Source organism: Telopea speciosissima, chromosome 2, assembly GCF_018873765.1.
Source record: "Telopea speciosissima isolate NSW1024214 ecotype Mountain lineage chromosome 2, Tspe_v1, whole genome shotgun sequence".
NCBI lineage: Eukaryota > Viridiplantae > Streptophyta > Magnoliopsida > Proteales > Proteaceae > Telopea > Telopea speciosissima.
In genome coordinates this window covers 21,073,382-21,137,734 of record NC_057917.1, presented here as the reverse complement: position 1 = coordinate 21,137,734, position 64,353 = coordinate 21,073,382, and the positions used below count along the sequence as shown (strand labels likewise).

Sequence of the window (64,353 nt, the reverse complement as noted above, 5' to 3'; positions counted from 1 at the left end):
AATCTTCAAGATGACAACGACTGAAGTACAATACCACTATCTTCAAGGCACATTTACAAAGATTATTGATGTTGAACGATATGGTTACCTAGATATGATATCTGACATATATAACTAACTTTTGAGTACTGTTCCCAAAGGGAGATCTATGGACTTCAATGTCAAATATTTGACAGTTGACAAGATGAAAGATATGGTAGTGAAGACAAATAAATATGTGATGGAAATGGTAGACATGCTTGGCACTCAGGTGGATTGTATCCACATGTATGTCTACAATGTCCAAGTTGATAACAACACTGATAATGTTACCATCAATGGGCACCATGTCAAGTTTGTGGGTGATACTGCAAGAAATAGATCAGAGATTGGAGCACCATATCTAGCTGTTCTCCTTACTGATATGTCTACAAGTACTAGGCCAAAAGCTAATATAAGAAGGGGTGGCCTCAGTAATCCTCAAAGGCATGGTGGCAGAAATATTCAAAGGGACGGTGACATGAATGTTCAGAAGGGTGGTGCTATTCTGATGCATAATAGCAGTCAGACTGCTGCTCTTGGGTCAACTAGTGCATCTCATAACCGAGTCACATTTGACAATAGGAGTTCTGCAGTTATGCATGATAGTGGGGTTGCTTTTACTGAAGTTGGTATGTTTAGTAGGTGTAGGAGTGCTAGTATTGTGAGATCTACTACAACTATTACTACCACTATAGATTTGGGAAATAATGATGCAATCATTCCATCACCTGATCCAACCAATCCATCAGCTAACAGGATACTTGAGGGTGAGGAACAGGAAGTGAACAATGACACATCAGATTCTGATTATGTAACTAGAGAATCTGATGATTTAAATGACAGTTCAAAGAGTTTTGATGAAGACTATGAAGAATTTGGAAGTGATGTAGAAGAGGAAGAGAACAGTAAAGAGGGATCAAATGGTGAGAAAGAGGATTATGACACTCAGTCTGATATAGTGAGGGATCCAAGCAATATGATCCATTTGACAGTTGGACAATTGTTCAAGAATGGACAGCACTTCAGAGAAGTTCTAAAGGATTATGAAGTGCAAGAATGTTTTAACACATTGAAGATAAAAAATGAGGGCAAAAAGGTAAGTGTAATTTGAGCAGGAAAAGGGTGTCTATGGAAGATATATGCTTCATGTTTAAAAGATAGGATTACATTTGCTATTAAGACATTTACTCCCACTCACACATGTATGAAATTGGTTAGAAATAAGAAAGTAAGTACACATTGGATAGCAGGAAAGATTGGGTCCAAAATTAGATCAGACCCAGATATGGGTCTGAAAACCATGGAACAACTGTTGAGTGATCAGTATTCATTAGACACATGCAATATGCAATTGTATAGGGCTAAATGGATTTCCCTAGGGGAAGATAGTTCAAGTCATAAAAAAGCATTTAGGAGACTGGAAAATTATGCAGACATGATAATGAGAGCAAATGTTGGGAATCAAGTAGCGATAGAATATCAGAATGGATTCCAACATGGACTGGTAGAGAGTGAATTATTCAGAGATGAATACAGAGTAGATCATCAGTTCAGGCATTTGTTTGTATGTTTTAATGCTTGTGTTCAAGGTTTTTTGAAGGGATGCAGGCCATTCTTAGGCCTTGATGGATGTCATTTGAAGGGAATATATGGTGGAGTTCTTGTATTTGTTGTTTCAATGGATGGAAATAATGACATGTATCCAGTTGCTTACGGTGTGCTTGAGAATAAATCCACTGATAGTTGGTTATTCTTTCTCAGTTGCTTACGTGATGTCATAGGTCCAGTCACACCTACAGGGCTTCCATATATATTTATGACAGATAAACAGAAGGTATGACTAATATCATTGACATTATATTTGTGATTTTATGGCATGATGTTTAGGTTTTTGACTAGTGAATATTCTTTTCATATATAGGGCCTTATTGAAGCTATTGCAAAATTATTCCCTGAGGCACACCATAGGCATTGCTACAGACACCTATACAATAACTTCAAGTCACCATGGGGTAGTGGCATTCAACTGAGGAGTTAGTTCTGGGCTGCATGCAAATCATATAATGCCTATGGATTCCAAAAGGCTATGAATGAAATGAAGGGGCCTATGATTGGTTGATGAAGACACCAGTACCGATGTGGGCAAGACATGCTTTTGATCATAGAGCCAAAAGTGACCACATCATGAACAACTGTACTGAGTCATTCAATCACTGGGTAGGACCCTTGAGGAGTAAGCCTATCCTTACTTTGGTGGATGGTCTTCGAGTGAAGATGATGAAAAGGTTACATAAAAGGTATGAGAGTGGCTTAACCAGTGTCACAAGGTTGACTCCAACAATTTGTGAGAAACTGGAGGCAGTACGGAAGGGTATGAGGCACTGTGTACCCATTTCAGCAGGTAGAGAGTTGTTTGAGATACAAGATGGATCTGGCCTAAGATATGTTGTTAACATGACTGAGTCAACTTGTGAGTGTGGGTAGCAACGGGGTTACCTTGAAAACATGCTAGAGTTTGCATTCCAAATTATAGGGGAACTTTAGAGGACTATTGTGATCCAGCTTACACCACAGAAAGATATTTAATGGCTTATCAAGAAATCATTTACCCAATGAATGATCTTAGTACACTACAAGAGACTAACTTGCTTCCTCCAATATTAAAGAGGGGGGTTGGTAGACCTCGTATGAATAGGAGAAGAGATCCAGATGAGGTAGCCCCATGCAATTCAAGGAAAAAGACAAGGAGTATCAAATGTCAACTCTGTGGAGGTACTGATCATAACAAAAGGACTTGCAAGTATAAAGACAAGAGACCATCCATTTCTCACAGTGCTCCTAAGGTATGGCATGATAACATACTCAATGTCATATTTAGTTTTGCATGATAAAACTATGTAGAATGTAATGTTTTTGTTCTTGCCTTTTTTTAGAGAAAGAGAAACAGCAGGGATGATGATGCTACCTCTTCACAGAGGGTAACCAGGTCCTCACTGAGGTCCTCACAGCAATCTACTACAACTTCAGACATCGTGTGTGCACAAGAGAAGGTGAAGGAAAAAATGGCTGCCAAGTCTGCAAAGGTTATAGCATTCAGAAGAGCAAACCCACAACAATAATGGTATGAGTCCTACTAATTATCAATGGGGTGTAAAACTTGATTAACTTGATTTATTTAAAACAAACATTTAACATTTACTTAAGTATAGTTGGTCACTTGGAATTTATTTCATCACTTGTAGGTATGGTGAGATGATCTTGAGCTGAGGAGCCAACTTCAATGAGATGCTGCAACCATGTCTTTCAGATTTACAATTATGTCTTGGGGTTGGGCTGGTATTAAGGTGCAGGGTCATAAGTTGTTTGTAACATTTTTAAGTACAATGGGTCTTTGTAATTTCATTGTGACTTTTTTAGAGAGACTATTTACATGTACTCCTACTGGGGTTCTTGACTTATTTGGGGCTTGACTGCTATCCTGCCCTTTAGACTTGATTTTCAATAACTTTATTTGTGAATCTCTGTGCTGTTTTTTATTTGCTGTTCAAGGACAATCATGAATTGAGCTGTTGATTTTCATGTTTTTTAAGAGAGACTATGTACTTGTTTTTTTAACCCTCCTGGAGAACACTTTTCTGCCTTTACACCTTTTTTCTGTTAGATCTATTGTTTTACTTCTGATACTGGAAATTAGATCATTTTTGTTCTTTTGAAGTTTGAACTGGTGGGCAGACTTAGACAGTAAGAGAAGCTGTTGAATCTGAGTCTGTTCAGGATGCTTTATAACCATTTATCAAAACTGAAACAGGGGAAGCTGCACATGTGACCAATACAGACTACAGTTCCTTCTGATAAGGAACCTTCAAAGCAAAAGGTCTTGCTTGTATATGGGTACTGCCCATCTATATATGGACAGATTTGGATTAATTGCAAGAAGAAAAATCTGCCAGAAAATTTTCAGAAACAGGGCATTGCAGGTTGTTAGGTGATTGTGAATTACTTCACATCAGCAGCTTGTATCAACTTCGTACCATGGTCGAAGGACCTACCCAGAGAGGGATTCAATGCCCTAAAATATTGAGTTGATCTGATGAGCAGATCAAAAGTAATTTTCTATCTATTCTTGCTGTAATCTGTACATGTAATTACTTGTCTTCTTCTTAAGTATAAGATTTTAGCCTAATGTGTTTTGTTGGGTTCTCTCTAACATGTAAAGCATATACTTGTGGGGTGTTTGAGGGAATTGCAGACATGAGATTTCACATCTTTGTGAAAAATATTGGATTGCAAAGTGCAGATTTTCACTTCAAAAGCAGCCACTCTTTAAATCATTAGTTTAATTAGATAGGTTTCTATTGGAATCTGTTTCTATTTTAATTAGTGGAATTTTGGGTTAGTTAGATACATCTCTTTTTTTTAATCTGTGCATGCCTTGAATGAATTTACTGGTTTTTTGTGTTAGAATGATTGGTGTTTAATCAAAGAGCGAGTGTATTCTGTGGGAGCTGGTGGTTTTAGGAGTAAGGGATTGTTCTTGGTGAAAAGAAGCCAACTTTCTGCTAATTATTGCTTTTGGAATGTGGAGAGCTACCCACCTATTACTGTGGTTAAGTGGCCAACATTAGGACCTCACATTAGTTCTTTATGTATAGGCCGTTTGATTCGTTTCAATATTGCTTGAATTATTTGAATTCTGGTTATAACTTTTCTGATCTATCCATCCTTCTAATAATCAGTGTATCAGACAGAGGCTATGATCTGAGTTCTTGGGTTCTAACTAATGTAGGAACTAGTTCAACTAAGAACCAATCCTACAGTAGGACCGATGTACTGTCTAGCAGTGGAGATCTCAGCAAAACACCATAGAAAACCGAACCGCATACGCTATTTTGAGGGTTCTTTAATCAACAATTAATTGGAACTAAATACGGCTTCTTGTAGTGACTGGTTACAGAATTCCAACACTGTAATTAAGCCTTAGATTGCAGTGGACTTCAGAATACAGATCTCCCACAGAGCCGATTGAAAAATAAAAAGAAAATTCGAAGAAGATAAAATAAGGTAGGATAGATTTGGATTGAGTCTCTCACTCTCTCCCGGGCTTCTTACCCTTTCAAGGCATCTCACAAAATCAAATAAAATCCTAATCTATCTAGGAAATTAAATCCTAACCTGCCCTCTAATTTCAGATTGCATAATAAAACCAAAACAGAAACAATCCCAATAGAAACCTATCTAATGAAACTAATTATAACAGCTGTTGGAGTCCTCTGCTGGTATTCAATTCAAAAGCAGCCCCTCTTTAAATCATTAGCACAATGAGGGGCTGATCTTTTGATTCTCATGACATTAAAGTGGGCAAAATGGCTGCAAGAAGAAGTTCACAAGATGCTACTTTACTACATATTCTAATAACAGAGAACAGTTCACAAGATGCTACTTTACTACAATATTCAACCATAATTAACATCCATCATTACAATCCAAAACTAAAAAACATCCATGATTACAACCCAAGACTAACCAAAATAGACTTCAACAAAATGACTTTGAAATTCCCAGACTTAAATCACTACGTTCCAAATACAGTACAATACAATCAGAACTATTACTACTTGATTTGTGATCTTCATTATTGCTACAGTCTTCTCAACAGTATTCAATCTAATATTCAGATTACCGATCTCTTCACTTCTCTGCTGCTCTATTTCACCCTCATTGTTTGGTGCATCACTAGCATGCACAGATTGGCTTGTTTCACCAATGGGTACTGTCCATCTGAAGAATCTGCAACCACCATTGTCTCTGTTGAAACAAATATAATACAGCCTATCTGGGTTGTCCATTCACTCTGATATCCTCACAGCAGATCTCCTCCGGCAATAACATTCCATGTTTTGGAACCTCACCCACCTTGCACAGCCGCTATTCACACTCCCAGATGACGTCTTACCTGCAAACATTCCAGGAGAACAAGCCATATATTAATTATTTCCTTTTTAAACAAAGAAGTATTTCATGTATTTTCAATCTGTGTGCCTTGTTAAGAAGTCTAAGGGAGAGGTGTCGACTGCTCATAAATGGGCAGTTAAGGCTATAATAGATAAGCTCACCTTCTATTACTTGGTATTTCAAATAATGGAAGCAAAATTAATGTACATTCAACATAATCAGATATCAAAGGAATGGGTTCCATCTCACCAAAATAAAAATGTAACTGGTGGAGGACAAGAAAATAAACAATATCTAAGGCAAGAGACTAAAGAAGAAAAAGTAAAGCACAAGAAAAACACATTACATCCAAGAAGCATGCAGGTCTCCGGTTCAGGTTACTTCTTTAACTAAGTAATTACAGTGGATTTTTCCATCTAGTTTTGGAGATCATTAGGAATTCTTTCTTCTTACGGGGAATTTCAACCCCCACCCCCTTTCATTATACACATTTCTTCTTACTCGGCTCTTGTTTACCTGGGCATCAAGGCCATTTGATTCATTTGTTGATTGATGTGAAATGTATGTTGAATTTCCTTTAATCCTTGTGTTCATGTTTCAGCCTCCCTATGCCATGTTGTGCTTTCTCTTCTCTTTCCTTGTGATAACAGTTCTGACATGAAACTCAATTTTTTCTTAAACTTTTGCATAACTATTTCTCTCCTGATGGTTTCATGCTATCAAGACCCACTCTATTTGGTATTTTTCTTTGTAATTATGGTTTGTTATTGTTTTTCCTAAAGGCTATGCTATCATTTGCAAAGTTCTGCATTACCTGTAACAGCAAGTGTAGAGGGGCATCTCGGTGTGTAAAAAATTGAAACAATACCGAATACAGAAAACCAGTGCTAACAATGTAGAAGAAGTGAGGAAAAAAAGGAGAGAAGAGAATGCCGCAAGAAAGAGTAACACTCAATACCACAAGGACAAGGATACCGGGAGTAGAAGACTAATTAGATGGGTTGGGTAATTTCATCTACAGCAAACATCAAAAGGGTATAGCAAGACATTGTGATTTTTTGCCCTAATCGAAGAGAGAAAATAAGGAGAAGAAGACATGAATGTATTACCTTAACTTCGCCAGAAATTGCAATGTCACCTGAGATGATGGAGGTAGTTAAACCAAAGAGGACTAAAATCGTGGCCTGAGAAGAGGGCTGAGATAAGTTCGTCTTCTTCCTCCGGTTTCACTTCTCACTTCCCTTCTCAGAGAGCAATCAACTGCGTTTTTTCCTTTAACGGTGGCACCTCTCTATACGGTGGAAGAAATCGTGGCCTGAGAAGAGGGCTGAGACGAACTCCTTCTTCTTCCTCTGGTTTGCAGCAGCAGGTGAAGCGCAGAGGATGAAGCAAAGAGGATGAAGTGAAGAGAAAGTGAAGATATCCTTCGAAATAGGGTTTATTTCACTACTAAGGGCATTTTAGTCCTAACAAATCTGTGACAATGGTTTATTTCACTATTAAGGGTATTTTGGTTCTAATAAAGTCGTGACAACAGCAAACCCTCACGACTAACCCCCACCGTTACGGGTCTGTAACTGCAGGGGCCAGTTGGTTATTATTATGCTTCACGGGGGGGTAACAGTTGTTTCAAAGTTTTTGGGAGGGGTAATGATAGATAGTAAAGTTTTTGGGGTGGTAATTATAAAAAACCCTAAAAATAAAATAAATAAAAAAATACAACCATCTCTTTACATTCAAGAATCCTACTTCATCACTACTCTATCACACATACATCAAAAAACATATCCCTTACATAAATATCAATATTCCATCCCGGTCATAAAATGCAAAATAAAATCACATGGGTTGCATGGGATGGGGTTTGACATCTTTACCCAAATGGTAGAATCAAACAAGATCAATACCGTCATGGGAAGGTATAATTAATTTCTCGATCATTAGTAAAAACCCAAGGTGATTAATCTCCAATACTCATGGAAAAAATATGGGATAATTTGGGATCATTCCCTATCTCCCATTTTCTTCCCATGGATCTCACACATATGATTTCTTGTTAATGGGCAACCATAACATAATATAAATTAACCCAAAATATCCCAATAGCAAGAAACCCTCATAGGTGAGATCACTAAATTTGTTAAGTGTCACAAGAACAAATCATCTTGAATAACATAAGCACAAATAGTAATCAAGCAACAAAAGATCCATTCCAATAATCAATATATGTGACCCCAACTCAAGAAAGCAAAACCCAATAAATTTCCCTCCCTCTTCTTTTTCTTTCTTTCTCCTCTTTCTTTCTCCTCTCTTCTTCTTCTTCTTCTTCTTCTTTTTGTTTTTTTCTCTTTTTTTTTTTTTTTTTTTTTTTTTTTTTCTTTCTGCAGTAGTTGCTGGCCTAGCCACTACATGCTAAAGACCCGTGGCCTGGCTCCTGGCTGCACACAGCCGCAGGCCACGGCCCATTGTTGTTGTTGTTGCTGTTGCTGCGCACGGTTAGCGCGTATGCGCCGTGCACACACCCGTGGCCTGCTGCTGTCGTGGGCGTGCACCAAGAGCCGTGCGGCTAGGGGAAGGAAAAAGAGAGAAAAAGGAGAGAGAGGGGTAGGAGAGAGGAACAAGGGGAGGGAGCAAGAGCCATGCGCGATGGGTAGTGCTCATGGTCCTTCCAAACCCAAAAAAAGAACTTGTTCACTCCCAAAAAAATAACAGATCTCTTCCCAAACAAGCGAACCATAAACCAATAGTTCTCATGCCATTGTTAGTTAATATAAATCAAGGTCTAAATAAACTAGGGTTTGGATCATACCTGAATGTGTACGAAAAGACAGTAGAAGAAGGATCAAAAGCCAAGCTTATGGTTACGAGCATACAAACAAAGCACCACGATCACGATAAGTTTCTCCTTAGAAAACTTCACACCACAAATCCCTAGAAAAAGAAGAAATCCCACAAAAAAACACATAAAACTTGAAGAGAGGGAAAATTTGGTTTCCACGCTTATGGCTTTAGGGTTTTAATCTGTCTATATATAAAAACCGAAAACCGTAAGGCCCCTATCCGTTTTCGATCCCCACTGGGATTCTCCAAAGAAAGGAGGAATAGAGTCGGTCAATTAAGTGACCACCTCTCTCCCTCGTGAGTAGGTTTGGCCGGTCTACCCCTTGTGGGCGGTCTAGATCTGACACGTGGCCCATATCGATTAACGTATCCTTTTTGCAACATTTTGCTTATGTAGCAATGGAAGACATCATGCTGTTCTGTTTATCATGAGGACGATGTATGTTTGAACCTTCAATCTATTGGTTTTTATTGTTCAAAAAAACCAATAGTCTAAATTCTAGAATATCCCTTTTCACTATTTTAACCTTTTGAAACACCTCCATTGCGGCCTTTGGTGTAATCAGGGTAAATAATATTGAGACCGGTCCCTTAGGGGGAATAATCATCTCCAATTTCTTAAAGATCTGCAGTGCGGCAGTGCTAGGTGGAGATAACGACACTGGGTCATAAATCATCCGAGTCAAATAAGACTCAGTATTTTTACCCGAGTCATAAGCAAATTTACTTAGAATCTGAGTAGAGTAAAATAGTAAATCTATATTCTAAAATAGTAAGAAACCGTCAGCTCCTCAATTCTCTTTTCTTATTCAATGAAGTGATTCATTTTCTTTCTTTTTTTTCCCATAATTTCTGTATTTTTTTTTCTTTTTTTTTACTAATTTATACATATTTCTTGTATTAAAAAATTGAAAGACATGAATCACCTTGACTGGGTTTTACAAGGCCAAGTTAAGAGGTTTTTCTAAAAGACGAGTCGAGTCAGAAAAACTTGTTTTCCAACTATCATGGTCTTTGAAATTTCACATTTCAAAGCTGAATTACTGGTTATTGCTTATTAGTATTTTTTTAGCCCTTAGATTGGCATCTAGAGACTATTGATACCAGTCTGATTAATTAGCTCTGTACTCGGGCTTCTAGCCAATAGGGATGTAAACGGATCGGATTCGGCTCGGATACGGATCGGATGTGATCGAATCCGAATATTCCCTGACGGAATACGTTACCTCTAAACGGATTCGGATGGATGTCGGCCCAAGGTCGACACATGGTCGAGGTGCCGTTCTGATGGCAAGGATGATGCACACCACCGAGCTGGGTGCACATGCAATGGAGAGACGGATTTCCAGCTGGGTGATGCACATCCATCCCCGCCGTTGAAACAGCGTCTCAACCACATGTCGAACCTGGGGCCACATCTTCCAACGCATCCCCTACTGCAGAGGAGCCAGGTCCATCAAATAAGGAGGTTTGATCATTTCAACCTTCTCTTGTCCAATGGCAAAGGGCTGTGCTGGACCGTACAGTCAAAACCATGTCATTTAATATTTAGCAAAATGTTGAGTAGGGTCACAATAGGGCCAGGTTGCACTGGATTTTTTAAAACCTCAGTTCAACCCTAAATCCCATAGCTCAGCCGAAGTTTAACCCTACCCTGATCGGGCCTATATATATGGAAAAGAACGCTAACCGTTCTCATGGTCCTGAGCCTAGATACAGGACTGTGAGACTACCACATCTTACTTAACTGTTGTAAAACAAATTATTCCTTCGCCGCAACCCAAAGAAGATGAGGCAACCAGTTTGGCACAGAGATTTCGAAGTTCAACAGTAATCTTCAAACAAAATGATCATGAAATGTTATTATCTATTAAACAATCAACTCCCCCCTCCAAAACATGAGCACCCATCTGACAATGAATTGCATAAAAAATGAGAATACAAGGAACTGTTGGAGGAGCACAGAAAGAGAGCTTAGCAGTCTCAAATAAAAGTTAACAAGCTTGAATTAATTTCAATCTTGGTTCTACAGCTTACTTACAAAAACCAACCAGAACCCAGCTACAATCTGGAACCAATGCAGTCATCATATTTACAGTAAGCCACGAGAAAAATGGATTAACTACATGTATTATGTATCTGAATAAGTAAAAACCTTCAATCAGAAATGATCAACAATCTCAAAGGAGAACATGACATGGACACAATGTATTGCTTGTGCTATGGATCAGATGGACTCTCAACATGCTTGGTCCCCAACCTGTGGAGACCACCGTCTTTTGGGACCTGGTTATCCTCGTTCAAGGAGGAACTGATCCTCTGCCAGCTTCTACTGCATCAGCGTCGGATGTAAACTGATGCTCGTGAATGGGTTCCATCCTTTGGCCATCAACTGTTCTAGAAGAACACCCATGGCTAGTGTACAAGCAAGGATAATTAGAAATCATTCCATAAGTTGATTGGATGGCCAAACTAGCCATGGGTTGCATTACACATTTCCTCTCAGGAGATTCTCGCAGTGAAATTCGACAAACAGGACAAGTAGAATGTTGCTGCAGCCATACATCTATGCAGGTCACATGAAAGGAATGCCCACAGTAGGGAAGGATACGTAATACGTCCTTGTCCTGGTATTCTATAAGGCATACCGTGCATCTGCCAAATGCCATCCCACAACATACTTAGAAAAATGTCAAGCATACAGCAAAATGCTAAGAACTTGATAAAGAAAGAATGGCAAAGCTTTGCTGAATTCTCAATCTATAGCAATAATCCATATAATAAACACTGAATTCATGAGAAAACATACAACTGCTACCACTATATTGAAATGCTGAAAATTTGAAAATGCATCCAAATTTAGAACATGTAAAATGCTAAATCTTCATATTAAAAAACCAGACGTACTTGGTCACAATGAGGCTGTTTCCAGACTCGAACCCGTGAACTTGGTCACAATGGAGCAACCTTTCCATTGCACCAAGGCCACCCTCAAAATGCTAAATCTTCATATCCTCGAACTAAATCCATGGCTAGAGGTTCTTGATGTATGTGTAGGATTTATTCTTAACTATTAAATGTTGAAACCTTAAAGCTATAAAGTTCATAGATATCTTAAGCTTGAAGTGTAATTAGATATGAGTCTTACATCATAAAAGTTTTTCCAAAAAAGAATACACCATCTAAAACTTCGTCAACATTAAAGACAAAAACCTGGGACATCCCTTCGGATGTGTCTTTTTTTTTGTGTACCATTGGAATTGCATTTGAAAAATTCCCTTCATATTACTTATTCGTTTCCCTTCTCTTTTTCTTTTGTCATGATCAAAAAGGACATTTCTTTTCTTACAGAGAATGCAAAAAGTATCCCACAAGATGGTATCCTAAAATTGGTAATCCATTACTTGCAAGCGAGGATTGCCAACCCATATGAACATGCCCAGTCCTGCACATTCGAGCAATTATCAAACAGATCCTAGGGACAAACTTTATCATCAGACAATCTTCTTTTAACTTTTTCCTAATATTCGTGTCATAGAAAAAGTAATCAGCTTCCCCAACCTCTTCCTTTTGGATTGAACTGTAACTTAGGCTAGGCTGTGAACATCCGTCAACTGACCTTGACTGTACAGAAGAGGATTCATTCACTTCCCCTCTACAGATTTTGTAGCAAGGATACTATTCTGTTACCAAGATTCTGCGATCGTTTTCTAGGTTACATTTGTTTCGAGGTAAAAACTACATATAAGGAAACTGTAAGGCAATATCTGAGTAAAAAATATACATTTTGCTGAAATTTTCCTTGGTTTTCAACTTAGGCGACATTTGCTCTTGTTATTCACCTTAGGTTTCGATGTAAAATGACTGGAAGTAACTTTCTCTACTTTCTTTAACAGTAGTGGGCCCAAATGTAAAACTTCAGGTCCCTACTTTTTATTTCCGATAAAGTGAACTCTAGTAAAAAGTTTGACGTTTCTTTAAAGATGCAATGTCAATCGAGATGCCTGTCAAGTGTGCAACTCAACTCAGCCTTTTCTCCCAATTAAATGGGATCGACTACATGGATCCTTTTTCTCCAATCAACTCTATTCAAAGTCATACTTGTTACTAGTCTTAAGCTATGCAAGTATGATATGTGCATATCATGTGGGCCCATGTCCTCACTCCATAGTCCACGTCCTCAGATTCATCGTATTTAAAGAGCTCAATTTTTGGTCCCTTGCTTTGGAATCCACCGTTGGCAAGAGCTGGTGCACTCTGATGTGAAGAACCAACAGTTTGTTCTCATCTCTCTTGTGTTGGGGCGCTTGAAAGCCTTTCAATAGACAAAGTAATGGCTGCCAGTTGTTGCCGAACATCATCCATGAAAGCCTTAGTATGATCCTCAAGCGCTGCATTGTTGACCCCTGTTTAGCCACCATTTCAGGCACCTCCTTATGGCGAGGGAGATCTTGATCACCCATGGGTCGCAGGATAGAGTAGCTCTGATGCCACTTTGATACGTGCCAAAAATTAAGAAAGGAAAATATAGGAATAGGATAAGCGTTGGGTTCACTTCGAGTGTAACCCAGCCTCCACAAACCAGACGCTACTAGTTGTTTGAAATTGTTCTCTATCCACTTCATTATTGTAATAGTACTTAAATACATAAAGAGGAGATAACTACTTCCTACTTCTTCTCAACAACTCTCACCAATGGAGAAGACAAGGGGATAAGGTAACGTACAACAGATAGCGTCTCTTGACTTATTCAAATGCTAAAAATAAGGCTCCTATAAAGGAGGTAGCATAAACGTTAAACTGGATCGGGGAGAACTATGGAATGAGGACGTGGACTATGGAGTGAGGACATGGGTCCACATGATGTGCACGTATCAATCGCTAACAGAATCCATCTGGAAAGGTCCTATCATCTAGACCCAGATGTGCAAACAAAGCTCAAACAACTCTTACTTCATAATCCATGTCCTCGCTCATCTGATGCAAATAAAGCTTAAACAGCAACAGAAGAGGTTTGTTATAGAATGTGATGCTTCAGGTGCTGGGATCGGAGCAATTTTGATGCAAGATGGACGGCCACTGGCCTTTCTAAGTAAAAAGATCCATGGTAAGAACATGTTCCTCTCTACATATGAAAAGGAACTACTTGCCATGGTAATTGCAATACAAAAATGGCCTCCATATCTACTCAGCAACCATTTCATCAACAAAACTAACTATCATAGTTTGAAGTATTTGCTTGAGCAACGTGTGGGGACACCCACCCAACAGAAATGGCTATCCAAATTATTTGGCTATGATTTCAAGTTGAATACCGCCAAGGTACTTTGAACCAAACTGCAGATGGCTTATCAAGGAGGGAAATTATCCCAATTTTCTCATCTTTGTCAGAAGTGGTCCCAACTTGGGTAAATGAGATACGCCAGTACGGTCCTCCTATCATCTAGACCCAGATGTGCAAACAAAGCTCAAACAGTATGCTGATGGGATACTTCATAAAGTGAGGTATGCTGTTCATAATGGACTTCTCTTTTATAAAAATAAATTATATTTGGGTTCTACCTCTCCTATCCAGATGAAACTTCTTCAAGAATTCCATGCCACTCCTGCCAGACTCCTTCAACCATTGTCGATTCCCACACAGATTTGGAGTGACATTTGTATGGATTTCATAGATTGCCTAAATCAAATGGTCGTAATGTTATTATGGTGGTCATTGATCGGTTATCAAAATATACTCACTCATTGCTTTGGCACATCCGTATACAGCGCAATCCGTGGCCAGATCTTTTCTCGGTAATATTTTTAAGTTACATGGGATGCCTAAATTAATAGTTAGTGATCAGGACTGAATTTTTCTCAGTGGTTTCTGGACAGAGCTCTTCAAGCTACATGGGACTCACCTTTGCTTCAGCTCTGCTTATCACACTCAATCAGATGGACAATCTGAGGTGGTAAATCGTTGCCTTGCATGTCTCCATCCTAAGATTGGACTCACTGATTGCCTTTTGCGGAATGGTGGCACAATACAAATACCAGCTCATCTACTGGCATTACTCCATCTGAAGTTGTTTACGGCTTCCCACCTCCTCGTCCCCTATAGTATGCACCAGCCAGAGTTTCAATTCCCACATTGGATGAGCAACTAATGAATAGAGGACACATCCTTCACCTAGGGTTGAGTTCTCCCAAGCTCGTATCAGTGGTATCAGGGCTAGCACCACGTCTCTCAGGTGCAATCATGCAGCGTGGGTGGTGGCGTCAGTATTGCAGTGTTCGACCGGGACTAATAGCTAGTGCAAAGCCTTTGTGTGGTCGCCAGGCCTGCGGAGCGTGGTGGAATGTTACGATCACATTTATCCCACATCGGCTGTTTATAAAACTTATTGTGGGTTGATAAGTTCTTGGGTTCCCTCACTTTGTAAGCCGGTTTATAGGGTTGAGTTCTCCCAAGCTCGTATCAAAGCGATATTACTACTTTGAACGTGGAAAAATCAGAAACAAGGAGGCACTAAAAATGGTGGAAATAGAGGTCCATTAGTGTGTGGGTTTTCTTGGTCTGAGTAGTTTTATCAAATACAAATACATAATTTCGAGCAGTACCGACTGTATGTTTTCCTTAAAGAGAATCTGAATGAATAATTATTTTCTAGGTTCTCAAAGTAGCAACTCTTCCTTGTAATTAAGGATAACCAAGGTTCAAGAGTTTGGGATCAGTTCCCGCTGATTCCGATTCCGGCTGGATCAGAAACAGCCAGGAATCAACCGGAATCGTAGTACCCCTAGAAATGGACTTGGGATGAAGAATCGCATATTTCACAAAATCTGTGAGTTTTTTATTCAATAAACTTGGGGATCTTGGTACAAGGGTTAAGTTTCAATGATTTTCTGCTATTTTATTGACTAAAAGAGGGAAACCATGACTAAAATGAAGATCAAACATGATTCACCACCAATTTAGAAAAGGGGTTAAAAAATCGGCTTGAATCAGGTGTCGTAAATACTGATTCGAATTGGGTGATTTACCCGATCCAATTCCAATTCCTCAGACCATGATGATGACTTATAAGGCTGAATTTCTGTTTCTAAAAGATCACTATCCTAATACCGAAGATTGGTTGCTGCCCATCACAAGAACCAGAACTCATAGCTATGCGATTATTTGCAAGGAATCAAATTCGATACATCGCCCATCCACTGATTGTGAGAAGGTTTGACTCTCTATGATGAAGAATTTAATGCACCGCCGGAATAAATTTAATAAAGCAAGTCCAACACCATATCCAGATGGGATGCTTGAATTTAGTATTTATCAGCTGCAAAAGTTCCTTAAGTTAGGGGTACAAAAGGATTTTCAAAAATAATTTGAAAGTGACTTGTCATGTGACTCATGTCATTATCAAAAGTTGACACTCCTACACATTTTCGAGTACACATATGAGATGGCAACATTTACCCTCATTGGAAAAAAGTGTATTACATTAAGGGTGCGTCTGTTTGTAACCAAGAAGGTTGCAAACAGAATTTGTAACCGGACTTTAATTGTCCCTAAACATAATGTATTTTTACTTGGATTAAAGGGTACACAAAGTAATTTCACACTTCTATGTAAACTTCCTTCTTTATCATTTTTCTTCTTCCCTGATTCCATCACTCCGGCGCAGTCATAGCAGTGATCCTCTCTCCGGCATTTTTTCTGGTATCTACCTTTTCTTCTCTTTCTCCAATCTTCGGCTAAATGATGTTATTTCGCCGAAGGCATAGTGATCCTTCTCTCCGTCTGCTATGGCTCATCAGAGATGAAGGATGGGACAATGGTTCTTCACTCCAATACCACGCCGGAGGTTTTTGATTGGGGTTGGGCATGAAGCTGGGAGGGACGAGGGTCATGAATGGAGTGGAGGAGAGCAGAAAGAGAGATGCAGCCACACTGCGGGAAGTTGACAGGTCGAGATGGGGACAATGGAGGGGGGAGTTGCAGTGGTAAGATTTTTCAATTGGGGTTGGGCGTGGTCATCAGAACCAACCATGAATCATATCTGTTTTTATACTGTTCCGCTTTGGTCATTGGATTTTAGGTAACCTTTGGTGTGCAAACTTTCTTTTCCGATTGGGAAGACGTCTAATTGAAATGGAAAACAATATTTTTCAATGGTCATACTGCTACCACATTCTCAGTGCCACATAAGTCTTTCAATTGACGACCAACTGGTGCGGGTGGACACATCAGGGGAGGGGAATCGCAAGGACTTGCAGGATCAAAGGCTCTGGAAAATTCAATCAAGCGGAAGAGGTGATGGTGACATCAACGCCTCCATTACATCTCGGCAACCCCATAGAGAAAGAATTCTGATTGTGGAAGTTGAATGTTGGGCAGAGGGAACAGGGGCGGTGTTCTTCAATGGAACATTACTGCTGCTGGTCTTATGGATAACCGAACCGACACTTGAAATTCAGATATTCCTGCCCAAGACCAGTACTTCTGCCCCTACTACTAGTGCCACTCATACGATCGTTAATCCATCCACACAGTCCTTATGGGAAGCAGAGGAAAAATAATTTCAAATTAACTATGTCCCACGAACCCCAGTCACTGAAAAAAACTCTAATATCATTCTTTGTCATTCTCTCAACAACAGATCCGTTCCCAGTCGCCGAAAAAAACTCTTATGTCACTTCTCTCAACAACAGAGCCATTTCTGGCAAGCTGAAAGAACTAAAAAACAATGAATGAAGAGAAACTATGACCTCCAATTCCCTAATACTTGGAAGTCGTCTTTGGTATGTTTCACGTTTCATCCCCAAATCAAGAAAGCCCTTAAAGACTATCAATCTGAAATTTGTTTCATTGATTAGCAGATTTCACAATTCGATGATCAACCTCATAAAAGGAAACTGAGATGCATATTCTGTGGTGGAATTAAATGAGGAGAATTGTCCGCCATGCGCTATTCGAGCATTAGAAGCCAAAGCAATTTAAATACCACCTTTGATGGTTTATGAGTTCTGATTCTTCAATTACCAGTTGAAAACTGATGAGCACATTTATGTGTGAAATCTTAGGGCATAAAACATACATTTTACCACATTGGACAGAGTTACTCAGTGCTTTCTTGTGCTTTTCAGGTTTCAGGTGAATTCTTGTGAAAATGGAGGAGATGATGCTAAGGAAATGTTTTTAAGCTGTTTGGAGGTGTTAATGGCTTGGATGCGTAGCCCATCGAGTCAGCTTCGTAACGGTTCAAACGGCACTTGATTCCGAGTTGAAACGAAGAAGTTACGGCCGTTTCCGTAACAAAGCACGAAAATGGTCTATAGGGGTTTATTTGTAATTATTGACAGTCGGCCGGGGACAAAGTGAAGCGAAAGTTCGAATTCTAGGGGCCTTAACGCAATAACCAGAAGTTATATTTCATATACCCGAAAGATTCCATTTGGAGGGCTCTGGACAGTCCAACTTCAACTTGAGATATCTTGGGCTCCCGAACTCCAAATTGGACGAAATTTCGGTCTAGTTTGGGTGATTTTTCGAAAGGAACACAATGGTGAGGCCTATATAAGCACCTCATGCTCCACGTTTTCTGAAGGATAGAATGGGTATTTTATTTATTCTTGAAGGAATCCTAATCATCACCCTTACTCTCTCTCTCCTCCAACTTCTCAAGGGCACTTCTGGAATTCTACTTGGGATAGATTTATTTTGAAAGATATTCTCACCTATGGAAAGTTGAAAAGTCAAAGATGCTTTGATTTTATTGCTTGGAGAAGATATCTACAAAGAAAAGGAAGCACTTGTTAGAATTGGAAGTTTACTTTTCTAGAAATAGAAGGTCTATGTAAACAATCTTCTCTTCTTCTTCTTTCTATTTTTTTCTTTTTTTTTAGGATTCAAGGCATTGTAAAAGAGGAAGGAGAAGAGAATATTCTCTTTTCTTAGGGAATATTTCTCCTACACTTCCCTCTTCTCTCTTCTCCTCTCTTCCCCCTATAAATACCCCTTGCCCTTTGGGTTGTAACAAGTTAGTTTTTTAGTTCAGTTTTTAGTTAGTTTCTAGTTCAATTTTAATTCAGTTTTTAGTGTAATTTTTAGTTCATTCACTTAGTGAAATTTCTTCTCTTCTTCTCCTTCTAATTTGTGATTTTTGGCTATTCTAAGTTTTAGTTTGCTTTTATGATTTTTAGTTTATGGTTATAATAGGTTTAGTTTATGCTTTAATTTCAATTTAAGTCTTCAATTGGGTTGTAATTTCTTAATTCTAGTTTAGGTTTTAAGCCTTCTAGTCTAAGTTCTTAAGTTGATGACAAGACTTGAAGATTTAGAAGAGGAGGCCATGGTAAGTTTATGCAAGTATTCAAGCTTTTCAATTATATTCATGCAAGCACATCCAGATTTTACTATCTAAACTCTCAATCTCATTCTCCATCTCCTCTATCTCTCTCTATCTTCTTCTTCTTCTCCCTCTATTTCTTTTATTTTAATTTTATATGGTTGTAATTTGTGGATGCATTTTTATTCCCTTATTTCTTTTTATGTGGTTAGTATGTGTGGCTGCATTTTTATTCCTTTCAATTCGCTTTAGTTTGATAGGTTAGATGCTCATGTGTTAGGACACCGATTTAATCCCTTAATTTTGTTAGATGCTTATGAGTTAGGATGCATTGATTTTCGTTAGTTTAATTAGTTTAATTTAACACTTTAATTTGGTTCACTTTGCATTACTTTTAAGTTAGTTAAATAGAGTGACGTATATCTCCTCGTGTTCGACCCGTAGCTACGATTGACCCGTATGCTTGCGCTAATTTTTAACTCAAACAAAAACCTTTGTGAAAGAGAAAACGAGGGGAGTGGTGACTTGCAAGGAGGCAAGAGGCAGGAATGCATTATGGAAAGGTGGCAGTGTGGGGTGCGGGTAATGAGAGGGCTGGAGGGCAAGGCCGTAGGGAGAGGAGAGAGGAAGAAGGGGATGCTAGCGCCGGCGAGGATGAAGGGGGAGAGAGAGCCGGAGACGGAGAAAGGAAGGGGAGGGGGAGGGGGAGGGGAGGGATAAGTTACAGAAAAAGCCCTTATTTTAAAAGTTAGTACATAATATGGGGTGGGCATATAAGTCCGGTTACAACATATTGTTGTTATAACCAGGGTGGTTACAAACAGCTTTACCCTTAGATTAAAAGGGCACAAAAAGGAAGGTTAAAATTTATTTAACACCTTAAGGGGTGTCAATAAGAAAATCCCGTTAAAAAAATTACAAGTCCAAAATTAGATTAACATAACAACATTCAATCATAGTACAAGATCTCAGCGAGATCTCAAAAATATCTCGGTTTCGAGAAGTTTCGAGACGAGATAGTAGGCGATACAAGATTTGTTCAAGATCTCGGTTGAGATCTCGGTATCTCGCCGAGATCTCATGGTATATCTCGATCTCGATTCGACTCGGGACCAAACCAAGCTATAAAAGGGCACCCTCTCGTCGAGATTTCGACCTCAACTCGAAATCTCGCCTCTCGCTCCCCTGTGAAGGAAAAAACACTTGGAGGTGAGGGTTTTGGTGCTTTTTTTGGCAAATCTCACCTCAACTGAAGATTAAAGCTTGGAGATTGAAGATTGAAGCTTCAACATCACGAGAAGGAGCTGCATTGCATCTCAAGAACAGTTTTAGGTAAAAAGAAGAGCAGAGCTTGATTCGACAACAACAACAACATGGTCGTTTTGATGATCCGGCCTGACACTCATTTCAAGACTAGCTACTCTCAAATGGACAGACTTGTTACACACTTACACTTGTATTTGTTTAATAATCTATGTTTCTTTCCAAGTTTCTAACAATTATTAACAAACTGTCAAACCATCACCATGAATGATTATGAATATGATGCCTAATGATTAAATGGTTTATGGTTTGATGTTTTTTAATTCCTAATGCTTAATTAAGTTATTTTATACCTCTACTTTAAATATATGTGTTCTAAATATTGTTTGGAATAGCCTAGGGTAGAGCTCACCTATGCCGTAGACTACCAACCTAGGGTTCGAAGTCAAAGTATCGTTTTGGGTTTAATTTTGTAAAAACTAATGTTTCCATTGTGTTTAGAAGGCCTAAAATAGGGTGGATATCAAGTTTCAGGACCTATCTTGGCCATATGGCCAACAAAACCCACCACCGAGTCGAGGAGGGAAAAAATACACCAACTCGCCGAGATCTCAACAGAACTCAGTTTCGTGGCCTGGCGAAACCGAGACCTAAAACCTTGCATTCAATATGAAGAAGTTCATAATATGGTTTACCTTATAATAATATCACAGGAATATAACTAATTGTTTACATGATTTGCAATGAACATTTAAAGAGATGTCAACAATTCTATGAAACTGAAGCTGTATTTCAAGCACAAACTTACTCAAAAAAAGATTACAAGTAGGGAACAGAAAGGAAGATAGTTTGTTTCCACTGCCGCTATACAACATATCTTCAAATAAACATTTTAGTATAATAGCTACAAAAGGAACAGCCATTATAACTGATCAAACGGTAGAGATGTTTCCAACTTTGCGTGAGTTTAATGTCAAAGAGTCAATGAGAGGTGATGTTTACAATAAATTTAGTGGACCTCCTTAAAATTCATGACTTTTTTAAGTTATACAAAGCTTTTCTCTCTTTTTGATAGATTGCGAGCTGTACAAAGTTTACCACAATAATACACTGCAAGGAGCAACAGCTTGTGTCTCTCTACAGTAAAAATCTAAAAAAGGCGATGCTAGACATATAAACCAAAGCCAGGAATGACAATGTTACGTGTTTGGATTGAAGATTCCTTGCATCAAGCCAACTAATATGGACAGAGTTAGGGTTAGCAATGAGCGATGTTGGTTATAATATGGTTATTTGTTGTTAGTTATTATGTAGTTCTTTTTGTAGTTATTTTATTAGTCATGGGGAGCTATTATTAGTGGATAATAGTGGAAGGAGAAGTTATAGGGAGAAGTGGTGGAGTTACGTAACTATATACTTATATATAGAAGTATTCGATGAATGAAATGAAACTTTTGAAATCCTAAATTATCTCTTAAGAGTTATCTTCAGAAGAGGATTGGCGGACTCCCAATTGCGCCAAGACGTCTGACGGCTTCGTCCGTAAAGCCTCTCTATTTTCTCTCCTATTTCTTCACTCTCCACCCTTAATTTCTCTTTTTTCCTATTTTCTCTCTCCCTTTCCCTATTATTTCTCTTCTTTTTCTTATTTAATTTTTCTAGATTATCTTGCATAGAACAGACAACAATAGCAAATAGTGCATTTAAATTCAGATCTCCCTTTTCTTTCTAACTTACACTTATCTTTACATTCACAAACCTTGTTCTTACATTTGAAATTAAAAGAAACTTTTTATAAGGGAACATGTTTTAGGGTGATCTGGAGAAAATGGACTAGCATTAGTGTTCCACCGCATCAATAGGGGGTTGCTGTTTGTAATACATTTAGTTTGTCTCCTTCAAATTCACCACTTCTTCAAGCTGTACAAAGTTGACCACATTAATAAAGTGCAAGGAGCACCCTTGTGTTACTCTAGAGTGAAAATCTTAAAGAGTCTATGCTTAACGTGATGCAGGGCCAAGCGCTAGGAAGAGGAATAAGAAGCCTTGAAAGGGCTGTTGATTTGTTGCTGTTTTTATTTTTCGTTGGAGCTTCCATACTTAGTTTTTTTTTCAGTACTTTAGTTAAGGGTATAATGGTCATTTGACCTTTTAATTAATTATTGTTTTATTTCTCCCCCTCCACGATTTCTAAAGGAGGATTTGTTTTTTTCTTAAATCAGATTATAAGATCTGATCATATTGTAATTAGGATTCAGAGCTAGGACTACAACTCCTACTCTGAGTAGGACTGATTGGCTGATTGATGGATCAGCCTCCATTATAAATAAAGCAATTCGTGGGAGGCTCCCCCACAGTTCAATTAAAGATTTTTGCTTCTAGCTTGCTGCTGCCATAGCTGATTCCTCTCCGAGCTTGCATCCTCGTGGATCTCAAGGTGGTACAAGGTGGGTGGACTCCTACGACTCCTTGCATCGTGAAGATCGGGAGGTTTCTTCAAGTTTCTAGCTACTGCCTTGCTGATTCTTCAAATCAGGAAGTTTACTCTCAATTCCTGAATACACCCTTCTCTCCTTCATCCTCCAACCTAAGCCATCCTTTTCCCCATCAGATCTCAAAACCAGTTTTACATCCCCTCCATTGAACCTGCAACTTCTACCTTCAAACCATAGCTTAGTTTCTAAGCAGCCATCATCCCACCATCAGATCTGACCCAAACTTCCAGCATACATCCCCCACACTCCCCCCTACACTCGATCCTACTTTCAGTCCAATCGAACCACTCAAACCCTAATCCCCCTCATCTCCCATAAAACCCAAAACCCTAAAATCAATTCTGCCCAATATTGCAGAATTTCGAAACTCATCCAAACCCTAACTTCTTTATTTCATATTAATCCCCTAAACCTACCCATTAATACCCTATAAACCCCTTTCTCAATATCCAACCCTAACCCTATTTTTGCCGTAAATTAGTAAACCCTAACCCAATCGGCCAGCCCTTGTGTGTGACCCCGTTACCCTAGCTCCTAGTGGGATTACTCATACCTAGGACTACATTAATTGGTATCAGAGCCATGGCCGACCATGGCAATCCAACCTCAAACAACAATCTGCCCCCCCCCCCAACCTGATCCCATGATTGCAATGATGGATATGCTCAAGAAGCTCTCGGCAGATCAGCAAGTTCTCAATGATCGAATGTTAATGATGGAACAAAGGCAGATTGTGCCTCTTGTAAACAACCCTCTGTATGTAAGGGAGGACAGGTTTCAAGTTCACTCTGAAGTACATGGGACTCTGGGAAGGGATGAAGATCATTGAGATCATACCATATGTCATAGAGACCACAGAGATCAGAGATTACAGGGATCGACGTAGGCATGACAGAGATGACTACAGAGAAGATAGGGACAGAACTAGAGAAGACCCTCGAAGACCTAACTTTGAGGAATAAATGAAATCCTACTTCACTGGAGATGAAGCTACTAATAAGAAGAAAGACATGCAGAAGGTCAAGCTCGAGCTGAAGGAGTACAATGGGCATGATGATCCCCTGGTGTTCTATGACTGGCTTGCTGCCCTGGATGATTATTTTGACTGATATGACTTACCTGAAGATCGAAAGATGAGACTGGCACATACCAAGTTGATTAGCCCTACCCGAGAATGGTGGCGAAAGACACAGAGAGACATGGAACGTGAAGGTGTTGCACCTACTAATTGGGAAGACATGAGATCTGACTTGAAAGAGAAATATTTGCCTAGACGCTACAGAGATCAACTGCAAGATTAACTCAACTCCTTACGGCAAGGGACTATGACTGTATCCGAGTATATGCAGAAGTTCGACGCTCTTTCTTCTTATACTGATAGCAGAGAAAGTGCCACTCAGATGCTGTCTCGATTTTGGCTGGGATTGAGACCAGACATTATTAGGGGTATTGGAGTTGCTGATATTGTGGACATCAAGGACTGCTTTGAGAAAGCCCTGAAGGCTGAAGACCTATTAAACACCACTAGAAGGCTTGGCTCCACTGTTGTCGACTCCAGGAAATCTTTTCCAGCATCCAAACCAACTAATGGTTACAATAGAGGTAACAACACGGACAGCCTACTCTACTGGCAGCTCTTCTCGTGTAGACAACAAGGGCAAAGCTCCAATGACCAGCAATGACCCAAACACATGCTATTACTGCAATGAAAAGGGCCATTATGCTAAGGATTGCCCACAAAAGCATAAGCCGATTCATGTAGCTGAAAGGGAAGAAGAAAACCCTGATGATATTTATGAACAGGGTATTTATGCATTACCCCCTGCTGATGATGATGATAGGGCGGCTTACTTTGATGACCTGGGTTATGATTTTGAAGATACCCAAGCATAGTTGTCATGGCGTCGCCATGGCGCCGCCATGGCGTCCTGGCGCTGGGAGAGGTGGCATATCGAGCTACGCCATGGTGGATGTAAATATATCGTTCGATATGGCTTCCATGGCGTCGCCATGGACGCCATACCACGATATGTTGGCCTATCGGTCGATATTTGTACATATAAAAGTTAGATTTAAATTTTTTTTTTTTTAAACCATTTAATAGCTTAGATGCTTTTTTATTAATGTCTATTGGAGGTGTAACTTATACACCTGCAATACACATTATCAATTTATCATAAAGTTTAAAAACAATAAACATATTACCCTGCACACAGCCACACACAACAGCAGCACATATTCAACTCCATTAGTCCATAATTCAGTTTTTTTTTCCCCCCCTTCAACTTAATGTTATAGCAGAAAAACCAGTACTTTGATAGTTTGATTTTGTGTTTTAGTTCAGCCTAAAAACCAGTTTAATTGTTATTTTTGTTTTGTGACTTTAGTTACACTTTCATGAATTAAACCATAGTGGCATAGTATATTAGTAGTAGTGTAGTACACTTTCATGTTGATTTTTGATGTTATAGGACATATATTATAGCATACTAAATGACATTAAAAATAGAGAAAATAAAAAATTAAACATGGTCGACATGCTCACCATGGCAACGCCATGACGGGCGACATGTCGACGTGACACCCTTCCACCGACTTGGATCGCTGTGACGCCGTGACAACTATGTACCCAAGGTATTCATGTAGTAGCACGAATATTGAGTGCTGAAACCAAAGGTGAAGATTGGCGATGTAGTTGCATTTTCTACACCCGCATGCAATCAGGAAAGCGCTCTACCCAGTTGATTGTTGATAGCAGTAGTTGCGTTAATGTTGTTTCCGAAGGCTTTGTGAAGAGGGCAGACCTGAAGTTTGAAAAACATCCAATGCCATACAAAGTCTCCTTACTGAATGGAGACAAACTAGATGTGAACAAGAGATGCTATGTTCCCCTATAGGCCCAACAATACTCAGAGGAGATTTGGTGTGACATCATCCCAATGAGAATGATTGATGTTCTATTGGGAAGACCATGGCTATACGACAACGATGTTGCTCTCCTTGGAAGAAAAAACCAGTGTGTGTTTCAACATAAAGGAAAGCAGATTACTTGGTACCCCCTTAATTTGTCTGAAGAGATACGTAAATGCCGTATCATGTGCACCAATCAGAAGGGGACATAATTTGGAGGTCACTTGTTAGCTGTCCCACAAAAAGAGTTTGAACAAACCAGCCATGATTCAGGCTTGGTTCTTGTCGTGGTGACTCAAGAGGTTGCTGCCCAGTCAGAAGTGAAGCTTACACAACCCATCAAGGACTTATTACAAGCTTTCTCACATGTGGTGCCAGAGGAACTGCCCAACGAGCTGCCCCCATTGAGAGACATTCAGCAGGCCATCGATTTGGTATTGGGTGCTATGTTACCAAATCTGCCCGCCTACAGGATGAGTCGGACAGAGCATACAGAACTGAATAAGCAAGTTGGAGAGCTGCTCCAAAAGGGGTTCATTGAAGAAAGTCTAAGTCCTTGTGTTGTTCCAGCCTCGTTGACTCCAAAGAAGGATGGCTCGTGGCGCATGTGTGTGGACAGCAAAGCTATCAACAAGATCAACATCAAGTATAGGTTCCCAATTCCTAGACTTGATGATATGTTAGACATGCTGTCCGGTTTAGTGATCTTTTCTAAAATCGATCTTCGAAGTGGGTACCATCAAATTCGTATCCGGCCTAGAGACGAATGGAAGACAGCCTTCAAGACTAAAGATGGACTGTTCGAGTGGAAGGTTATGCCCTTTGGTCTGACGAATGCACCTAGCACATTCATGAGAGTCATGACACAGGTACTTCGTCCCTTTATTGGAAAATTTCTGGTTGTTTATTTTGATGACATTTTGATGTATAGTAAGCATCCAGATGACCACATTAACCACTTGAGACAAGTCTTAAGCGTACTCAGGCAAGAGTTATACATCAATTTGAAGAAGTGCTCCTTCATGCTGCCCAAGGTTGTTTTCCTTGGTTTTATCCATAGTTCAAAATCTCGCGAAAGTTCGGCGATATTTCGCCAAATTTCGTATATCTCGAGCTGTCCGAGATACGATACCAATCCAAAATGGAAAAATACCATATTTCGACGATATCTCGTGAGATATCGACGAAATATCGTGGACTCACGATATATCGCGAGATATTGAAAAAGTCACGTGCAATATTTCAAATATTTCGGAAATTTCGGTCATCTCGTTTTGGAAATTTCGGAAATCTCGGTAATTTCGGTATTCTCGTTTCGAAATTTTCAACAATCTCGGTCATTTTGGCATTTTACACCCACAGAAAAATACCATATTTCGTCAAAATTTCGGTATCTCGGAAATTTCGGTCAAACCGAAACACCGAAACGAAACGAGATTTAGTACCATGGTTTTATCATCTCTTCGAAAGGTGTTGAAGCTGATCCGTAAAAGGTCAGAAGCATTGTTGAATGGTCTACTCCGACGACATTCACTGAAGTATGAAGCTTCCACGGTTTAGCATCTTCCTACTGGCAATTTGTTCGTAATTTTAGTGCTATCATGGCACCCATAGCCAAATGCACCAAGCAGAGTAAGGGCAAATTTGAATGGACAGCAGCAGCTCACAAAGCTTTCCAGGTGATGAAGAAGAGAATGACTGAAGCTCCAGTCGTACGTCTGCCCAATTTTGATCATATATTCGAAGTTGCTACTAATGCTTCCCATATTGGTCTAGGAGTTCTTATGCAGAATGGGCATCCCATTGCCTTCTACAGTGAAAAACTTAATGATGCCAAGACTAGGTATTCTACCTATGACATTGAACTTTATGTTGTTGTTCAGGTATTGCGACATTGGAGGTACTATCTTATTGGCAAAGAATTTGTCCTGTACACTGATCATGAGGCACTTAAGTACCTCCATTCATAGAAATCCATTAACACCAGGCATGCTAAATGGGTTGCTTATCTACAATATTTTAATTTTTCCCTCAAATACAAGTCAGGAAAGGAGAACACAGTGGCTGATGCACTGAGCAGAAAAGTCTTGACCCTGAATACTTTTTCAGCCCATGCACTTAGCATCGAGCAGATTAGAGAAGAGTATGCTAGTGACAAGGACTTTCAAATCCTATATGCTGATATGAAGCAGGGTAGACAGCACCCTAAGTATTCCTTACATGATGGTTACCTGTTCTTAGGAACACGGCTTTGCATTCTCGATTCGTCCCTACGGCATCACATTATAAGGGAGTTACATGGAGTAGGCCTAGGAGGACACTTTGGGAAAGATAAAACCATCTTGCAGGTGACTGATCGGTACTATTGGCCTCACTTGACCAAAGATGTAGAGCAAGTAATCAGGAGATGCCAAGTTTGCCAGCTAGCTAAGGGTACCAAGCAAAACACGGGTCTCTATTCACCATTGCCGATCCCTTACCAACCCTGGGTTGACATCAGTATGGATTTCGTACTTGGACTGCCCCCTACTAGAGAAAGATTCGACTCTATCATGGTGGTGGTTGATAGATTCACCAAGATGGCTCACTTTATCCCCTGTCGAAAAACACTTGATGCTTCCCACATTGCCAAGTTGTTTTTCAAGGAGATAGTTCGCATCCATGGGCTGCCAAATACCATTGTTTCTGATCATGACGTGAAGTTTGTGAGTTACTTCTGGAAAACTCTATGGCTGAAGACAAACACCAAGCTTCTGTTCTCTACAGCATTTCACCCCAAGACTGACGGGCAAACGAAGGTAGTAAACAGAAGCCTTGGTAACTTGTTGCGGTGTTTGGTCCGAGATTATGAGAAGACATGGCCCTCCATCCTTGACATTGCTGAGTTTGCATACAACAGTTCTATGAATAGGACCACCGAACGTACCCCTTTCGAGATTCTTCTTGGGATATAGCCCAAACGTCCTATTGATCTTGTTCCTTTACCCCCTCAAGCTCGTGTAAGCGTGGAAGCAGATGAGTTCCTCCGCCATATCACCGAGGTACACGCCGATGTTCGAAGGAAGATAGCACTCAGTACTGATCACTACAAGGCCACTGCTGATAAGCATCGCCGGTTCGTTGAGTTCAAGCCTGGAGACATGGTCATGGTCAGGGTGAACCCAGAGCGACACCAGCTGGGTGTTAACAGTAAACTCCATCCGAAGAAGATGGGTCCATACAAGGTGCTGAAACATATTGGACCCAATGCTTATGTTCTAGAGTAGCCTGCTGACATAGGCATAAGTAATGTATTCAACGTGGCTGATCTTTACTTATACACGGGGCATCATTCAGATGATGGTGATTCGGAGAATATGCTGAGGCTACCCCATCTCAAGCCACCTACTGAAGATGTGATCGAGGAGGTTCTCGATGACATGCACAAGACCACGCGACGCGTCACCGGTTACCATTCCTTCCTTGTCAAATGGAAAGGTCGCCCACACCAGGATAGTACTTGGATCCACACAGATAACTTCAAGAGGCTTGATCCGGAGTTGTATGATCTCTATATGGCCTTCACCCATTCATCAAAGATGAATGTTTCTGAGCCGGGGAGAGCTGATGCAGGTCCAAGCACTAGGAAGAGGAATAAGAAGCCTTGAAAGGGCTGTTGATTTGTTGCTGTTTTTATTTTCATTGGAGCTTCCATACTTAGTTTTTTTTTTTAGTACTTTAGTTAAGGGTACAATGGTCATTTGACCTTTTAATTAGTTATTGTTTTTTTTCTCCCCCTCCACGATTTCTAAAGGAGGATTTGTTTTTTTCTTAAATCAGATTATAAGATCTGATCATATTGAAATTAGGATTCAGAGCTAGGACTACAACTCCTCTGAGTAGGACTGATTGGCTGATTGATGGATCAGCCTCCATTACAAATAAAGCAATTCGTGGGAGGCTCCCCCACAGTTCAATTAAAGATTTTTGCTTCTAGCTTGCTGCTGCCATAGCCAATTGCTCTCTAAGCTTGCATCCTTGTGGATCTCAAGGTGGTACAGGGTGGGTGGACTCCTACGATTCCTTGCATCGTGAAGATCGGGAGGTTTCTTCAAGTTTCTAGCTGCTGCCTTGCTGGTTCTTCAAATCAGTAAGCTTACTGTCAATTCCTGAATACATCCTTCTCTCCTTCATCCTCCAACCTAAGCCATCCTTTTCCCCATCAGATCTCAAAACCAGTTTTACATCCCCTCCATTAAACCTGCAACTTCTACCTTCAAACTATAGCTTAGTTTCTAAGCAGCCATCATCCCACCATCAGATCTGACCCAAACTTCCAGCGTACATCCCCCACACTCCCCCCTACACTCGATCCTACTTTCAGTCCAATCAAACCACTCAAACCCTAATCCCCCTCATCTCCCATAAAACCCAAAACCCTAAAATCAATTCTGCCCAATATTGCAGAATTTTGAAACTCATCCAAACCCTAACTTCTTTATTCCATATTAATCCCCTAGATCTGCCCATTAATACCCTATAAACCCCTTTCTCAATATCCAACCCTAACCCTAGTTTTGCCCTAAATTAGTAAACCCTAACCCAATCGGCCAGCCCTTGTGTGTGACCCCATTACCCTGGCTTCTAGTGGGATTACTCCTACCTAGGACTACATTATAACGTATAAAACAATGCATGGTTCGAAATTTCAGCGAAATATATCGGTTTTGACAAGGTCAAAACGAAATGACTCTCCTAATCTAAATGCAAAATTTACCAAAATTGCATCAAAATATATTGGTTTCAAGGGTCGAAAGCCAACTTTACAAAGCCAGGAGTGACGACATTAGCAAATAGTGAAGTTAAATCTACACCTTTCTTTCTTTCTTTCTAAAGTATGCTTATTCTTGACGTTCAAAAATCTTGTTCTTAATTCCTATATTTGAAATTAGAATTAACTTCCATAGAGAACAGATTATGAGAATAATGGGAAATTGGACCAATGTTGGTATTCAACAACAACATATATTTTGTTCAATGGAATTCCTAAAATTTTCTTAAAAAGCTTTAGCAGATCACAACAGTTGGATTCCCTCTACCCCCCCCCCCCCCTCCTCCATCTATAATGGTAAAAAAAAAACCTTAGTTGTTTGACAAAGAGAGCCAAGGATTGAGAGAGTTGGGAAAACTTTAATGTTACCAATGGAGATCCTATGGTGCTGTTCTAAAGTTTCCCAAGAAAACCAGTATCTTCTGCAAGATCAATCACTCCATTCAATTTCTCAGGCACATTCTCATCTGTTGGTAGCAATGACTTGTTTCATGATCAATATCAAAAGTAGTGGAATCATCCAGCAGAACCACTGAGGGTGGGCTTAACTTGCTATAGGTGAACAGCGAAGCACGCCAATAGCAGTCTAGTTTCGGTCCTATGAATAAGGCATCATGTAAAAGATTGCCACAAACCAGGATACTTTGCTAAAGGTCGTGTATGGGAAACCCCTCATATAGAATTGACACAACAATTTCTTTCCGCCTCCTTTATGAAGACAAAGAGAAAGAAAGGCACAGGTTAGTATCAACTTACTGTGAATCTTCTGTAGAAGAGAAAAAATCATCACTGAACTTCTTCGTAGGAAAAGTGGCTATGTAAACAGGCTGAAGTCCGTGAAGCCCACGTTCCAACTGTTTGAGAGGAAAAAAATGATGACCAAGTTATATTTTGAATTCACGAGTCTCCATTGAAAACAAAATTAAGGTAAAGGTTCAAGATAAGGCTTTTAACAAACTACATGTAAGGTAAAAAGGGTCCGGCACAAAAATAATTTCTAAATTTTCACAAAGATGTACCACACACTTCTGGGTTCTGAGAGAGGCTTTGGATTGTATATATCGGAATCGGAAAGGAATAAGCCTATACATGAGATCGAGACTGCTGAAGCAAGCAGAGTGCTGGACCTTTTTCTTTTTCTCTTTCCTCCCCCACCCTTCCCTTTTTAATCCCTGCAGGAGGAGTGGGGGTAGGTGGAAGTGGGCATAAAACAATCGCAGTAATACAGTTGCAGCACCTAAACAAAGAAGTAGGAGAATCCAATGTGTATAGCATTTAAATTATACTGAATTAACATAACCAATTGAGAATCTTCGACAACTACATAAATTAGATCAGATGATTTTTGACGTAATAAGACAAAGGAAAATCATTTCAGTGTGCCCAAAGTGATTAAACCAGAGGGTACTGAAAAAAGAAACAACAAAGCAACAAGATTCAAGACATACAACATAAACACTCTGAACAAGTGTGAAAAGGAAATGCACAGAAGATAACAAATAAAAGGACCGTCGACATTCGGATACCTACCGTTAGGCAACTATATTAAGGTCGCAGAGAATAAGAAGGATCTTTTGGGAAGCAAAATACAAATTGGTTGTGTTAAATTAGTTGCAGGTCAGTCATAGATTGACCATAAATGGCAGAATTAGAACGGAAGAGATTTAGAGATTTGCTTACAAGGCAAAAATCAGATCTAGAAGCCGTTGGGAAGGATCGTCTGGAAGCACTCAGTTGGATCCTTGCACATATAAGCCTCGTGCAGACGAAAACAATAAACATCGTACTGACTGCAAATCCAATTACGGTCATCACAAGGTTTATGCTCGAAGCAATCATGGCTTCTCAAGTCGTTCCTCTTCCTCTCTTCAAATTCTGAAGTAACTCCTCATCATTGCTCTTCCACCATATCCCCACTTCATACTCTTGAAAACTTAAATCCTCACATCTAAATTGTGTGGTGGTAGCAGCTAGTAGTAGCAGAGTTGATCACTTTCCATTATCTTATCAATCTGTCTCCATGAATTTGCTAGTTTTGCGTGAACGATCATTTACAGAGGCAGAACAGGGGGAGTAACCGAGCGACTAGAGCAGAGCGGAGTTGAGCTGCTAACCCTAGGTGCGATGGGAATTTGTCCGAGGAAGGAGGGTGGATTGGTCTTACTCACAGAATGATTCACTTCTCGCAATTTATGGGTGAATTTGAAATTTGAATCCAAATCTATTTCCGGATAAACATAGTGAGAGTACACAAAATCGAATGCAAAACATACAAATGGAAACATCTCTTCCACCACCTGAAAAAAAAAATCTAAATTTAAAAAAAAAACAAAGGGGAAAGAGTCGCAGCACGACGTATAAAGTATCTTAAACGCAACACTAAACTCAAACGCTGAATCTCAGCCATTGAGATTTATCCAGTTGATCTGAACCGTTCAATTTTCAACCGACTACCGGTTGTCTGACGTCTTCTTCCTCCTTCCTCTCTCTTCCCCTGCGAATCTCCCATCTCACAGTTCTCTCTTCGGCTCTCTCTCTTCCCCTCTTTCTTCCCCTGCAAACCTATTGTAATCATTTAAAAAAAAAAAAAAGAACCACCCTTGCAACCCCAAACCCATCTCACGATCTTCTTCCTCAGCTCTCTCTTCCCCTCTCTCTTCCCTGCAAACCTATTTTCTGCAAACTCGGATAGAATCATTTAAAAAAACAAAAAACCCCTCCATCTTCCCACTGATAATACGCAGAGAGGGCAGAGGTGAGAAGAACGATGGGGCCACTGAGAACGGAGAAGAAGAGGGTTTTTTTTTTTCTCAAAACCCTCTTCTTTCCTCGAATATCTCCGTTGAGATTTTTTTTTTATTTTTTTATTTTAAAAAAAAACTGAAGAAGAAGAAGCCACTGGGTTCTCCTCCCACTTCCGCCCTCCCTGTGTGTTGTGGGGTGGGAAGATGAAGCTTTTTTTTTTTTTTTTAATGAAAGGGAAGATGGAGTTTTTTGCGTTTCTGTTCGGTTCCAAGATCCCAGAGATTCAAGGGTCTTCAATTCCATTAATTTTTACAGGGTCTTGAAAAATCTGCTGAAACTCAGATCCGGATCGTCCAAAATCATCAGTCTAGGTTTACAGGGAAAGGGTAAACGAACAATTGAAACGAAACAGATTAATTTTGAACCAAACTTCAACAAAAACGAAATCCAATAATTTTGGGTTTCGTTCCAAAATAAACGGAAACCGAGATCCGGATCTTCCAAATAGGAACCGAAAAACTTGTGAACGGAGACGAAGAAGAAGCCGGAGATACCTGCACTTCCGGAGACGATGAAGAGGCCGGAGAAGAACAACGAAAAAACCTGTGAATGGAGAAGAAGAAGAATGGAAAAAAAAGAAACCTGCTCTCACGGTGAGCAGGTTTATGGATTTTTTTATTTAATGGATAAGATTAAAAGGTCAAAAAATAAACGGTTGAGATTAAGTTGTCTCGTTTAGAGGTGAGTTTAACGAATTTTAGCGTGGCGCCGCTACCACCCACTCTAAAAAATAAAACTGGATTGGAATCGTCAGATAATATTAGATTTGAAGTATGAAGGACGAAATCGTGTTCAGATTTATTAATGGGAAAGGGTTTTTCCTTCCTCCGACTGTTCGACAGCCACGTGTAGAGGGTTTTGGCCTTTTGGATTGTAATTCTGCCACGTGTAACATGCCCTTCGAGGAAACTTTTGGCCTTTATGACACTTCCTTTATAAACTTTTGCTTTAGTGGCAGCGCAATTAATGTTTTTTAATTGATTATTAAGAAGTAACTGATCTAGTAAGGGTTTTTTATAATTACCATCCCAAAATATTTACTATCTATTATTACCCCTTCAAAAACTTTCAAACAATTGTTACCCTCCCACTGATGTATACTAACCACTAAATGACCCCCACCTTTACATTTCTGTAACGGTGGGGGTTAGTTGTGACAGTGTGTCCTTATCACGAATTTTTTAAGATCAAAATACCTTTTTGGGGTGGTAATTGTAAAAAAAACCCTACCCCATCAATTCACCAAAAAAAAAAAAACAATGGACCACCAACCCCACCATCGCCACCATCACCACCACCACCACCACCACCTTTTTCTTCTTTGTCAGAACACCATTGCCACAACCCCATCCTCTGTTTTTTCTCACCAACCCCCTTTGCTTTTTTATTTTGTCCTTCATTTCTTGATCCTTCAAGAAGCCAAGAAATGCAAGAAAGCCAAAATGAAAAATCTTCCCCTCCACCGTCACCTCCACCACCACCACCATTGTCATCCCAAGGTGGAAAGAAACCCAAAAATCCCTTACTTTGTTTCTGAAACTTATTTCTCTTCAGTTTTTCACTCGGAAAGAAACACAAAAATCCCTTTCCCCATTTGCCCTCAATTTCTGATGGAAGCTTTCTAGTTTGTTTTCACCTTCTATTTGCAGTTTCTCGCACTTCTTAATCTTATTGGGGTTTTTGCTTTTCTGTCGTCATCTATTTTGAATGGTTTTGTGTGCTACACCTTTAAATCGTCATCAAGCTCTGGCGATTTTTCCTTGCCCTGAATGGAAGCATTGGTGATTTTTCCTTACCTTGAAAAGCTAGGGCACAAGAGAAACCTTCCAGATGAAGCCGGGAATAAAAAAATAGGGAGCAAGGCTGAACTGGTTGAAGAAAGATGAGCGCCGGTTAATCTCTCCTTTAATAATTTTTTCTTCCATTCATCTTAATTGCTCTTCATTTTTCTATTTTCCTTGTTTGTTACTGTCGACATTCTGTTATGGGTGGTACCTGCAACTAACCAGATCTAAACCAAACTTTAACAGTCCTTTTCTGTTCTTCCTGAAATTTGGAGCGAAGATTGTACGCTTTTGGGTGATTCATGCCGTGGTATTTTTATTCTCAAATTTCTCCTCTACGGAGTTACTGACCTTCAATTGAAGCCTTACCTGTAACTTCCGCCAGGTTCAGTTACAGAATTTTTCTTTTTCTATTTTTCTGATCTGTTGGCCGGTTGTTGATTGTTCCTAAGATTTTTTAGTGCATAATCTTCCCCTTCAATTTTGGGTGGTCATTGCGCCACCCCTCCTCCTCCTTCTTCTCCTTCTTCTTCTTCCTCTGCAACCCCAAACCTTACTTGAGCTGAACCTTTTTTCGTATAGAGAGCAAGGGATTGCCATTGGAGTCAAGAAGAACACGACGGCCACGAAAACTCAAGTGCTTAACCTTGACTTCGAAGAGAATATTTCCATTAACCTTGTCAGCGACAGAAAAATTGTCTTTCCTAGGGGATAAAACTTTCCTCAAAAGGTTTGGGGTTGCAGTGGAGGAAGAAGAAGAAGGAGAAGAAGGAGGAGGGACGGTGATGGGGTGGTTTTGTTTTTTTTACAATTACCACCCCAAAAGGGCATTTTGGTCCTAAAAAATCCGTGACAAGGGCACACTGTCATGACTAACCCCCACCGTAACGAAAATGTAACGGTGGGGGTCAATTAGTGGTTAGTATGCATCAGTGGGGGGGGTAACAGTTGTTTGAAATTTTTTTTGGGGGGGGGGGGGGGGGTAATAGTAGATAGTAAAGATTTTGGGGTGGTAATTGTAAAAAACCCATCTAGTAATGATGCGTTGATTAGACGAGAATAAATAATTAAGTAGGATTCTTTATTGCCGGATGGCAAGCTCTAGTGACTTTAACTTCTTCAAATATCATTAGATCAAAATCTGAAATAGGTGGATCCGGTTCCTCTCCAACGCACATTGTGCGGCTGGGGAGCTCCGATCCACACACCAGCACACATCCCGATATGCTGGCATGTGGATCGAGGCCTTCCCAGTCACACGATGTGCGCTGCACACTATGCCGCACAAGAGAGGAGCCCAATTTGAAATAGGCATCTCGTGCATAGAATGAATGCCTATGATGATACCCGTTTGACAGTAGAAAATATGTACTAAACTGTGAGCCCTTTCATTGAATCTAAATTCTCATAATGAAAGAATAGACATAAAAACAGGTGAATTGAATGGAAAATGTCCCCATGAATAAAACTTTGGTGTAGAGACATAAGTCCAAATGAATACATGGGAGAGGTTTTCCATCCGCCCTTACCTTTTGAGGCGACACTTGGCCTAGATTCAACCAACAAGCTCCTCCTTGGCGGTGACGATGGAAGCGAATTCATACAATATTCATCACAAAATTTTTGCACTTTAGGATATCAATGAGCACATCCATTAAATCTAACAACGAGGATTCGTGGTTATCTAAAACACACTGATGACGTGTTTCTCCAAAGGAATACACCACTAGAACACGATCTTCATTGAATGCACAATCTCTAATGACTAAATATTAAGTTTGAAAAAGAAACCACTTTCTTTTTCTCTTTATAATTCTTATTTCTAATTTATGTTGTGCAATGTTTTCAGCCATAACTTCTCTTTTATAGACGAACTAAGTATGAAGATTACAATCTAACAATCAAGAACATATCAAGGAGTGTGATTCTAAAGGGTAGCTTTTAAGTTATTCTTAATTGCACTAAAAGGAAGACATTGCAAAAGACATAACCTGAAAACCTCCAATGGTAGAAACTTTCATTATACTTTCTCCCCCAGACTACTAACATCCATAATGGACTTTGAAAGCATGGAATAAAATCACCGCCTTGAAACCTAATCCACTGTACATCAATACAAGAGTGTCAAGACCAATGGCTTGACCCAAAAACATTCGAAACGTTTTTCAAGTAAATATTATTTAGTACAATAAATAATAAAATATTTTTTACAAATACTTTATAAAACTATAGGGTCCTGAATTTCGACCAGGCACAGTCTGACAATTTTTTCACTTGAATGTTCTCCCTAAACAGGCAATGGAAACTTTATTGAATGTCACCTCTATTCACATATATACATTGAGCGGCCAGTGTGTAATTAGTCTTGTCAACGCACATCAATCACTGGCACCAAAAAACATGAATGCAACAATAAGTTTCTCTCAGGTATGGGAAAAAAAAATAGACTACTAGAAATTCCTATTGCCAAACACAATTAGTAGTGAGGCATTCAAGAATTTAAATGGATCAGTGTTTAACACAAAAATGTGCATGTATTTATATTTCAATACCAATCCCATTGGGAAAATATACAATACGACAACCCTATAATAGAGTGCCTCCATACTTAAGAACAAATAACGATAAAGATGGTTAGTTGCATCTAAAAGAACAATTATAACAAGCACATAAAAAATTATAATTAATTAATTTAATCTTATTAAATTAGGTTTGATGGATATCAAATGTCTAAATATCCAACAATCTCTCACTTGTACATCAAAGCCAATGTCCAACTACTCTAGCACTCATGTTCTCAACATGCCTTTTAAACAAAATTAGTGTGAGTACCTTCTTCATAGAGTCAGACAAATTGTCTACATAATCAACTTTGATAATAGTAATCTCGCCACGTAAATATTGTCTATAAGTGTGCTCCATGTGCTTGTTCCTCTAAATATCTCTTAGTTCGTTAACTTGAACTATGGCTCCACTGTTATCTATTAACATGGATAGGTTATTTAATGAGGTCAAGTACAACCTCAAGTTTGATCAAGAACTTTCTCAACCACACCCCATCCTTAGTTGCTTCACAAACATCCAAATTAAAATCTCAGCCTCAGTCATGGAATATGTTGTTGACTTTTGCTCCTCTAAATGGCTGTCCCTCCTTTTTTTTTTTTTCTAAGGATCAGCAAAGAATGAATTAGAATAAAAAAATAAAATTACAAAGGATTAACGTGCAGGCATCCCTAGACGCATACAAAAAATAGACATAGGATCAAGACCCTAACAACAACATCTCAAAAAGGGCACCCTCAGCTTAGAAAAATCCAAATATTTGGTGGCCCATAGCATCACCTAACAACAAGGAATTAATAGAGGAAGGGAAATCCATTTCCCAAACAAACGAACACCCACCCTTAGCCGAAAACTTTACTAAAAAATCAGCCACAGGATTTGCTTCCCTGAAACAATGGGATAACTTCCATTGGATAGAGATTAAATAAGGTTGAAGACTATTCCATACTTGCCGCATGAACCAAGGAATAGACCTTGAAAAGAAGGCCGCCACAACTGCACTGGAATCACATTCAATCCAAAACCGTTGAACACCCAACTCTTTCGTAGTTTGAATACCATGCATAATGGCTATAAATTCGGCAACAAAATTTGATTTAACACCCAAAAACACACCAAACATCGAGACAGGAACTGCCTGGTCATTTCTCAATACACCACCAGCACCAGCTCTACCGGGGTTCCCAAGAGAGCCCCCATCTAAATTCAACTTCATCCAACCGCTGGGCGGTCTACAGTCTACACCACCACACCTCCCTAATCACAGGGCAGCCTTAGGGATTACGGGATCTGAAGCCTTGTAACATGAACAATGTCCCAAAAGTGGACTTCCTGTCATCTTTATCAAACTGAAAGTCCCAGTCTTGTGTATCCTACTACTGAAAAGTTGTATATGCCGTTATCCGTACTATACACAAGTACTTCATGATGCACTTGACAATAGTCCAATGTTCCTATTCGAGATTTGACTGGTATCTACTGATCATGCCAACTGCACTACTTATATTGCATAATGAGACTTCACCATTGCAAAATCATAAGGAATCCTTTTCATAGTGTTTATGTATTGATATGTCTGCGAACACTATAACTTAGAAAGTATAATGCCATGTTGGGAAAAAAACGTTTCCTCTCCCAGAATCTTGCATTTTAAACCTTTCTAAAACTTTGTCAATGTACATGGCCAATGATAATCCTAACATCTTGTGTTACACCCATGCCTAAATCAGTTTAATTTGAACTATTCATAATAGGTGTTGCTCCGACGACCGTCGACACCGATGACATGTGGGTTGTGGCAGTCAATAAGTCAGGTAGATTTGCTGACTATTCTCCATGTACATGCCCATGGTGTGAAGGGAGCAGAAGGAGATATCCACATAGACTTCCGAATGATTGGTAGTAAGTAACCGAATCGTGTTGCTTTAACCTATAAAGGTATAATAGAATATTATCAATTTACTATGCACAAACTCCTACTAAAACACCCTTGAGAGTAGGTTAGAACAATGGAGAAATTGCAGAGTTGACAATGCATAAATGATCAACTGGTCAATCATCTGATCAACCGAAGGTGATAAAATCTCCGGTATGGATTGTTGTCTATGGGACACAGTGCTCCATGTTAAGACCCTTTTTGTGCTTTGTGGAAAATTTTAAGGAATCTGTGCTGACTTTCTTTGGGGCAGCTCAAAATGGGGTAATCAACATCACTGGGTAAGTTGGAAAAAAGTATGTCAACCTTTGACGAAAGGAGGGTTGGGAATCAGGCTTTTGGAGGACATAAGTCTTTCACTGATGCTTAAGGGTCTATAGCTTGTTGTAGCTGACCAGTCCCTATGGAGTAATTTTTTCAAAGCAAAATTCTTCAAAAATGTTCATGTGACATTAGCCAAACTGAATAGGTTGGGGTCAAAATCATGGAGAAGTGCCCTTGCCTATAGGGATTTTATTATGACCAGATCCCTGTGGCTAATTGGATCAAGCAATACTTATTTTTGGCTAGACAATTGGTTAGGGGTAGGACCTCTTATTGACTTTGTGCATAATGCTATGTAGGTAGACCTATCTTTATGTGTGAAGGATGTTGTTGATGAGAGTGGCATGTGGAAACAAGAGGTTTTAATCCATATTGACTCAAATGAGGTGAGGGACAACATCAACAATGTTAAATATGCTTTGTCCAGTAACAATAACAAATTAATCTAGACTCCTTCCACTATGGTAAATTTACCACCAAATCTGCCTGGAATGAAGTAAGACAGCAGGCGACTATGGTTCCCTATGTGAAGTGGATTTGGAACCGTTTCCTACCCACTAAGGTAGCATTTTTCACCTGAAAAGTTCTCCAAGGCAAGATTGCCACTGATGACTCTTTAATATCTTTAGGCCCTCTGGCTTCCAAATGTCTGTGTTGCGGGAATCCAAGGAGGGATACGACAACTCATTGCCTAATAGCAGAAGGGACAGCGTCAAAGGTATGGCTTTATTTTTCAAAGTTATTTGATGTGGATTTGATTCATTCATAGGAGGTGAGAACCCATATTTTAGCTTGGCAGAGTTTAGCAAGCTTTAAGAGCTTGCATGGTTTTATTCCTGATGTTTTACCTTCTCTAATTATTTGGGAGCTCTAAAAGGAAAGGAATAATAGAAGACACGACGAGACTTTTCATACTGCGGGTACGATCATTGATAAAATTAACGATTGGGTGAGAGGCATTCCACATCCGGTAAAATTTAAGATTTCGACCACATCAAGAGAAGTGTTAATTTTTTACTGTTTTGACTTATAGCCTTCCCCGCTGAAGTGGAAACCCCCTAGTACAGTGTATTGGTGACCTCCTTTTGGCTCTGTCAAGCTTAATGTTGACGTGCTTGCAAAGGTAATCCTAGATTAGGTGGTGGAGGTGGAGTTGTTAGAAACCAGGAGGGGGTTGTCTTGGTGACTTTATCTAATTTTTATGGGGAATGTACTAATTCTATTGTTGAATTAAGAGCATTAAGGAATGGGTTGAGTTTATGTGTTGATCTTGATTTGTTGAATTTGGTGGTAAATTCAGATTCGATAATGACAGTTAGAATAGTCAATCAAGTTAAGTGCAATCTTTGGAAGGGATGGTACTGGTTTCATGTGATCATGAAATTGTGTAACTCTTCTCGGGCTTGCGTCACGTTTGCATTTAAGGAAAGTAATTGGGAATCAAACTGGCTTGCAAAGTTAGCTTGTGAAATAACTGCCAATAAGCTATCCATTTTGGGGAAGAGAAACCAAGGGAGCTTCGTCAAATCCTTTGGGAGGACAAAACCGGTCTTCTGGTTCTTAGAAAGTAGGGTTTTTTTTGGGTTGGGGTAAGACGACAATGTCCCCCCCCCTTGTACTTGTTTTGGTATTCTTCCATTTCAATTAATAAAATTCTAGGGGCTTCCCCGCGTCCTAGATGATATTCGGGAATAAAAAAAAATCTACAACTTCTTACCCTATATGAAGTCAAGTTGGTGGACCCGTATGGTCCGACAAGAGAATTAATGTGTTTTGATAAAAATGCATTATTTAGGCAAATAGACCCTAGTTTTTATGCCTATATATATGAATGAGCCTTTAATGGCTCATAACTCACAAACTAAAAAACCGAGAAAAGGAGAGGAAGGAAAGAAAGGAAGAAGAAGAAGAAGAAGGGGACAAGAGCTTGAATCCGCATTGATATTGCTGTCCACGCTCAGTCCCATGTAGGATCACCTGTTCCTCATCCTTCCCTCTCCATTTCTAAGATTTATAAGACTTAGGGTTAGGGATTTTTGGCTGGATTTCGGTTGAAACCCAATACTGAGTCTTGTGCCAATTGGTGTGTGATTAATTGAGAGTGTTGAACCCTCTTGCACACCCTTAAACTAGTGACAACAGAATTCAAAGCTGCTTGGGTCAATTCAGTCCAAAACCTAGGTTTTAGGTGTACGATCAGAGATTTGATCATAACTCCCATTTTATATGGTAGAGCTAAGGTTGGTTAGGCTTAGATGGAAGATAGGATGATTCCCTAACTTCCCTATAGATTAGAAATGACCTTAGGATAGTGTTGGTCAAAACCTGAACTGAAGAACAGTTCTCGAACCACCACCGATCAATCACTATTGATTGACCAATTAGGTCTGTACAATTGACTGGTGGACAATTGTCAAAAGATAGTGGCCCTTGGTTAATCAACCGAAGCCAAATGATCCAAGGGCGGGATCATCTGGTGCCATCAACCTGTGGACTCAAACTGAATTGTTCCTAGACTTGTGTGAAATCTTTTGGCATTCTTTAATACTTGAATTGACACAACAACAAACATGAATTAGGTTAGAAACAACCTATCAGTGAGGCGTATCGAGGAATCATTCGAGTGTTACATTCGTGAATTCAAATCACTAAGTCAATGGACAAGGTGAGTAGGTTTGGTTTGATTTTTTTTTGGAGTGTTGTAATTATATAAACTGCTATATGATGCACTTGTACATATTCTAGAATAGATATGCTAGAATTGTACATGCTGAACTACGCTTGGAAATGGGTTATGGTGTGGCCGAGGCATGATTCCAGTGTTGCATTCGCTATACTAACTGTGTTTCATTTCCCTAACTACTATAATAGAAAAATATGTTGTGTTAGACTTGAAAATGGATTGCAGTGTATTGATGGATGATTTTGATAGTGTATTCGCCATACTCAAATTATATGTGTACGTTCATACTTGAGGAAACGGGAGGATGGTGTGGTCAAGGCATGATTTTGATACTGTGATCACCGACCTTAAGTATATATGTATATATGTGATATATTTCCATGTAGATTGACATACGGTTAGGATAATTGATCATATGCTACGACTCTTTGCCAACAGGGGGATACATGTTGGATAACCCACATTGATAGGTTTGATGAGACTTTCTGAAGTACTGCTTCCATAGTATGATGTGAGTTCAGCCGGAGGCGAACAAAACCCGGGTGATCGATGGAGCATTCTGGGACCGCCAGGCTTCCCTTCGCAACTAGAGTTTGTATTGCTGGGTGATCGATGGCCGATTCTGAGACTAGGGATACTACCTATTGTGTTGCAGTACTACTATTGACCCATGACTTAGTTTTATTTGTTTAAGTTGATAATAAAATGAATTCATGCACCGCATCATAGATTATTTGTTATTGCTTGCATGCTCCCAATCCCATCATTGAGCTTAGTGAAGCTCACACCATATATGTGCTCTTTTTCTTAAATGATGATGCAGGTAATGCTGCGTTGATGTACTGGGATGATCCTTCCACTGTAGTGGAAGAGTGGTGGACTCCAAAGTCTGAAGCATATGGGTTCAGTTGTGTGTGCGATGATTGTGCCTATAGTGGCCATTATCTTATGTAATAAATACTAATTATATTTTGAATACTTTTTGGAATACAGGAATAACTTTTGTTATTGTATATATATAACATTATATCTCATTGGGATGTAAATTAATGTTATAACTCTTTTGTTCCTTTTTCTGCTCTGATTATTTATGATAAATGATTGTGGACTATGAATGTAAGATATTGCTTCTGAGATCCTAGCAAGTCGAGTAGAATGGCAGTACGCATTCTAATCAAATCTTCGGTGTTGTTCGGAGTGGGGTGTGACATCTTGAGTTTTCGGTCTCTAAAACCTTGATGCCTAGTATTTAACTAGCTCACCCAAGTCTTTCATTAAGAAATTTGTGGCCATAAAACATACAAGAATAGTATGTCATCCACATAAGAGACTTGGCCATCGCCTTCACATTCTTGTTAGTTGTCTCTATTGCTCCATTAGTCTAAGGTCGGTAGGGCGAAGATCTGTATTTGATGACCGTGAATTGATCACATATCTCTTGGTCTCTTCCCTAGAAATGTGTACCTTGATCAAAAATTAACTTACAGGATACCCCATGTCGGTGTAGACACTGAATTTTGTCGACCCCGACAATGATGACAATAGGACACGAACATACATCGGTATCTCTCTCAAGAAGGACTCTTGCCCCTGCACCTAAGCCATATATCCCTCACATCCCCAACAATGATTTATAAGACCTTTTTACCAAAAGCTGAAGGAGGTAGTGCTCACCTCCCCTGACATAAAATTTTACGAAGATTCAAAAGGGGAAAAAACCCTTTTGGAGGCATGTCCTAACCGCGGTGCCACAATTTTCTTAGCTCTTGTATCACACAAAAACCCGCGATGCCACAGACATGTAGGGGACCACATCGCAATGTCAACGAAAGCATCATCACTGTGACATCACCACGACGCCACAGACTTTAACCCTGTACGATGCGAAAAGAATGTGACACCGTGCAAAGGGGGGACCACAGGTTTACGTCAGCTAGATGACCTCATCTGTGACTCCGTGCAAATTTTGTCTATGGCGCTACGGAGGGCCATCTGTAGTGCCACGGTTGACTAAGTCACCCCTATAAATAGAGCTGTCCCTTCCTCTCGTGACAGAGAATAAGAGGCCTTAGCCCCCCTCCACTTCGTCCCCATTCCTTGTTTTATGTTTTTTTGAGCGATTTCCAAGCCTTTGTCTTGCTTTGGTCCCCCTTCCATTCATAAGTTAGACTGCGGTCACTATGTCCGAGGTCTGGGTTGTCTATGAGCCCCCTTTCATTTGTGCATTCCCTAGCCTATATTTTGTCCACTTATAGCCATTATTCTGTTTGCATCAGAGTACTCAGAGCCTTTTTAGCCATTACTCTGTTCGAGTTCGGATAACAAAAATCCCATATACAGTTGTTACTCTGCTTGAAGTCTGAGTAACGAAATCCATCTTACATGGCCCTTATTCTGTCCGACAAGAGAGAGGCAAGCCGATTGTCCATCTCCACCTGAGCCATGGGACATCATGTGTTTCATAGTTGATACATTTTCCTTTATTTCTTTTGTTTCTTAACAGGTATTTGTCTCTTTCTTTCTTATTATTTCTGGCACAATGTTGACTACTAAAATAGTTCACTTTAGTGTACATAGTAAATTATTTTTATTCTTTCTTTCTTAAGTTTGATGCATCATAATATTGCTTCGCATGTTGGTATAGGACGTGTTATTAGGGGTGAATTTTCAGAATCTAGTATCTAGTAGAAAGACTGGTTTAATTGGGGAGATGGGGTGCTAATACCTTTCCATACTCGTAACCTGACCACTTACCCAGAATCTTTAACCAGACCATATGGAATCACATAGCCCTTTTCGCTCACCCTGGATGGTGTTACACCTATTGGGTCCTAGGCCTAAATCCTAGGTGGCAACTTCATTTATTTTAATTTATGAAGCATGACTCCAATCCTTTATGTTGATACATCGAGATGCGATGCCATCCACAAGCCCTCGTCATCAAGGGGCCATAGAAACCCAATGGATCCCACCCCCAAGGCGAAAGAACCCGCATCCGGAGGTTGCAGTTCTTATAGCTGGTAAATGATGTTCTCTTGGATGAACTTGGCTACTTTAGCCATTGTCGACTTAGCATAAGATTGAGTTTCAACCCATTTAGTGAACTAATCGATGGCTACTAGGATGAACTCATGCTCGTTTGAAGCCTTTGGAGTTATTTTCTCAATGATATCGATGGCCCATGTAGAGAATGGCCAAGGGGAGCTTAGTGTGTGTAGCTCTGTCGAAGGTAAATGGATTAGATTTTCAAATTCTTGGCATCTATGATATTTCTTCACATACTCGATGCAATCTACTTCCATGGTGTTCCAGTACTAACCCATCTATAAAATCTTCTTTGCTTGCATGCGAGCATTCATGTATGGCCCACAAATCCCTTAATGTATCTGGTCTAAAACAGTCTAAGCATGTTCCTCATAAATGCACAATAGTATGCCATCATAGGACCTTTTATATAACATATCTTCATGGATGATGAATTGGGTGGCGTATCACCCTAGAAACTTCTTCCCTCTCGAGTTGACATATGCTAGGCACCTTCTTTCTCTGATAAATCCATAACGGAGGCAAACCATGGTCAGCCATCAAGAGTCAAAGTGCTGATGTAGTTTTGATATGAGGGTTGGCCTCTTAGATCCACCATAAATGGCTGTATCTTCTTATCTAGGCCGAAGTCAAATCATTTTCGCAAGTATTGCCAAAGCGTCAGTATATCTATTGTTCTCTCTATAAATAATCGAAATTGATCTCCATGAACTGCTTCATTGGGACTTATATTCGTGGTAAGACTTCAATTTCTCATCTCTGATTTTCCAGTTACCTCATACCAAACATATTACGGTAGATGAGTCATCATATACTTCCAAATTCACCACCCCTATGGAGATGGCTGCTTCTAACTGATGATACCTGCTTCATATTCAGCCATATTATTGGTGCACTTAGACCCCAATCTTATGGCTATGGGTATGTAAATTATATTGGGGGTCACGAGCAAGACACCGGCTCCGCATCCTTTCTGGTTTGCAACTCCATCAAAGTACAACTGTTAAGGCTTTGCTCTACCTTTTGAGTCCATAACTGCAATTTCTTCATTTGGGAACACATATTCTAAGTTTTTTGTATCCACCACCGGATGGATGGACAGATGTTCTATGATGGCCTTCCCTTTGACGACCTTTTGTGTGACATGTATGATATTGAATTTTGACAGGAGTAGTAGCCATCAAACGAGCCTTCCTATCAACGAAGGCTTCTTAAACATATATTTCAAAGGATCTACTCTTGAAATTAAGAGGACCGATTGGGATAACATGTAGTGCCTCAATCTTCATGTAGTCCATACCAAAGCTATGCATGTCTTTTCCATGACCATGTATCTTAATTCATAATCGAGAAACTTCTTGTTTAAGTAATATACTGTGTGAAACAACCTAGAGGGGGGGGGGGAAGAGGTTGTATTACCTAGTGGATTGTGTCCTTTTTATAAATAAATGACACAATTAAAAATTAAGACAATAAAGAAACCACAAGAGACAGGCAATTTATAGTGGTTTGACTCTATGGAAAAGGACAACAATAAAAGAAGGATTACCATTCACTCTATTGGGTAAGTAGATGTAACCAAGCTAGAATTTATCAAGAGAATGTCGAGTGGAAGGATTACTGATGTTTAGCAGGTCAAAAAGGATGCGTTTGCAGATGCTGAGGAGGATGATGATCCTCCCCACCCGAGGGAGGTGCAAGGGGCCCCAAAGGAGACGGAGGCTTTGAATGCTTTGGATCGAGGAACTGCAACCTTGCTAGGGGGAAATTGTTTGTAGAGGCGGTGGGTAAGAGAGTCCTACCAGATGTAGATGCCCTTCCTATGCCGATCCATGAAGGGGGATTTGCGAGGGTGAAGATCCCACAGGGGACTTATGAATCTCAAGTCCAGAGGTTTAGGTTTGCTTTGATTAGTAGATTAAACCTACAACAGGTCCCATTCGCTGCATTGCGAAAAGCTATCAGGGATTCTTGGAGGCTGAAAGGGTCCATGGACTTGATTTCGATTGGGAAGGGGTTGTTATATTTTGGTTTGATCTGGAAGCTGACATGAGCTTGACTTGGAGGAGAAGCCTGATTAGAGTGGAGAACTAATTGTTAAGGTTCCAGAGATGGCGTTCAGACTTCAATGTTAATGGAACTCATCAGGCCAAAAAGCTTGTTTGGGTTTGGTTTTTGGACCTCTCGTTTGAGTATTGGCACCAAGACATACTTCTTTCACTGGCCAAACCGTTGGGCACTCCGGTGGTGCTTGATAAGCAAACTCGAGAGGGCACTATAGGGATGTTTGCTCGGGCTTTGGTAGACATGGATGAATCTACCGACAGACTGGACGAGATCATGGTGGGACTTGAACATGTGGGCTCTTCAGATCTATTTTGGTTCAAGCAACTAGTGGTCTATGAGGATAATCTTCTACACTGCAGTTTCTATAGGCTTGTAGGACATGCCTTCAGCAACTGCAAGGAGCATTTGGCGGTGGAGGTGAGAAGAAAGACTATGACCAAGGATGCTAATGTTATTGCTGCCCTGGTGAATAGTAATTTGGGCTCATCGTCCAGGCCACATTCGGCCAGAAATGATCGATCAAGGTCTCCTTCCCCCTGCCCTTCTAGGATTCCTAAATCCTTTGCCTCTGGTGCTTGCATGGAGGCGATCAGAAGGATTTCGGTGGGGAACGGTGGTGGTGATTCTGCAGGGAATGGTGTGACCTATTCAAGGAAAGGAACCAGGAGGGGGATTCGTTGCTTGATTTTGCACAACCGGTAGGTGGATTGTTGGAAGAGAATCCACATCTTTCCAATAGTGGAGCTGTCTTTGTGGAAGTAAAGATAGAGGAGAACTAAAGAGATGTGATAGTGAGCTGGCTACCATTGTTGGGGGGAATGCAAGAGTGGAAAGAGATCCACGTGATGTAGATAGAGAAGAGATCATGCAATCTACGCATGGTGACATGGTGAAATCTGGTCCAAGTCGCGGATTGGGTAATGTTGGTAATTACCCAGTGGGGCTTAGCCATTTTGTTGTGTCTGGGTCGCGGGTCGGTGGATCGCTTGTTGGTTCTATTCGAGGTGGTAGGAGTGCCAGTAGTTCGAGAACTTCATCCCCTTTAGGAGCAGACCGATGGCACCATATTGGAGGGGAATTGGTGGTGGTCCTCCCGGTGGATTCGTCGCATGTGGTGGAGGAGTTTGCTGAGACATTGTTAGTTAATGGTACAGTGGTGGTGCATGCGAAGGAGGTAGCAACCATAGATAATGCAGCCTTGCAGGCAGAGAAGAACGGTGCTCTACAAACGAAGCAGTACATAGGTAGACTGGGTTCGGAAGTGGATATTCAGGGTCGCAAACGCTTCGAGCATTTGGTAGCAAAATCCTCTAGTGCCCAATGAAAGTCCTATTCTGAAATATAAGAGGTAGTAGGAAAAATGCAGCTCGCTTGGCGCTGTTGTCTATTATCTCTGATTCGTGTCCGGATTTAATTTGCTTGGCTGAACCTAAGGTAGAGATAAATAAATTTCCAACTTTATTTTTTAATAAACTGGGATACTCTGTGGATTTCATTCACAACGTGCATTCGGGAGCCACCCCAAATTTGTGGATCATCTGGAAAATGGAAATGACACGGCCTACTATGATTGCTTCTTCGGACCAACACATCTCAATATCTGTGTTGTGGAAGGGTAATGTATTGTTTGTCTCAGCCATTCATGCCTATTGTTTACGTGTAGATAGGTGAAAGTTGTGGCTTGACCTGATCAACCTTAATTTGGGATCGGTTCCGTGGCTTGTGACGGGGGATTTTAATGCTATTCTGCTGTCAAAAGAGAAGAGAGGCCCAGGGGTTTTTTCTATTGGCTTGGCCTTAGAGTTTGGGGCTTGGGTTGATTCTTGCAATCTCATATCAGTGCCCTGCTTTGGAAAAAAATTTACTTAGTCAAATAATAGGGTGAGGGGTCGTGTGGAGGCCATTCTTGATCGTAGTTTTGGCAACTCTAAATGGTTCGATAATTTTCCTAGCTGCTCTCAACGGGTTTTGGCTCGAGTGGCTTTGGATCATTCCCCCCTCCTTACTGGCTATGAGTCTTGGAGTAAGCCGTTCAATGCCCTTTTAGATTCCATTTATTTTGGATGGAGAACCCAAATTTTCTGGAGGTGGTACAACAATCTTGGAGCCAGCCGGTTGTGGGCTCCCTTGTCTTCATTTTGAGGTAGAAACTCAAGAGGTTGAAGTTGATTCTGAGACAGTGGTCCTGAGAGGCCTTCCCAAATTTAATTCAGGCAGTGAAGGAGGCTAAGTTTGAGGTTGAGGAGGTTCAAGAAACCATGGAGGTGTGTGGGGTCAATGAGTTTTTATTTGGGCTGGAAGTGGATGCTAAAACTAGGAACCTACGAGCGTTGAAAGATTGTGAAAAGCTCTAGAGAGAGAAATCTAGGAATAAATGGCTCAGAGAGGGGGATCGCAACTCTAAGTTTTTTCACCTCTCTACGGTCATAAGGAGGTCTAAAAACTAGATCAAATGCCTTAAGAAAGGTGATGGGACTGTGGTGGCTGACCCGGCTGGTTTGGCAGAGTATGTTTGTAACTTCTTTGAAAATTTTCACAAGGCAGTTCCCTTGGCGGAGCACCTAGACCTCTTTGATGTGATTCCCAATGTCTTAGGGGAGGAGGATAGGATGACTTTGGAGTTGGTTCCTGAGTTAGATGAAGTCAAGAATGCGGTGTGGGATCTCGACCCTGACAGCTCGCTTGGGCCGGAAGGCTTCCAGGGTGCTTTTTTCAGGAGGTGCTGGGAGATTGTGGGGACCGATGTAGGGAGGGTGGTGGCTAACTTTTTCAGGGAAGGGATCATGTCTAAAGGGACGAATAACTGTTCCATCTCCTTGATTCCGAAGGTGGAGGGTGCGATTTCTTTGGACAGAATTTGTCCTATTTATATGGGTAACTTCTTCTGCAAAATTATTTCCAAGATCCTGGCTAACAGGGTGGGGGCGCTTCTGACCTGTCTAGTCTCCGAGGAACAGGGGGCATTCCAGAACGGCAAGGTTATTTTTTCTAATATTTGCTTGGCTTCAGAGATGAGCAATTTGATGCATAAGGCAGTGAGGGGAGGTGGTGTAGGGCTCAAGGTAGATGTGTAGAAGGCTTATGATTCTCTCTCTTGGGACTTTCTCTTTATGGTGTTGTGGAGGTTTGGTTTCAGTGACAGGTGGATTCAATGGCTGCATACTTTGTTGACCTATACCAGAATTTTGGTGATGGTTAATGGGGGTCCTGTGGGCTTTTTTGGGGTGGAAAGGGGGCTGCAACAAGGAGACCCTCTCTCTCCCTTGCTATTTATTATTGCGGAGGAAGTTCTCTGTAGAGGTTTGAGAAAGCTGGTGGATGAGAATAAGATTCTTCCTCTGAGAGGCCCTAGAGGTGTTCCCACCCCCGGACATTTACTCTTTACTGACGATGTGTTCATATTTCTAAATGGTTCTATCAGGTATGTTCGTGAGCTGAAGGCCTTCCTGGAAAAATACCAAAGCTTCTCAGGATAAAAATTCAACTTGGAGAAAAGTAAGTTATTCTGTGGTGCGATCATTCCTTCGAGAAGATGGCGGATTTCGGATCTGCTTAACATCCCTTTGTGCAAACTTAATATAAGGTACCTGGGGATTGAAATCTTCAAAGGAAGAGCCACTAAGAACTATCTGATGCCGTTGGTAGATAAGTTCAAAAGTCGGCTTTTAGGCTGGAAGGGGAAGCTCCTCTCATTTGCAGGTCGTGTAGAGCTGGTGCGATCAGTGATGTTAAGTGTGACTGTTCATAACTTCTCCATATATTGGTAGCCCGCTTCCCTGGTGACCTTGATGGAGAGGTGGATGAGAAACTTCATTTGGGTAGGAGACATTGAGGCTCGAAAGGTCATGACAGTGAAGTGGGATGTGGTTTGCAAGCCAAAGGAGGAAGGCGGTTTGGGCATTCGCAGGCTCTGCGACATTAATAAGGCTCTACTTTGCAAGCTGGCGTGGTCCATTAAACATGAGAACTCAGTGTTGTGCAATTTTTTGAGAGCTAGGTTGGTTCACTCTAATGGTTCTCTAAAGTCCCCCTCCCCTCCCTCTTCGATTCTACCTGGTATCCAGAAGGTTTGGGATCTAATCGAGCAAAATGAAAGATGGGTGATTGGGAATGGCAAGTCTGTTCGATTTTGGACTAATGCCTGGCTGGGTAATGAGTCAACTGCTGGTGCTTCGCAGCTTGGATAGGATCTATTTAAGGACAAAATAGCTCGTGAGTCTAATTTTATCGAAGGCACTTCTTGGTCTCTCCCTCAGGTTCAGTCTCGATTCCTAGGTGACATCTTTGATTCCATTAGGAATATCGCCCTGCCCATCTCGCCTACCCTGGACACTTGCTTCTGGGGCTGTACCCCTCTGGCAGGTTCTCCGTGAAGTCCGCATGGGAGATGCTTAGAAGGAAATCCCCCATCACCCATTGGGGTGCCTCAGTGTGGCATAAATCCCTCCTTCCTAGACACTCTTGCTTTGCTTGGCAGCTTGTTCTTGGGAAAATGCCTACTAATGCGGCAGTGGCATCTAGAGGGGTGAGTCTTGTGTCCTGGTGTGGGCTTTGCGCTTCTAATGTGGAATTAGACTTCCATTTGTTTTTGGAATGCCCATTTTCTCTTCGGTTATGGCAGAGGTTCATGGAGATTTTCAATGTTCTTTGGCCAAGTTCAATTTCAATTGAAGAGTTTTTTCTTTGGTGTAAAAGGAAAGCTAGAGTGGTCCCTATGAAGGACGCCTGGGCAGTTGGTATGATCATAATGATGTACTGTATTTGGCTAGAACAAAATCACAGAAGGTTTGATGGGGTCACCTCGGAGGTGGATAAGGTTTGCTCAGGTTTCTTTACTTCTCTGAAGGACCTCTCGTGGTCCTTTACCAACCCGGTCTCTTCTATTATTGACCTGTGCTGTGCTCGAAGATTGAATATTCCCTTCCTCCCTAATCCTAATAGGGTAGTGATTGAAGTTAGATGGCACTGTCCTTCCCCTGGCTGGGTGAAACTCAATGTGGATGGGTGTTTGTTAGGGAGCCCGGGCAGGGCAGGTGCAGGTGGAGTCCTAAGAGATGATCGGGCCATCCCTATTTCTACCTTTAGTGTTTTTATTGGTACCTTGACCAACTATAAGGCAGAGTTCAGGGCCATCTTCATTGGTCTGATGAGAGCTAAAGATATGGGGATTACTCATCTTTGGGTAGAGTGTGACTCCAAGGCTGTGGTGGATGCGCTTAGCGCCAAGTCAATCCCCTGGTTCGTCACTCAACAGTGGATGGGTCTGCAGCCATTTCTCCGCTCCATTTCTTGGAAGGTCACCCATTGTTTTAGAGAAGCGAATCCGATGGCGGACTTTTTAGCAAAGTTGGCTGCAAAATGGGCGATTTCCTCGCCCTAGTTCTTGGAGTTTCCTCCTTCGACATAGTCGTTACTATCGGATGATGCTGTGAGTAGGCCTAGGTTCAGATTTGCTTAGTGTCCTAGGCTGGTTCGTCGGCTGTCACTAGCCTTGGTGTTAGTGAGTTGTTTTTGTTTTTCATCTGGGTATACCTAGACGTTCTCCCCTTGCATTCCTATTTATTTTTTAATATAATCCTGCTGATCTTTAGCAACAAAAAAGTGGTTTGACTCTAAGAGTCTATATCCACTCCTCTTAACACGTGAAAATTCCACTAGATGTTTCATTTCAATACAGTAGGTGGGAACAATATCTTTTACAAAAATCTTGTTACATGACAAGATCCTTCACAATAATCTTTTAAGGATAAGAGGATTCGTGCAATGAATCTTTTAAGAATAAGAGAATTTGTGCAATCTTTTAAGGATAAGAGGATCTGTTCAATAACCTAAGTGCAGTCTATAATGATACACACTTAGTTTGATCAAGAGTTCAACCAACTCTTGGATCAACACTATGAATCTATATAATCAAATAAATGAGTAAGGAACGATGTTACCTATGTGAAGAATACTCCATGTGCAAAGTGATATGATGTTGAGTGTATGCACATGACATAGACTTTCTCAAGGCTTCTTTGAAAAGAAGATTCAATAGCTTCAATGCAAGCCTTTAATGTGTTGAGTTGACTTGAAATCAAATTAAAAAAGGCTCTCAATTCAAATGGCTAGATAAGGACAAAAAGGATCCAATAAAATTCTCAAATGATGAGTATTCAGTGTCTCAAAAGTTGTGTTGAGTTTACCCTTTAATGACCTATTTATTGCCAAAAGTATGAAAAATTTGAATCTCAAACGGTAAAAAATGGTCATATTTTAGGTCTATTGGTCAACTTGTACATGAACTAGTCAGATCGATTGAAAGAGCTGTTGAGAAAATATAGTTGATGGGCAACCGGCTTGGTACTGGTTGGATATCTCCAGTCGTTTGGGGCAATCGATCAAACCGGTTCCTAACCAATGTGCAGCCAGTTAAGGCCAGTGCACACTGCCTCTAACTGTTCAGACCAGTTGATGGACCGGTCCAACCAGTTGGTGCAATTTCTGCCCAGTTTTGCTAGAGTCTTTTGGGGCTTTTACACCAATCGTCACGCCATGCATTCTTGGATTAGGGAAGGTGTAGCCCTCATGGGCGGAGATCTTAAGATCTTAAATTTTGAAACAAATAAACATAAGTAATCATGACATGAACATGCAAACATTCCATATGATACCATTTCCACCATTTCCAATTTGTCAGAGTTGCGCTTAATGACAAAATTAACAAGATTAAAAGTATTCATTAGTCCCCCACCTGATGGCTATACAGGTATAACACCCCACCCATATACAAAAAAATATCCTTTACAAGCCCTCTCATGTTTGATGAAATAAGGGATATACACATGCTTGTATAAAATCACAAAAAGAATGATTCTCAATAGTTCTTCAATCAGTGAACTCACCTCCCTTTTGCTTTGAAAGCCCTGGAAAGAAATGCCCACAAAGGGGTGAGCTACAATAGTCCAATGAGTAAAATTTACTTTAAACACATTTAGCAATACACACATCATTATATGATTAATTCACAATTCTCATAATAAGTAAATATGCTCATGCTCAACAGTTTTCATGCTCATTATCATGCCTAAAAATCTAAATTATCATCATGTCATAATTCACATATCACAATTCAATATCATACCCACAGATAGATGGAATGGACTCACACATATCTCATACATATCTCCCTTAATATCCAATGCCATAACCACACGGCAGTGGAATGGTCTCCAATTCCTTCACACTTCATATCATTTATCATAACCATGCGTAGATGGAATGACCTTCATGTTGAATCTCCATTCCTCGTCCCCCGCTCAGGGAGATACACCATAAACTCATCACTCATCTTGTACTCTCACTCTTCCCCCCCCCCGCGCTAAGTCAGGTGCACCACAAGCACTATTCCACATAAGCAAGTACACACAATGCATGAAACTCAACAAATACAGTTCATGGAAAATATCACATAAATCATTGTTTCTCAATTTTTCCCAATTTCACATCATTACACACATTGGCATTCATACTCATAATTCATTCCATACTATCTCACATTATACATGTGTTTTAATACACATAATCGTGGTTTCAATCATGTCAATTCAATCATTAGAACAAGCATCCGCCATACAATGGAGAGAAGTTCCAAAGTAAATCCCACTCACAAAATTTACGCAATCGAAGATTAATTGCTCACACATGACTGTTCAGAATTCTCAAACCACTCATCACCTGTTGTCAAGTAATCACCAAACATTTGTTATAACATTTAAAAGAACCATTGATTCCATTCCATAAGCTTCAGACTAACCAGATAGATGAACAAGCACACAGACGGACTCGTTGGTTCCACTTGCTAGGTCGCTGGGATGCTTGCCGGTTGTCTTTGCCAAGGAAAATAAAAACAGACATAAACTCTTGAGGCAATCGGAGCCCTCAAGTTATTTTGTCAAATCACCAATTAAGTGTTGGCTAGCCAGTTGTGCTACAGTGCCTGGTCGAGAGAGCAGTTATGCCAAAAAAGAATGAGGATTTTGTGGGGATTTTTACTCCAAATCCTTATGCATGTGGTTCTAACACATTTTAGCATCAAAATCTACTTTACAACATGTTTAAAAACACAAATCATGCAATAAACTCTAAATCAACCTTGAAATCAAAGAACCTCAGCTTAAAAGCTCTCATCACCCAGCTCTAGTTGAGAAATCCTTCACTCCCTTTGATTCTCTCAAAAGCAAGACTGCAACAAGGTACAATGCTAAGCAAAATGCTCTTCTCACTCACCGATTTTGTCATCTAAGTCCTAAGCTAAAAACCAAACTAGTTTAATAGTGCCTTTACTTCCAAATCTCCTTCGAACTCACAATGGTCAAAGACGAGATGTCCAAACCACTCAAAGAAGTAGCCGATCCCCCTTTTCCCTCTCAAACCACAACCAAATCCTGCAATCCTTCACGGATTCTTGACCTTAAATTAGTAGTTCTTCCTTCCCTCCTCTCTGTCTCTCTCTGTCTCTCTCTCTTCTTCTCAAAAGATGTGTTTAGAAATTCTCAACCGTGCAGACTAGGGTGTTTAACACCTCCCCTGGATTATAACATTGAATTGTATCCAAACCAATGATTCGACCAGTCCCCATTGGACAGTAATGGAGTCAATTTTGTTTTGTGTAGATCCTAGAGCATAATGTAGGTGATCTCTTATTTGATTAATCTCTTGCTTCCTGAAGAGGGGATAGGTGGAGGACACATGGCACACCTTGCCATCGACTGATCTCATAGTCACGTTTTGGGTTCATTATATGTAAAGAGGTAATATTATAATTGGGTGGTGATTAGGGTTTTCAAGGTTTCCTATATACTGTCTCTGTGGCGAAAACCTTAGTCATAAGCATGGGGAAATCACATTGTGGGGTGGGAGTGGTATTGAGAGTTATTTTGGCTTAGTAAAAAATCTTTGCTTATCTTGGGTGGATATAAGCATTCATGTCAAGTCACGTCAAATTTCTCATGTTTAGTGATTGTTTACTTGGTTTCTTCTTTGTGGTTGTGCATTTGTCTCTAACAAGTGGAATCTGAGCAGAATTAGACAAATCTTTATAGTTGATGCGAGATCTCGAAAACAGAAGGTGCAAAATAAGAGTGGAAGAAGCTACAGTAGTACATATATATATTCAATTTGTAGAGCGTAGATCTAGTTTTTCTCCAACTATATCCAAGGATTTGTTGGAGGATAGAGAGAAAAATAGGAAAAGAAAGAGGTATGCAAGAGAGGCAATGTACGATTCTGATACGTCCGATACATGGCAGAGAAGACAAGATAAAAAAAAGAAAGAAGAAGAAAGTCACATTGAAGGAAGAAAGAAGGGGGAAAAGCGAAGAAGAGAAAAAGGTGGTTTGATATGGTGTGAAGGAAGAGAGAGGGAAACAATAAATGTACGTGATGATACAAAACTTCAAAAGGAATTTTGTGGTTTCCTTGGCAGTCTAGGAAGCTGCAACGTAGAGGCTGTGGAATTTTTACTGCACAAGGAAAGAGAAAGTGGGTATATAAATCTATTGTGTAAAATATAAAAAACAAGGGAGAGGGATAGACACGCTGCTGATATACTTAGGAATCTTAAGTATTACGTATGCTAGCAGACTCTTATCCGTAGGATTTTAATTTCTTTAGATCTTGGATCTTTCTTTCAAAATATTCCAAACGATAGGCCTACACCTATTATCCACTTCCTAACAATACATTCCATGTCATCACTTACTCCGGTGATGCACGTCGACATTTCTCCCTCTGCATACTTAGAACTTCTATGCCTTTCAATCGCGACTTATGTATGGCTGTGAGTAGTGATTCGACAAGAGAGATCAAAAGGAAAAAGTCATAAATGAAAGCTTCAATCACGAATGCAACATTTTAATTAGGAGTTGAAGAGTTTTCTTTATGCCCATGTTTAGAAAATTTGTTACGGCCTTTGGCCTTTTGAAACTACATACTCATGTTTAAGCAACTATATATCATCTTTACTTATTATTGAAAATAAAAATTTACAGAAAATATGAAGAAGATGAATAGTTACTCAGACTTTACTGATTATGCACCGTACTTAAACTTCCGGTGGAAGTTGTCTTCTTCGGAACAGTCCTCCGGCTTAAGACTCTCACATGAATAGGACTTAAAGAAAACTAAAAAATCACTTTAAACTTCTTCGCTGATATCAAAGATAATTTATTGAACTGTCTCCACACTTTCTCCACTATATTGTTTTAAGAGCTCGAATATACCCTCCTATTACATAACAAAGAATCCCTTATATAGACTAATGGCGAACTTCAAACTATTTTAAATTCAACACACCTTTCCGAAAAAAAAAACTAAAGAAAACTGTGAAGAATCTTTCTTTTTCACAATAGTCGATAGAACTTTATTCGATACTGGTAAAAAAGAGATTTATGCGGTCCCCCATGCCAGGTACTCTGGAGAATCTCCTTTATTATGGTGAAGGCTCACACCCGACCTTCTTTATGGAACGCAGATAAGACTAGGTTGGCCTGTCCAGTTGGGCTATTCTATTTTATTCACTTCCAAGCATGATTTATCCTTCAAAAGATTTGTTTCCGTCACCCAATGCAGTCTCTCCTCCCAAGGTGAGATACAACTCAGCTTCCACTTTTAAGGGGTTAGTGATATTGCTAAAGTTGTTCAGCGACTTTGATTTGGTGTAATCAAGGCTTGGAACTCTTTTGCTTTCTGTTGAGTAATTGCAATTACTTGAAAAGTTTATCCGAATGTTCCATCGTTCTCCTTATCCTTATGAGTCTTTGAGATCTTCACCGGAGCCAGTACTCTTTGTTGAAATGGAACATTTTTTCTTCTATCACCTCTTAAATTCCTTGGAACAGCCCAAGGTCAATGGAAACGCACGTGAACTAAATGCGGACTAGGATAATATACTTGCGTATATCTTTCGTCAGACTCCACCATTTTCCAATAGGGAGGTGTTGAAGTAACATAGAGAGTTACTTTGAGGGTTGGATAATCTCTCCTAACCCATTTTATCGCCTTTCTAATCGTAGAGGAAAATCTTGCGAGTGGCGCCGAAGGATAAATAGTTACTCTTGAGAGAACTCTGCCTTCAAAATACTTACTAAAATATTCTACATCTATTGCAGTTGTTATAATCATTCCTAAGCTAATTTGCTCGAAATCTGTATCTAAACTAGTGGGATTGAAGATACTTTCATTTAAATTTTTTTTAGTGACCAAATCTACAAACTCCCATTCATTAATTCTAGATGTATGATTTATTATTTTCCAATTTCTTCAAGTATTTTACTACTTAGTTCTGCTAAGTGAATTCTATAATGCAAGCCTAAGTTTCCTATCTAATTTTCATCTCCATTTTTCTAAGGCTAAAATGGAACAAGTAAATGCTTATTTATAAATGTACTAATGTTTGATCTTCTATCATGCATGGAAAATGTTCTAATAGAGGCTCCAACCTAGTTTTGACATTGGTATCCTCTCCTACTAATGCGTCTATGATTTCTACATCTAATGGATTTATGATGTATGCAGATGCATCTATCAGAGGATTCTCATCCTCCGTTTAAGTGCTTCCATCAATTCTACTAAAATTTGGGATACGTGCCATTCCATGTATGACCTGTTGTAGATGATGTATATATGCACCTACATTACTTTGCTCACTATTTCTATGAGTAGAATATGCTTTTGTGCAACACATGATTTCCCCTAAATGTCTCCAAACTAGAATATTTCTTTTTGGAATTCGTGCTAATGCAACATTCAGATTTCCTAATATGTAATTTTCTACGGGGTTTAGATTACTCCCTGGTCCTCCTGTGTAAGGCTAGTTGGGAAGCCTTGGTTGGAAATAATTCTACCATTGTTCCTTGCATAAAATACTTAGTTAGAAAGACAAACTAAAGCCTTAATGGCTGGTTATATAGATCTATCGATGGGAAAGTTGTTCCTCCTCATTTTCTTCTACTACTATTTCTTCTGTCATTTTCCATATGAGAGCATCAATTAATTAAAGAATTATTTTCTCCTGCAACATGCTCAACATTATAAATATATCTATGTAATTTTGTTTGCAAGTATTGTAATTTACTTTTGACCTTTCTTAATTTTCTAATTTTAAAGCAAACAAAATATTTACAATCTATCCTAATTAGAAACTTATTTTGTATGACAAAACGTCAATTTTTTCTAAAACCTTTAAGATTGCCCATACTTCTTTTTCAAAGGTACACCATTTCCATTGTGTGGGGGTTAAAAGTCCCCGAAGAATATCTACATACAACTTCATTTATTTGTCCTTTGGGTCAATATTGCAGTCCAGTAATAATCTAAAGCATCTGTTTGAATAATCATATAATCATCTTCTTTTGAAAGTCTTGATTTAGGTAGATTTTTATAAATTTCTTTAATTTGGACAATTCTATCTTCATCTTCTCTATCCCATTTCCATTTATATCCTTTTTTAAGCTTTTATCCTAAAGTTGCTCTAATTTCTGCTAATCTAGGAATAAAATCTCCTACATAATTTAAACATCTTAAAAATCTCTATAATTGTACTTCTTTCAACTGCCTTCATCATGTTTTGGAGTTCTACATCTATTCTAAATGGTCTCCAACTGCTATTTCATTGTTGTATTATTCTATTGGCTGGAATTCTTATTTTACTTGGTATTTCGTCTACTTTTCTTTCTATCATTTCTATTTCTCTATTATCGTATTTACATTTTTTCTATATTCTTAATAGAGGAATTTAGGCCACTATACATTCTATTAATTTCTGTTCCTAAGGTTCCTAAACTACTTTCTTTTAACCAGTTATATATATTATCTAATATAGTTTTACTATATGCTACTATGGGTCCTAACAGAGATACTCTATTATCTAGAAATATTAACTTTCCATGAGCTAGAGTTATAGTATCGAATGCTTCTTTATGTCCTTGTAAATTTTCTAGTATATCATTTATTTTCATTTCAAAAGTTTTATCACCTCAATTATTTTTAAGTTGTTCTATAATATTTCCTATTTTACTGTTTAAATTTTTGAGTCCTAAAGTTACTTTGCTATCTATATCTTCAACTATTTTTTCTAATTTACTGAATCCTTCTGTCCACTGTCTATCTCTATTCTCTTCCTATTTCTTATAATAATGCTGACTGACAGTCATTTAACTTAATTATTTTAGGCATAGGTGATGGTGGTTGGGCTACTATACTTTGTTATAGATTAAGGAATACTATTTTATTCTACTCTTGTTAAAGCTAAATTATGTACTCTAGACATCATTATATCCGAATTATTGAATTATAAATCTAACTAATTTTTCTGCCTTTTCCTGCTGAAGTTCTACTTTATTAATTAAGTTTCTTATACTATCTTGCTATTGAGCCACTTGATGAGTCATGAATCATCCAACCAACCGGAGGTCACCACGTGGATATGCTGAGACCGAGGTCTTGAGCCATGTCGAGCACGACCCAGACCGGGCCAAACTGTTCACCCAGAAGGAAGCAACACTTCATTTCTGACCTGGCCGAGCACATAGGCCGACCACTCAACCTTCGAGGACCAGGCCGAGCACCCGGTGCGCGGCGCCATAACTCATTCAAAGCAAGTAAATGATCTCCTCAGCATGGTCAAGGCTCAAGCCAGCTGAGCTGTGAGCCAAGTCCATACAGGTCGGCCCAAGATCGGCCGCCATGATTTGGCTGAGCTCCAGCGTGGCCGGGGAAACTCCCAGCCACAAATGCCGAGGCCGAGCACCGAAGCCGAGCCCTCCTCCACAGAAGCTACCATAACGCCCCACTGGGGATTACGGTGCCATGTCAGCACCGCCCGAGTATCGCGGGATAAGGATCGAGTCACGATCCCGTCACGATACCAAATCACACTCCAATAAGGACTCTTACCTTAGTGAGAGTCCGACCACGAAAATAACTCTCCACTCCGCCCCGTGCGGAAGAGCCCTACTAACAGAGGACTCCTACCATACAAGGACTCCTCCAACCGCCTCACCTCATTCTATAAATACTCAGGGTATGGAGCTCAAACGCTCATCTCACTTTTTACTAGCTGTTACGCTGTTGCATTGGAGACCTGACTTGTGCGTCGGAGAATCCTAGGCCAGAGTCACACCGGTTCTCTTGCGCTCACTCAATTTTTGCAGGCTCAGCCGTGGGCGAACCGGGCGACGGAGGTTTTCACACGTAATAGATTTTGCGCCGTCTGTGGGAATGACGTCAGGTAGTCATCGTTGTTTCTGCCAATCCAAGGAGCGAAGACAATGGTGGTGCAAACAAGATCAGGACAGCATGGCTCCACCTTCCGCGGGGATAACCCGCAACCTGATAGGTAGGCGAGATGCTCGCCACCCCCTAAGACATCGCGGCAAGGTGCGACAAGAAGACCCCCACGAGGGGAAGGAGCGCGGACCAGCGCGGGCACCACGGCCAACCCGATTCCCCCGGTGGATGGTGGGAATGGTGGAAGTGTGTTGGACACGACGACAAAAGGACGACCGAGGGCCAATCCGAACCACATAGGGCAGAATTTACCGCTGTCGCCACCCGCGCCAGGAAATTTGGATCCGGATGCCGCGGTGAACAACCGGCAAGTCATGGACGTTCAGCTTCAACTGCTGCATACTTACGAGATGCTGTGAACTCTCATGGGACAGATGGCCCAGGGCGGGTTGCTAGGCCAGCCACCAGTCGCACCCCCCTTGGCACCAGCGCTCATTGAGGGAAACTTGCAGTAGAATGGTGGTCGACGTTGGGCCGGGCTGGGCCGAGCCGAGCCAAGCAACATCGTCTCATCCACCCCGTCAGAAGACTCCTCCGCATCCCAACAGGAGTGCTCGGTGGGATGAGGAGGAGCATCGTCGAAGCCCGAGGACCGGCCTAGAGATCAAACCAGCGGCATCGATAGCGAGAAGATCGATATTTTTAGGCCGGCTTGGAGAGGACGGACAGCCGAGGGCACACTAAGAACAATAGGAGGTGACCCTGTGGCGTCGAAGCCTGCCTCTCCTAGAAGACCAGCCGAGAAGCCTCCGCGGGTCCAATTTCCAGATGGAAAGAAGAATAAGGAGGGGTGATGCTGATCAAGCTGACTAGAATGGCTGACCTCAAGGGGACGACCAGGCTAACCGATCCCGAGCTGAAGGACAAAATGGCCAACCTCGGCCAAATGAACGAGACAATTTACACCAGGTGGACGAATCGAACGACAGAGCACCTAAAATCGAGCTGGAAAAGCGGCTACGAGACTTGGCCGAGCAGGTAGAGGGATTGAAGAAATAGGTGACCCCGGACGCTTATTCCCTGGTCGGACGACACCCTTATCCTCCTGAGATCATAACCGCGCCACTACCGGTCGGGTTCAAGCCACCTCCTTTCGACTGGTATAATGGGATGACCGACCTGACGGATCATATCAACTACTTCAATGCAATGATGACCATGTACGGGGGAATCGAGATTGTCTCTTGTTGGGCTTTCCCCGCATCTCTCAAGGGTGCGGCAACCTCATGGTTCTCCTGGTTCCCACTGAACTCCATAACAAGCTTTGCTCAGCTCTGCCAAGCCTTTGTCACGCGCTTCTAGAGTAGCTTGAAACACAAGAAGATGATGGTCAACCTCCTCAGTGTGAAGCAACGGTCTGATGAGTCGATCTAAGAGTTCGTCTCGTGTTTCAACAAAGTCCTTAGACATCAAGGATCTAGATGAGGCCACGACCCATACTGCGATGAGTAACGGGCTCACTGACATGGACCTCATCAAGGACTTGGCCCGGAAGCCGACCAAAAACTTGGCCGAGCTCTTAGAGAGGTGCAATGAGTTTGCAAATATGGTGGAGGTGCTCCAAGATCGGAAGGGAACGAAGGCAGAGCCGAGAAGCAAAGGCCGACGATCGATGACCGCAAGGAGGAAAAGCGGCCCAGGACTGATCGCTGAGCCAAGAGATCAGACCGAGCTCGAAGCCCCGATTACACCCCACTGAATACCTCGCGCAAGGAGATTTTGATGCAAATACAGGACGGTGGGTACATCCGGAGACCCCGGCCAATGCAAGCCAGGTCATCTCGGAATCCCAACAAGTATTGTCAATTCCACAAGGACACCGATCACGACACCGAGGATTGTTATCAGTTGAAAAGAGAAATTGAAGAGTTGATAAAAGTGGGGCACCTGAAGCGATATGTCAAAGGAGGCCGAGAAGAACATGGGGGTCGGCAACCCGAGGATCGTGACAGGAGAAAGGCCGAGCCGAGGACAGATGGCCAAAGACCCGAGCACGACGAGGCCCAAGACAAGACAGAAAAGAAAGGTGATGGATCCGGGCCAAGCAGTGACAAGGAATCCCCCATATACACTATCCTTGGAGGCCCCGAAAAAGAATCCACACGGAAGGCCAAGGCAAGTGCGCAGTTCGTAGGGGTCGTGGAGATGCCAAGCAAAAACCCAAAGTTCGAGGCGACAATCTCCTTCACCGAAGCCAAC

At 40.5% G+C, this 64,353-nt stretch overlaps 1 protein-coding gene across 1 annotated transcript; it reads right to left on the bottom strand.

Moving 5' to 3' along the window:
* Positions 1-10,800: 10,800 nt before the first annotated feature.
* LOC122649819 (RING-H2 finger protein ATL74-like) lies at positions 10,801-32,690 on the bottom strand. Its single transcript, XM_043843063.1, has 3 exons — positions 32,301-32,690; positions 31,377-31,474; positions 10,801-11,469 (listed from the first exon to the last, which is right to left on the bottom strand). Exons 1-3 carry the CDS (start codon positions 32,457-32,459, stop codon positions 11,115-11,117), a joined length of 612 nt encoding a protein of 203 aa, XP_043698998.1. The 5' UTR covers positions 32,460-32,690; the 3' UTR covers positions 10,801-11,114.
* Between the last annotated feature and the right edge of the window lie 31,663 nt (positions 32,691-64,353).

Bases quoted from the DNA above. Each gene is read 5' to 3' on its own strand.
- LOC122649819 (XM_043843063.1), bottom strand. From the start codon at position 32,459: ATGATTGCTTCGAGCATAAACCTTGTGATGACCGTAATTGGATTTGCA. The intron at 31,475-32,300 runs GTAAGCAAATCT...CCTCTCAAACAG, and splicing joins CTAGATCTGATTTTTGCCTT to TTGGAACGTGGGCTTCACGG. The intron at 11,470-31,376 runs GTAAGTTGATAC...GGCATTTGGCAG, and splicing joins TCTTCTACAGAAGATTCACA to ATGCACGGTATGCCTTATAG.